Source organism: Mesocricetus auratus, unplaced genomic scaffold, assembly GCF_017639785.1.
Source record: "Mesocricetus auratus isolate SY011 unplaced genomic scaffold, BCM_Maur_2.0 Super-Scaffold_100676, whole genome shotgun sequence".
In the NCBI taxonomy this organism is placed as follows: domain Eukaryota; kingdom Metazoa; phylum Chordata; class Mammalia; order Rodentia; family Cricetidae; genus Mesocricetus; species Mesocricetus auratus.
Window position 1 is genome coordinate 68588999 of NW_024429266.1, and position 60948 is coordinate 68649946.

The 60948-nt window shown below is 48.3% G+C and overlaps 1 protein-coding gene across 1 annotated transcript; it reads left to right on the forward strand.

Annotated features, from left to right (window-relative positions):
- Nucleotides 1-19922: 19922 nt before the first annotated feature.
- Steap3 (STEAP3 metalloreductase) lies at nt 19923-60619 on the forward strand. Its single transcript, XM_040738513.1, has 5 exons — nt 19923-20063; nt 41622-42121; nt 44075-44602; nt 51443-51607; nt 59129-60619. Exons 1-5 carry the CDS (start codon nt 19961-19963, stop codon nt 59408-59410), a joined length of 1578 nt encoding a protein of 525 aa, XP_040594447.1. The 5' UTR covers nt 19923-19960; the 3' UTR covers nt 59411-60619.
- Nucleotides 60620-60948: the final 329 nt, after the last annotated feature.

The following is a 60948-nucleotide window of genomic DNA, read 5'->3' on the forward strand; positions in this document are numbered from 1 at the left end:
GAGGGAAGCCCTGGGTTCCATTCCTAGCACCACATAAAACTGGGTATGAAGTACACACCCATAATCCCAGCACCTAGGAGGTAGAAGCAAGGGTTCAGAAAGTGAAGGTCATCAACAAATTCAAGCCAGACTGTGCTAAGTGAGATCTTGTCTCAAAATACCACTGACGATGATGATGATGATGATGATGACTGGAAATTCGGGGCGTTGGTGGTACAAGCCTTTGATTTCAGCACTCGGGAGGCAGAGGCAGGCGGATCTCTGTGAGTTCGAGGCCAGCCTGGTGTACAGAGCAAGCTCCAGGACAGCTTCCAAAACAATACAGAGAAACCCTGTCTCGAAAAACCAAAAACCAACAACAACAAAAAAGAAAGGCTCTGGATCTCCCCAGAATCATCAACAATAATGAAGTAATGCCTGTGGTTCTCAGGGTCTGCCAGGGTGCTTATTGGAAGCCTGCCCCACCCACTCTCACCCCTTCCTCATCCAACACACACTCAGCTTCCCTGGACCTAGTGGTCCTCACCACCTGGGCCACATTCCCAATTTACTTAGCCTCTCTCACTTTCCAATGGAATAAAATGGATGTGTGTGTTGAGTCAATGAATAAACAAACTTCAATTCTTGCATTTCTAAGGGGGAAAGGTTGGGCTAGAATTAGCAAACTGGTTACAGTCAAATTCAAAAAAGACACTTGTGTCCTTCCCTTTGGCTATAAGACTATTTGACAATGGACCCCAAGAAATTAAAATTCCCCCTAAGAATCTCATGCTTAGACAGAGGAGAAATGGGATATGAAACCTGGTGCCAGTCGGGGGACAGCATGTCTCCAGAGAGTTCACACAGTACTGAGAGCCTGTCAGACTACCTTGCAGGAGAGACTGGAGCCCCGACAATGATGGGTCAGGAGTCTTAGGTGTGTATAACTCTTGCCCTCTATTTAAGCCTAAACACCAGGTCAGCACTCTGAAGACAGAGTTAGGGGCAGGGTTCATCAGACCTCTTTATTTGTTGACTTTCCTGTGTGGCCTCAGGAAACAACTGCTTTTCTCTGCTTTTAACTATTAGTTTTCTGTTTAATTGGACTGTTGAAGCCCAGTAACCAAGCCTCAATTGCTAGGGCTAGCTGAGACAAGGCTCTGACCCTAATACGTCTAGTAACGGGATCCTTAAAAGTCCTTCCAAACTGGATGTGGTGGTACATGCTTGTATTAGAAATAAGTTTGGGGGTAACAAAGAAAGGAGATCATCACTCCAGCTGAAGTCAATGAGCCAGAAACTTTACTCTTGATCAAGGTTCACTCAAAGAGCAAGCACATGGAGGCGGAAAATCTGCTTTGCTTTTTTATTCTAACACAGGTGGTGACTGACTTTTTCCCATTGGCTGAGGTCTGACCTCACAGTCTCTCAGGACTGGCTAGTTTTAAAAGAATTGGCACAAAGGAAATGAAGAGTAGAAAGTGCCACTGTTCAGTTCACTTCAGTTCTGTGAATGCAGCAGGGCCTATGTGTAAACTAAGGTTTTACTGGGGGAAGGGATTAAAACATTTGCATCAAAGTCCTACAGGTGGGAGATAAAAGGACTGGAATTCCTTGTTGCAAACACAAGTTTTAGGGTGTTTACTAGAAAAGACTCATACTTAATGTTTCTTACACCTGGAGCCCCAGCTGCTCTCCAGGCTGAAACAGGAGAATCTCTTAGGATTGGTAGGTCAAGGCTGATCAGGCAGCAGAGCTAAATGCCATCTCAAACCAATAGAAAAGAAATTCACTCTGCTTTTATGTCCTCCATTGCTTTGTGCTTGTGAGACTGGATTACCCAAGGTCCTTCCACCTCTTCAGCAGGTTCTGTAGTAAGAGTTTTTCTTTGGGCCACCAGCTTACAAAAAAAAATGAAATGGAGACTTATTAATTATTAAAGATCAGCCTACAGCTTAGGCTTGTCCCACTAGTTCTTATAACTTAAATTAACCCACTTCTATTCATCTACCCGTTGCTATGTAACTAGGAGCTTTTGCCTCTACTCCTTCGTGTCTTGCTTTCTTTACATGCCGCTGGAGACTCCCCCTTTCTTTTTCCCAGAGATCTCTATTCAGAAGTCCTAGCTATAACTCCTGCCTAGCTATTGGCCACTTAGCTTTTTATTAAACCAATCACAGTGACATCTTTACACGGTGTCTTAAATACCTCACAACAAGGCCGAGGAAGGGTCTGGTCTCTTCCTCAGCTGGGTAAGTGGCTCAGTTAAGGGTTTCTATTGGTACAACAAAACACATGACCAGAAAGCAAGTTGGGGAGAAAGGGGTTTATTTTTCTTACACTTCTACATTGCTGTTCATCACTGAAGGAAGTCAGGACAGGAACTCAAACAAGGCAGGAACCTGGAGGCAGGAGCTGATGCAGAGACCATGGAGGGTGCTGCTTACTGGCTTGGGAGGCAGGAAATTATGTAGGGTGCTGCTTACTGGCTTGCTTCCCCTGGCTTGCTCAGCCTGCTTTCTTTATAGAACCCAGGACCAGCAGCCCTGGGATGGCACCACCCACAATGGGCTGGGCCCTCCCACACTGATCACTAATTGAGAAAATGCCTTTCATCTGGATCCCATGGAGGCATTTCCTTAACTTAGGCTCCTTCCTGGATAACTCTAGATTTTGTCAAGTTGATGGCAAGGGAACGTGGTCCCAGGGTCAGGATTGTGCTGCCTCTAATGGCATCTGTGTGTTCTGGGCTGGTCACTTGCCCTGCCCATCTCATACCCCTTGGTCACCTCTGACCTTACTCATCTGTGACTACAGTCCCCTTTGTACCTTCAGTCAGTCCCTTGACCTACTGCTTGTGCAACACTGGGGAACAGCAGGCGAATGTGCAGGACAGACAAGGGCGGCCCGTGCAGTGGCCTTCAACTCAACAGCAGAAGCTGAGGGGCACTTGATGACCCTGCATCTGGACTGGCTGCTTCCAGCTGTGTTTAGAAACTTTGCTTTACAACTTAATTATGGGTGAGGTCATTTACCTTTCATTTTAATGAAAAGTAATGAAATGAAATAGAATAAAAACTTTCAGAAGTCACATTATACCACACATCATAAAAGGAAATTGTATCTTCTAACGCTTTGGTTTGAATAGGTCGGATGCTATAATCATGTGACCTAAGCTTGAAAGTTATTACCATACATCCATGTGACACACAAACAACCCAACAGAAAATTTCAAACATGAACATTTGCAAACAAAGAGGAGGGACTGGAATTACCTCCACAACTCTGGCAATGAGGGCTCCCAGCACAAAAAAAAGAATAGAGGCCACTTTGGTGTCCAATCTTGTTTCGGAGCAAAAGTCCAGTGTCTTTAAGTCTTAGATTGTTTGCTTGTCGATATAAGTAAGACATACTATGAGGGAATGATTTCTTCCCAAAGGAGAAGTGCTTAATTTATTCATTTTACATGTGTTGAGTGTTTTACCTGCATGTATGTAAGTGCCTGAATGTTTGCGGTGCCTGAAGAGACAAGAAGTGGGGGACATCAGATCCCCTGAAACTGGAGTTACAGATGGTTGCCATCCATCTTGTGGGTGCTGAGAACTGAACTCAGGCCCTCTGCAAGAGCAAAAGTATACTTAACTGTCAAGCCATCTCTCCAGGCCCAGGGTTAGTTTTTGTTTGTGTTTGTTTGTTTTGACTCAAGAAGTTTGGACCTTACCTATGGAGAAGAAAGAGATGGGTTTTTAGTTAGGGTTTTGTCCTGTGTGACTTGTTAAACAAGTTCCATGGCATTATTATCATGTAGGTGTCCAATGCTTTGAGCATATTCACTCATAGTCCACAGTGCTTACATTTCTCCCTGTGCCATTAGTCCGTCTGTTTCCCTAATCAGTGTTGCTTTTGTTATCATGTCATCAGCACATATATGATTATATAAAGTCTAGGATATACAAGTGAAGAAAATATGCTGTCTCAGCTTGCCTTCTATTGCTGTCACAAAGACCATGACCAAAAGCAACATGGGAATGAAAAAGGTTTATCTTGCTTTCCAGCTTATAGACCTTCATGGAAGGCAGCCAGGGCAGGATCTCAAGACAGGAACCTGGAGGCAGGAACTGAAGCAGAAACCATGGAGGAGCACCACTTGCTCCTGTGGCTCGTTCCCCACAGACTTGCCTATGGCAGTCTGATGGCGATAATCCCTCAATCAAGGTTCCCTCTTCCTAAATTACTCTAGCTTGGGTCAGTCAACAAAACCTAACCAAGACAGATGCCATATTTGTCCTTTTGAAACTCTCTTAATCCCCTTTATTACGATTGTCTGCAGTTCGTCCATTTTACTACAAACCACTATGATGACTGTGAATGTCAACTTCAGAATCTAGATGCCCCCGGGAGACCAGGCACTCGGCATGCCTGGAGGGGAGTGTCAGAACTACATTAACTGAGGTGGGAAGACCTACCATAATTATGGGTGGGACCTTTCTCTGGAATAGGGTCCTGGAGTGTATATTTACGTGTAGATGGGGAGCTGAGCACTGGCATGCCTTACTTCCTTCTTGCGGTAAAGATGTGATGTGAGCAGCTGCTCCCTGCTCCTGCCGCCTTGACTTCCCCACCAAGATGGACTGCACCTTGAAAAGTGAGCTAACATTAACCCTTTCTCCCTCACAATGCTTTCGTCAGAGCATTTTATCACAGCATCAGGAAAAAAGCTAGATGGCCACAGAGCTTCATTCTTCTTGATAGCTGAAAACAATCCCTGTGTGTATATATACCACATTTTCCTTATATGCTATCCTCTGCTGGTGGACACCTCTGATTGGCTCTATAACCTAGCTATTGTCTACAGGACTGCAATAAATATGGGTATGCAAGTATCTTGAGTATGTACCAGGAGAGGTCAGATGGACCATACGGTGTATTTATCTTTACGTTGTTTTTAGGAACCTTCATATGAATGTCCATAGTGACTGGCCTGGCTTGCTTTCCCAACATCAGTGTATTAGGGCTCCCTTCTGTCCATATCCTGGTCATCATTTATTTTATTGTTTAATGACTGCCATTCTGATTGATGTGGAATGGATTCTCATTGTTGTTTTTATTTAAATTTTTCTGATGATTGGTGAACTGAACATCTTTTCTTGAGTTTATTGGTTATTTGTACTTTGTCTTCTTAATTTTTTTTGAGATTTTGTTTATTTTTACTTTATGTATATGAATGGCAGAATTGTTTGTGCACCACCTGTGTGCAATGCCTGAGGAGGCCAGAAGAGGGCACTGGATCCCAGGGGACTGGAGTCACAGACAGCTGAGGGACCCCATGTTTGTTCTGGGAACTGGACCCAGGTCCTCTGGAAAAGCAGCCAGAGCTCTTAACTTCTGAGCCATCTCTCCAGCCTCATCTTTTGAGAATTTCCTGATCACTCATTTCTTTAGCCAACTTATTGATTGGGTTGCTTGGTGTGCATATGTGCACAGGTGCTTGTGGTGTGTGTGTGTGTGTGTGTGTGTGTGTGTGTGTGTGTGTGTGTGTGTGTGTGTGTGGTTTATTTTTAGTTATTTTTATATTATAGATGTTAACTGTCAGATATCAAGCTAGCAAAGTCTTTCTCCCATTCTTTAAGCCATGTCTTCACTTGGTTGTTTTCTTTGCTGTTTTAGCTTTGAAACACTGAGGAAACTGAAGAAGCTACTAAAAGATGGAAAGACCTCACACAGTTAGATAGAAACTTCTGGTTATAACAACGTTTTTATTAATCTTTTGAGAATTTCAGGCAATATAGTTTTTAATTTTTGATACTGTAATTTAATTACAGTATTTCTCCCTTCCCCTTCTTCTCTCCAAACCTTCCCATATATCTCTCCTAGTTCTCCTTCAAAATGTATGGCCTCTTTTTCATATGTATTGCATACATATATGTATTTGAGCATATATAATATATATGTATATCCCTAAATATAATCTGTTGAATCCATATAATGTTACTTGTATGTATGTTTTCAGGACTGGGGTTTTAGATAGAAATTTTAATATTGTGAACTGGCTGTACTACCAACACCAATCTACAGATTTAATATAATCATCAAAATCCCACTATCATCCTTCACAGAACTAGAAAAGCAATCTAAAATACACATGGAAGCACAAAAGGCTCCAGCTAGCCAAAGCAAACCTAAACAAATAAACAAACAAAGCTATGCATGATACCGGAGATATCACCATATCAGATTTTCATACCTACAGGAACAAAAATAGCATGGTTCTGTCACAAAGTAGACATGCAGATCAATGGACTGGACCAAGAAAACAAAACAAAACAGATGCAAAACCATAAACCTGCAATACACTCTGTAATACACACAGTCTCTGCAACAAATGGTGCTGGGAAACTGATGTCCACATGCAAAGGAAGGAGACTGGATCCCTATATCTCACTGTGTACAAAGCTCACTTCTAACTGGCTCAAACACCTTAACATAAGACCTTCTGTGTATGTGGGGGGACACTTCAAGACGTTGGTTTGATGGTTAATCTTGTTTGTCAACTTGATTCTAGATATACTAAAATCAACCAAAATCATAGTGAGGGCACACATGTGGGGGTGTTTCTTTTTTGGGGGGTGGGGCTTCGAGACAGGGTTTTTCTATGGCTTTGGAGGCTGTCCCGGAACTAGCTGTTGTAGACCAAGCTGGTCTCAAACTCACAGAGATTCACCTGCCTCTGCCTCCTGAGTGCTGGGATTAAAGGCGTGCGCCACCACTGCCTGGTGTGTGTGGGGGGTTTCTTTGGATTATTTAAGGTTGGAAGACCTCCCCTAAATCTGGACCACACCTTCTTGTGGCAGCCCACAGAAGGACATATCTGTTTACCCTCCCTCACACTGGCAAGTTTATCTCTCCTGTCTCCAAGGCATCCTCTACTGATATTAGAACCTACTTATGGAGATTCCAACATAGACTGAAGACAAGCTGAGACATCTAGCCTCATGGACTGGACAACTATTGTATTCTTGGCCTTTCTGGTGGGAGACAACCATTGTTGGAATAGCTAAACCGCAGCCTGTAAGCCACTCTAATAAATCCCCTTCTAAAGTGTGTGTGTGTGTGTGTGTGTGTGTGTGTTCCTTCAGAGAACTCTGACACAGTTGGCATAAGTAATTACTTCCCAGCAGGACTCTGATTGCTCAGGAAATAGCCCTCACAATTAACAACTGAGAATCTATGAAAAGGATGGTTTCAAAATACTGTTTATAGGATTAATCCTTTGTATATTTCTATACTTCATTTTGAACCTTTGTACATTTCATAGCATTCTGGTGTTCATTTATTGTTTTCCGTTAAAGTGTATGGCTATGCAATTGTTTACATGCATGTTTCTCTCTTTTTTTAGATTTTCTTTGATGTACTGCTTAAACAATGAAAAGTCAATTTAAAACTGTAGCAGCAGTTGGGAATCCCAATGAAGAAGGTCATGGTGATGTCATAGAAGAATTTACAAGGTATTTAATTTCTAAAATGTATGCATATGTGTGTGTCTGTGTATGAATGAAACAACCTGTATAGGTCAGAAGAGACATCTGAGCCCCTGGATCTGCAGTCAATATGGTGCTAGGACCCAATCTCTGGTCCTCTGTAGAAACAATGTCTTAGTCAGGGTTTCTATTGCTGTGAAGAGACACCATGACCACAGCAACTTTTATAAAGGAAAAACATTTAATTGAGGTGGCTTATATTTTCAGAGGTTTAGTCATCATGGCAGGACATGGAGGTATGCAGGCAGACATGGTGCTGGAGAAGCAGCTGAGAGTCCTACATCTTGACACTCAGGAAGTGATCTGAGACACTGGGTGGTATCTTGAGCATGTATGAGACTTCAAGCCACCTCCATAGTGACACACTTCCTCCAAGAAGGTCACACCTACTCCTACAAAGCCATACTTCTTAATAGTGCCACTTCATTTGGAGGCCATTTTCTTTCAAACCACTGCAAACACGGCAAGAGCTTTAGTCTGTGAGCCATCTCTCCAGCCCCTGAAAATGTGTTTGTGTATTTTATTTTTAACAGATATTGTGTGAAGCATTTAAAACATAAACATTAGGACTCAGTGGTACGGTGGTTGTCCAGCCTGCACAAGGTCTTGGATTTCCATTTACAACCCTGGCAAACTGAATGAATGGAATAAATGAATGTATAGCTCAAAGGAAATTCCAACTTATTTTCTGATATTTGCCATAAACTAAGAAAAAAATACTGGGATATAAATGTTCTCAACTGAGAAATAGAATCGTTCTAACAGAGTTATTATGTATGTTTTCCTGGGAAAACTGGGACAAATGTCTATTCACCCCGTACAAAGGATCAGGACAAATCACAGAAACCCAAGGTCTGACTTGCTGAATATATGGGTTTGCTGAGGTTACGTATAGGAGCTTTGGTGAAGGGATTCTTAAGAGAGGTCCTTGATAATAGGGAGCATGGGTGGCAACATGAGTGGTGGATGACTCATGAAAAAAGCAAGTCTGGAGCCCCTGCAGGACTTGGAGTCAGGTTCACAGTAGCCTCCTCTCCATGGCAACTGTGACTGCTTATATATCCTTGGAGATGGCATTTATAGCATGAATAATAAAAACCCAGAGACAAATATTAGGGTTCAAACTGAAGATCAGAGAAGCAAAGCAGTCAGCTACTGTAGAGTTCTCATCTCTACCAATGCTCAGACCAAAGGGGCAATCCACAGATTGCATTTCCAGACTGCACTGCCCTCCACCAAGCCTCAGGATCCTCGACTGACTTTGTTCTCTTTAAAGTGGCTGGACACTAATTGCCACATGAGACCCTTTGCTTCTTCCTTATATACCTCTCTAGTGCTGGGATTACTTTTTTTTTTTTTTTTTTTTTTTTTTTTTTGGTTTTTCAAGACAGGGTTTCTCTGTATTGTTTTGGAGGTTGTCCTGGAACTCGCTCTGTAGACCAGGCTGGCCTTGAACTCACAGAGATCCACCTGCCTCTGCCTCCCAAGTGCTGGGATTAAAGGCATGCACCACCAATGCCCGGCGAGTCTGTTACTCTTTTAGACTGATTAGACTGATTCTTGTGTAGCTCTGGGTGACCTTTAACTGGCTGTGTCTCTTGAGTCCTGGGACTAAAGATGTGCACCACCAGTGCCCAGTTTCTATAGCTAACTAGTGTGACTGAATTTGCATTCAGATCTCTGGTGGCTTTATTAGATCATAAATAACGTATCCCCACAGAGGGCCTTATGAATCTTGTACCTTTCAGAGCTCTGTGAGCCCTGTAAGTTTTGTTTACTTCCTGAGTCGTACATGCATTCCTCCTCCAGGAGGGAAGGTTTCTGTTCAGATGATTCAGAGCTATACAGCAGGAAAAGAAGTCAGCATGGTAATCTCAAAAGTCCAGGCATGGTCATCTCAGCATCCGGAAGGTAGACAGGTGGATCCCTAGGACTAGTGACCAACCAATCTCATCCACTTAACAAGCTCCAAAGCATTGAGATAGGTTGTCTCAAGAAACAGTGGTCTGGGTTTTCTGAAATGGCTCAGGGGTGAAGCGCGTGCACTGCTCTTGCAGAGGACCCCAGTTTGGATCTCAGCACTCAGAGCAGACAGTGGTGGACCACCTGTAACTCCATCTCCAGCCCCAGCCTCCCACCACCTCCAAGGGCACCTGCACTATGTTCACAGAATGTGCCCCTGTGCACACAGACACACACACACACACACACACACACACAAACACACGCACACACGTAGCATACCTATACTTTTAAACATTCCACTCCCAGCACCTACATGATAGCTCACAACTGTCTGTAACTCTAGTTCCAGGAAATCCAATGTCTTCTGTCCTCTGTAGGCACTGAAGGTATGAAGTATACAGATATATATGTAGGTAAAACAGCATACACATAAAAGTAAAAAAATGTTTGCATATTTTTATTATGTATTTGTTTATATATGTATGTGTGTGACTGGGTATGTGCATGTGCCTTAAGAGGTCAGAGGTCATTCCTGGAGCTAGACTTACCGGTGGTTGTGAGTTGCCTGATATGGGAATAAAACTCGGGTGCTCTGCAGGAGCAGTACATGTTCTTAGTCACCGAGCCATCCTTCCAGCACCAAAAATTAAAGAAGGAAAAAGAAAAAGAAAAGGCGGCCCACACCTGGCACCTGTACCTCTAACTGCCATGCATGGAAGGTTATGTACACCTGGATATATATGTGGACTCTCACACAAACGCTTGTGAACACACTCACACAGCCTTTGGGGGCTAACTTGTAAATGTGGGTTTTTCTTCAGAGTAAGTACCAGATACAAGACCCTTGAAATAGAAGTCAGAGCCTGGGCCTGGGCCACACCATGACCCCTGCTATACCAGGCTTTTCTTTTGGGTCATCAATCAGCTCTTAAATCAAAATATTTTTATCTACCTTTTGCCTTTAAAGGGGGCTTTTTAACTTTTTTTTTCTTTCTTTCTGTATGTCTTACTTTCCTGTTGTCTGCATGTCTGACTGATGGCTGCCTGGCTTCTGCTCCAGGCATGACACTCCCTTTCGCCCTCATTCTCTTCTCTCCATCTTTTCTTACATTCTTTTCATTCTAGATTTCGCCTCCTATGTATTCCGTCTGTCCACCAGCCTTGCCTATCCCTCTTCTGCCTCGCTACCTGCTCTTCAACTCTATTAGACTAATCAGGTGCCTTAGGTAGGCAGGCGAAACAAGTGCAATACATAGTTAAACAAATACAGCAGAAACAAATGTAACACATCCTTATCATTAACAAAGGTGGCAGAAACAAATGTAACACATCTTTACATAGTTAACCAAATATAGCATTAACAAATGTAACCCATCTTTACATAGTTAAACAAATAAAGCAGAAACAAATGTAACACATCCTGACACCCTTAACAAAGGCAGCAGAAACAAATGTAACACATCGTTGCCCAGTTAAAATAATATCCCACACTGTAAAGGGAAGCCTTCCTGCCAGCCTGGTTCCAGAGCCGCATCAGTCCCAAATGACACACAGGAGGCTATATTAATTATGAAGCTGTTGGCCTTGCTTGTTTCTTACTGGCTAGCTCTGACTTAAGTAATTTGCCCCATAATTGTTAATCTAAGTGTTTTTCTTACCGGAGACGTTTCCGGGCTTCCTACCCTATGTCATTACATCTTGACTTCCTGTGCTTCTCCTTCCCGGAGTCCTCCTGGACTCCTCGTCCCACCTATCTTGGTTCCCTATTGGCCAACAGTGCTTTATTGACATATACTTCCCCCATCATCTCCTCTTTTCTGTCTAAACAAAAAGAAAGGTCTTAACTTTAACATAGTCAAATTATATATAACAGAACAGTTATCAAGTAAGAACACAGTTATAATATTTTGTCTATCAACATTCAGCAAGATTTAAAGAAAATATCATCTATTCCATCCTTGTGAGTTCAAAGTTCTATATGTAGCTTATCTTTTATCATAACTAAGGAAATCTATAATTATCTGTCTTCAACTACATCAAAGACCACAGAAGGATAATATATAAACACTAGAATTGACAGACATCTTGCTACCTGTACAGTCACCTGAAGTTCCTCTGTATTGTTGGGGCATCCATCTTCAGCCCATAGGCCACAGTGTGTCTGGAAGACTTCTCAGCAAAGCAGGAAATTTCAAACTGTCCATCTGCATTAGCAGTCGATTAGTCATTCTTCCGTGTCCTGCAGAAAGTCTCATAGACTCTTCCATAAAGCAGGAACCCTGAATGAAGTGAGTTCAATAGTCACTTTCCTGTGGGTCCTGCATATCCAGTTTATACAGCAACAGTCTAGGCAAGAGCAGTTTCTTGCCCAAATGGCTAATCTTGTCATGTTGAAAGCAAACTCCATAACGAGTTTCTTCGATGCCCATCTTCCTCTCAGACATAATTTGTGCTGCCAGGAGCAGACATTTCTCATTGTCAAGAAAAACCCTAAACCATTTTAAATGCCATTTTCTGAAGGTCTTTGAAAGGTTTGAAGACTATCTATCTCAAATATATCTCTGTATATCTAGAAAATCTAACTTACCTAACTATAAGTTCTGACTGTTATAAGTAACTATCTATAGTCTGTATTCAATTATGCATTATGTTTTAAAAGATCAGTATAAGCACAATACTTAATCAAGAGGAGAAATATACATATCACAAAATTGACCTTGAATTTGTCTCAATAAATGAAAAACCATACCAATACAAAGTATTCATTTCCCTACCATAATCCCCTTTTTCCCTTTAAGAATAGATTGGCTGTGATCATTAACCAAACAATCCCATTTAAATGAAAACAAAGATTTATAAACAAGATGGGAATTAGGACATCGCTCATTCCAAGCTGCTTCATGCTGGAAGGGGGCACGTTGTTCATACCATGGGGATCATGACAAAACTCAGAAACCTGTGTAAGTCCTTATTTTCGGGGTCTGTAAGACTGCATCATCTTAGCTATCTCAATTGTTGGAACACCTGGCCCACTGCTTCCGGGGGTCTTGGTTCATCAAACCACAGAAGACTGGAAGGAATCCTCAGCTTTTCATTTTCTGTAGAAACATAAACAAAAACTCCTTTCCCAAGTAACATATTCTTATACTTAAATTTTGAAGTCAAGGCATTTTCAAAAGATATAAGTTGAATTCATTCAGCAGCATTTATAATCAAGTGTACTTTAACAGTTGTTCCTTCCTGAGCAATCAAAAAACTGAAAAACACAATAGCATACAGTGTCCAGACTCTGTGTATTTTCCATCTTTACATGGCTTATTTATTTATCTATTATTACTCTATTTCTTTTACTTTTATTTATTTTTCTCTGAGACAGGGTTTCTCTTTGGAAATCTGTCTGCCTCTGCCTCTGGAGCAAATCCTACCGGCCTCTTCTATCTATAGGCAGAAGTCTTCAGACCCAAGAGACCTCTGTCCCGAGTCAAAGACTATTCTAAATTCCCACATTAGCTTCTTACCCAGGGACTAACTAAATGAACACCCCCATTCTCTTCAGTCAGAAGACCCAACTCCAGCTACAACATGGGGCACATTTTCCCACCTGGACAGGGCTGGCTTCCAAACAGTCAACAGGCCGGTAGGGTGGCACATTTAGTAATCCCAGATCTGAGGAGGTCAAGGCAGTAATATCCTGACTTCAAGCCTAGCTGGAGTTATATCGTGACTTCCAAGTCAGCCTGAATTACAGCCAAATTGTTCCAATAAACCAGTAGCTAAGGGTACAGTTCAACAGTAAAGCACTTGCTTAGCACACATGAGACCTGGGGTTCTTCCTTCCACCAGAGACTTCAAGGACCTGATGACAAGTTTTCGTGCTTTAAGAGAAACATTCCCTGAGCCAGGCACAGGACTGGCATGGAGAGAATCCAAGACTACTGTGTTTCAGCAGGCCTGAGCCTACCACAACATAGGAAAGACTATCCCAGGGGATCTCAAGTGACCCCACAGCCACACATGAGCTATTTACAACGTTTATTTCCCTCCTTCTCTTCCTCAATCCCTCCTGTGCTTCTCTCACTCTGGGGCTGGGGATGGAACCCAGGGCCTCGTGCATGCCAGGCCAGAGCTCTCCCATTGACACACACACAGGCACATGTGACCGTGATCATTCCACATCTGGTCCTTCAAGAGTGAGGTTGCAATGATATAGCAAGCCATCAGGCAGGCAGGTGTGGTAGGATTGTAGCACCACTACCCTTTGGCTATGGGACCAGAAAACCTGCAGCATCTTTCCAAGAACCACAGGCTTCCTTTCCTATTAAATGAGGTCACTCCTGAATCACACTGTGCTGCACCTAAGGGTGCACTTGAGGTTGGCCTTCTTTTGTCTTTCAGAACCCTTGCTCTGTGGAGCCCACTTACAGTGAGTGCTCTATAGTTGCTTATTGTCTCCTGCTAATGCCCACTGAGGAGAGGAACTGTGCAGAAGGAAGCCAGTCCCTGTAAAGTCCTCAGAGGTTTAAGGCGAAGTCAGTAGGAAAAGAGAGGGCACACCCCATCCTCAACCAGCTGCCACTATCCCTGGGTAACCACCCTAAGGGTAGCTTCATTTGCATGTTATTTGCATAACTGCACAAGCTCTCTATTCCCTATGGGTCTTTCAGCCTATCATTTTATTCAGACAGCTCTGCCTTCCATAAAGGGGCAACGTGGGACTGAGAGATGACTCAGTTAGTAAACTACTTGCTTCATAAGCTGTGAAGAGAGGAGTTTGGTTTCCATAACCCACTTAAAAAGCCAGGCACAACTGGGCACATTTGTGATCCCAGAAGTGGCTAGATGGGAGGTAGAGACGGTGATCCCTGGAGACTTGAGTTCCAGTTGTCCAGAGACCCTGTCACAGATAAAAAGTTGCAAGCACCTAAGGAATGACAACTTATAGTGTCCTCCAGCCTATATACACATGCTTACCAGTGCTCATGGGCACCTACACACACACACACACACACACACACACACACACAAGAGCACACTTGCAGTAAGGAATCTAAGTCCTCAAATTCTGACTCTTTGATATACTCCTGTGAGGCCTTGTTAGGCCTCATGGAGCTTCTACACTCCAGGGAGCAACTTCTCTAATCCTCTCCCCTGACTACGGAAAAGAGAAGCAAGATGGAAGGAGATCTTTCCACTCAAGAAGCTGGTAGGCAGACAGCATCACCTCTCCTTCCTGTTAGCGTCGGAGAGAGATGATCTTGGCTAAACTGCCTGTTCAGTCTGGGCCATGGGGTTGCTGCTGGCAGCTATTTTGAACTCTCAATGTGTCACTCACTATGAGCCTCAGGGACAAGTTGCCAAGCCACAAGATGTACTATGTCTTCTGAAAAACTTCAAAGATACAAGGACTCATCCACCGGACTGTTACTAATTATTCCAGCCTCATTTCTTCCCATTTTGCTTTTGTTTTTGTTTTGTTTTGTTTTGTTTTGTTTTGGGGGGTTTTGAGACAGGGTTTCTCTGTGGCTTTGGAGACTGTCCTGGAACTCTCTCTTGTCAACCAGGCTGGTCTCGAACTCACAGATATCCACCTGCCTCTGCCTCCCGAGTACTGGGATTAAAGGCATGCGCCAGCAATGCCTGACTTAGTTTTGTGACACAGTATCATGCAATACTAAATTGGCTTTGAACTTGCTATGTAGCCAACCAAGGATGACACTGAACTTCCAAGACTCCTGCCTCCATTTCCCAAGTGCCCCTATGCCTGGTTGATACAGTGCTGGGAATGGAACCAGGGTTTAAATAGGAATGGCCCCCATAGACTCATGTGTTTGAATACTTATCCATAGGGAATGGCACTATTAGGAGGTGCGGCCTTGTTGGAGGAAGTATGTCACTGTGGGGGCGGGCTTTGAGATTACATGTACTCAAACTACACCCAGTGTGGCACACAGTCTCCTTTTGCTTCCTGCAGATCAAGATGTAGAATGCTCAGCTCCCTCTCCAGTCCTGTCATGCTTCCTGCCATGATGATAATGAACTAAACCTCTGAACTGTAAGCCAGCCCCAGCTAAATGTTTTCCTTTATAAGAGTTGCCTGGGTCCTGGTGTCTCTTCACAGCAATAAAACCCTAAGACACTAGGCAAACACTGAGCCACATCCCAAACTTCCTTTGTGGATTCACTGTCTCATAGTTGGGAGGAAGAGAGTCGTTTCTGGAGTGAGCATAGACAACTAGAACACAGTGGTAGGCAAGACACGGGTAGCATGTGTTAGGGACCAGGTTACCCGAAGGCACTTCCCAAAACTCAGGCACCTTCCCACAGATGGCCTGGTGCCATAGAGATAACTTAACAATACTTTGGTAACACCTGTACTCCCCATGAGATCTCCTGCTCTCTTCCATATCAAATGCTCCCCACCCCTAACAGCCCCCTGCCTCACTTCCGGTCTAACAACCTCCACCCCATGTCCAACGCCACATCCCCCTATTTAAGCCTGTACAGAACTTTCATTAAGCGGCAGCTTGATCAGCCATGTTGTCCTGCTGTCCATCTCCCTCTTGTCTCTTGTCTCATTCATTCCAGGTTCCCGTGGCTCGAACCCGTTGTGCCCTGCTGGTCTGGGCAAGCATGCCTCATGGATGTCACACTGTGTACACCAGGCAGCTGATATAATCTTCTTATGCTTCCAGGTCCTTGTTTGAAAATGAGAAAATGCACTAGAAAGATTAAATGAGTAAACACAGTTCTAACACCTAATTCAAAGTGCAGTCCCTGCTGTGTAGCAGACAGGAAAAGCAGTGCTAGCTATTCTGTCACAGATGCTGGCTCTCTTCAACCTTCGCTGGGTCCCACTGCCCACATGAGGTAGCAAAGGCAAGCCAGGCCTTTCCTCCCCTGTACCGTCTCTCCCCTTCTTGCAGAGTTATGGGGGTCCTGGCAGTTCTAACAAGCCAGGCTGGGATACTGGTCCTCAAGAGGCCAATTAAACATATAAGTAATAGTGAAAAGCTGTTGCATAAGTTTCCTCTGAGACTGAAATACTTGGTCTTGCAGGGAAGCTCCTTAAGACAGAAAAACAGGCAACTCAAAATAGCTTCAGGAAGCTCCTGAAACTGACCAGATTCACTGGTGTTCTCCTTCCCAAGAGGAAAACAATAAAGACTGCCGAGAGTCACTCTTAGATGAGCTGCAAAAAAAAAAAAAAAAAAACAAACCTGAGACCAGACCAACTTCCTGGAAGGAGCAGAAACCAGATGAGCTGCCTTGAAGGGGCTTAGGACAACTAAGCCATGTGGAAAGGGCATTTTCCAACCTGTTGAGCAGGCTGTGCAGTGTGCTCCAGGTTTGCAGATTTTACTGTGGGCATTGATAATGCAGCTGTATTTGGATTGTTTCTGCTCCTGTAGGTAACCCCTCACCCATGGAACTGTAAGTAACCTGTGGTGGTTTCAATAAGAGTGACTCCTATAGACTCATCTATTTAAATGCTAAGTCACCAAGGAGGGGAACTCTTTGGTAGGATTAGAAGGATTAGGAGGTATGGCCTTGTTGGAGGAAGTGTGTCACTGGGGTGAGCTTTAAGGTTTCCAAAACCATGCCAGGTCCAGTCCAGTCTCCGTCCCCCCCCCCTCCGTGTGTGTGTGTGTGTGTGTGTGTGTGTGTGTGTGTGTGTGTGTGTATGTGTGTGTGTCTGCCTGCAGATCAATATATAGAACTCTCAGCTACTGCTCCAGCATCTGCCTGCCGCCAAGCTCCTCCCCCCATGATGATAGCGAACTAAACCTCTGAAAGTGTACGCAAGCCCCCAGTTAAATTCCCTTTTTTATAAGAATTTTATAAGAGTTGATGACTCATCATGGCAACAGAACAGTGTCTAAGACTTAACTCCACTGAAACTCATTGGTTCACCAAATTGAACTTTGGTATTGTTCATACTTTGGCCTGTGGTGGGCTCCCAATAAGGGATGAGTAGATGTGGTGTGTTGCATCTCCCCAGGAAAAGCCTGTCACAGAGCAAAGCAGAGAAAGGGGAATTATTCAGTGCAGTTGAAGGGATCAGTCCCCCACGTTAGCAGTCACGACAGGCTAACATGTGCTCGTATGACCTTGCTGCTCCTGTCCTGGTCACTAGGAGGTCAGATGCCCTCCTCGTGGCAAGGAACCAATCAGAAGTTAGTTGGCGGGGCTGTGCTTTATGGACAAGTGCACAACAGTGACATGCAGAACATAGCAACTGCCCTGGGAGAGCCTACAGGCCATCACAACCAGTTGACCAATTAAACAGGGTGGGTCGTCCAAGCCTGGAAGTGCACCAATCCTGAGACTGTTGCTTACCCCCTAGACACTCCCCTTACACTGCTCTATAAGGCCCCTGCCTCATGATTTCTTAGGGTCTTTCCTCCAGCCATTTGCCATGGTGGCGGGGTGAAGGGCCTGAGCTAATGGGGTTAGCTCCTTAAACAGCTACAATAAAAGACTCTTGGCTTTTGCATTGAAATGGGCCTCTTGGTGATTTTGGGGTTCAGAATTTGGGCACAACACAGTAACGTTGGAAAGAGGAACAAAGAAGCCAGTGTCACTTCAAGCTCATCTTCCAGGTCCTGACATGAGGTTTAGGTTTAAATAAAGGGCAAGAGGTGTGCATAGCTAATAAGTCCTGGTCGAGTGGGCCTGCTTACCGTGGTTGTCTGGCTTTCAGTCTCTCCTGCCAAGATGGTCTAACATGGTGTCAGAGCTGGGGGACATCTCTGTCCAGGAAATTAGCTCCCCTAAGAGCCACCAGGCTTCAGGCCTTTTCTTCTCCCAGTAGATTCCTGGGGAAATTCTAGTTTCTATGAGCCCATTGTTTCAATAGTCATATAGCTGAAGAGAGTTTCTTTAGGCTGGGCATGGTGGTGCATGCCCTTAATCCCAGAACTTGAGAGGCAGAGGCAGGTGGATCTCTGTGAGTTTGAGACCAGCCTGGTCTACACAGAGAGTTCCAGGACAACCAGGGCTGTCATACAGAGAAACCCTGGAGAGAGAGAGAGAGAGAGAGACAGAGACAGAGACAGAGAAAGAGAGACAGAGAAAGAGAGACAGAGACAGAGAGAGACGGAGACAGAGAACACCCCCCCACACACACACACAGAGAGAGAGAGAGAGAGAGAGAGAGAGAGAGAGAGAGAGAGAGAGAGAGAGAGAGAGAGAGAGAGAGAGAATTCCTTTAGAGTCTCTTCATTACTGCTTGGGGTTATAGAACCTCTACAGTCCCCCAACCTGTCATAGAGTCTTTCCCAGTAGCTTTCACCACAGCTGGGAGCTGAAGCATGGAGCTGCCATCCTGCTAAGAGTCTGGGGACAAGCCAGGCGTTGGTGACTCACACCTTTAATCCCAGCACTCAGGAGGCAGAGGCAGGCAGATCTCTGTGCGTTTGAGGCCAGACTGGTCTACAGAGCGAGTTCCTGGACAGCCCCCAAAAGAATACAGAGAGACCCTGTTTCAAAAAAAAAAAAAAGAGTCTGGGAATGGTCGCTGAGATCTCCCCAAGCAGGGTGGGGTGTGTGTGGTGAGCCGCCTGTGGAGAGCATTATCTCCTTCCTTCAGCATTCACCACCCCTGAGAGGCCTCGCCCTCATCATCTCAGACCTTGAGCTAAAGGAGTCTCCAAAGGTGAGGAGGCCACTGACTGCTGGAGCCCTCCACCTGAGATGCAGAAGTAAATGAGATCCTGGGTTCATAGGAACCCGGTTCAAATCTCAGGTATGCCTCGTCTCACTTCATGAGGGTGAGTCACTCTGTTATCTGAAGATGGGCCTGATCTATCCTTTTGTTTTAACATTTTTATTTCATTAACATTTCCATTACCTTTATTTGCTTATTTTATATATGTGTGGGGGTCAGAGGACAACTTGAGGGAGTTGGTTCTTTCTTCCTACCGTGTTGGTCCTGAAGATGGAATGGTAGCTGTTAGGACTGGTGGCAGTCATTGAGTCTTCTCACTGGCCTTGGTCTACTCTTTTTTTGTTTGTTTTGTCTTGACAGACAAGGTCTCACTGTATAGCCCTGACTGACCTCAAACTCACAGGTCTGCCTGCCTCCAAGAGTCTGAGGGCTAGGATTAAAGGCGTGTGCCACCACATCCAACACCGATCTATTCATCTTTCAGAGTTCTCAAAGTAGCACTGTCACCAGCTCAGCTCAAATGTCACTTCCCTTCTCTCCCCTCCTTCTGCAGGGCCAGGTCCCAGGAAGCAGAGAGCAACAGGCCAGGGGGAACTACAGCCCTTATACCAGAGGCTTTCTGTCCACCTTTGAACTCAGCGTGGTTGCAGATGATCTGAGGCCATCGACCAGCACCCTCCTCATCCCACCAGGTCCTGGGCGGGGCTGTGACCTGCTTGTTTGGAGCTTGGTTTATACTGTTCACCACTGCTCAAGCTGTGTAGTGAGCTCCAGCCACCCAGCCTGAGGGGCCCAGCTTCTGAAGAGCAACATGGCTGCCAAGGCCCATGGTCAGCAGGGGTCTTGCCCCACCATCTCCTCACAAGGCTACGGAGAATCGCCAGAGAAGGACAGTGCAACTAACTCTAGACCTGGTGAGCTGGGGTCTGCGGGGCAGGAAGGAGGCAGGGCATGGCAGGACTCATCCCAGCTGCAGGTATTCAAAGACACCTCCAGCAAGTGCACACCCACTTTTCTTTTCTTTTTGTGCATGTGTGGATTCGTGCAGACAAGAGGTGTCAACCTCAAGTACCATCTGCCTGACTTTTTGAGAGAGAGACATGTTGTCTGAAACTCGCTGGGTTTAGCCAGGCTGGCTGGCCAGAGAGCCCCAGGGATTATTGGTTTCTGTTTCCCTGGAGCTGGGTGCACCTCTAAACCTAGCTTTGCCTGTGTGGGGAGAATCTGGGGGATCAATTTCTGGTCCTCGTGCTTGCATATAGAGAATTTTACTCACTCACCCAGCTGTCTCCCAGCCCACCTCATTCTTTCTGGATTACAGGCAAAGAGAAAAGAACTGCCAGTGTCTTGTTTGCTTAAGGAGTGAGCTTGACCCAAAGGTAACTTGAGTCTCACAGTGAAAAGCTAACCAATGGAGGAATGCAATAATAAGGACACCATTGTCAGGAGTATGGCTCTGTGTCCTTGTCATCATGGTAAAGGAGGAAACAAGATCAGCTGTCTGATAGCTGCTCTAAAACCAAAGAGAAGTAACTGGGCAGTGGTGGCGCATGCCTTTAATCCCAGCACGCAGGAGGCAGAGGCAGGCGGATCTCGCACTGTGAGTCTGAGGCCAGTCTGGTCTACAGAGTGAGTTGCCAGGACAGCAAGGGCTGTTAGACAGAGAAACCCTTTTGTCTCAGAAAAAAAAAAAAAGAAACAAAGAAAGAAAAGAAGAAAAAGAAAAAAGGAAGTATGCTAGAAGTATTTTCCTTCCTGAATCAGCCTTGGGTTTGTTGTTGTTTTTATAGGATAGAATTCCCAAGCATATACTTTATTTTAAGAACAGCATCAAGGATTTTTTTTCTGAGACAGAGTTTGGAGCTCACTTTGCTTCCAAGGCCAGCTAGCTTCCAGGCCCATTCCCTCACCTGCCTGTCACAGTTCTCTGGGTGTGGGTGAGACACTTTACCCACTGGTCTATGATAAAGACAAAGAATTCCTCACTTTTCTGGGTCACTGTCGTGAGCTCTCACTCAAGTGCAGCTTACCTGCCATGTGGAAGAACACATCCCCCTGCCCCTTACACTTCCAGAGCATAGGAGAGTCTCTTGGTGCCCGGCTTAGCCGGTACAGAGAGTAACTAGACATTCTCTGGGACCACAGCATATTACTCAGCCAGACAGGACCAAATTCAAGCGGCCTGGCTCTTGACCAGGGCTACCAGGACACATGGTGGCTTCCTGTGGCCGTCTAGCTTTAATAAGCCAGGCTTTTTAATGCCCATTCTTAGGGCTCAAACTCAGGTCCTCATGCTTGAAAACCTTTGCTGACTGAGCCATCTCCTCACCTTTCCTAGACATATCTTCAAGACCAAGCACTGTGTGTGGGCAGTGTACCCAGGGGCATCATGGAGCTTGAAATACTGGTTCTTATCTGCCCAAGGCAGGGGCCAGCCTGGCACTCTGCCTAGCCCCCAGAACACTGCATAACAACTTGGGACATTATAACCTGAATGGATAGAGAGCCTTTAAGAATGGCCAAAGGAACAGAGATGTGCTTGCTGGGGCATGTTTGGACATTGGGACTCTCTAGCCTTGAATGAGGTCTTGGGGCAGACAGAATAGAGAGCTGGGGGAAGGGAGCCCCTAACCAAGAGAAAGCTCAGGATGCTCATGGGAGCTCTGGGCTACTTGGAAAGCAGGTGAACCCCTAAGAGAAGCATTCCCTCCACAGAGAGCACAGAACTTGGCTTCTTTATCCCACTGTACCTTTAAGGAAAACAAGTCACCTATTGTGTGTGTACACAAGGTTGAACAGTACACATATGGAGGTCAGAGGACAACTTTTAGAAGTTGGTTCTCTTCGCTTTGCAGGTCGCAGAGACTGGACTGGGGTTGACAGGAATTGCCTTTACTCCCTGACACCCTCTTGCTGATAGCTTGATAGCTTTAAGCAGCTGGTTTAGGGCCATGCGGCCCAGCCCCCTCACTTCCGACCTCTCTAAAGCTCCCTGATATCCCGGGGGGGGGGGGGGTTCCTGGAAAACAGGATTCTCAGAATTCCTCAAAGTGACTTCAATTGAGGTTTGGTGCCTCACACCTGTGATCCCTGCTGTGACAGGGTGACTGCTCCAAGTTCAAAGGCACTCTGGGCTACCAAGGGAGGCACTGTTTCCAAAACAAAGCACTGGGGAGAAGGCTCAGCTGGTAAAGCATTGCCAGGCAAGCTCAAGGATCCGAGTTCTGGTGCCAGCACCCAAGCAAAAAGCCAGCCGGCACAGCATGCTTGTAATCCCAGCACCGGGGGAAGGAGACAAGAGGCTCCCGAACCAACCCAGACAAACCAGTGAGCTCCAGGTTCTTCCAGGGACTCTGTCTCAGAAAATAAAGTGGAGAAGCAATTAAGGAGAAGACCTAACATTAATCTGTGGTCTTCACACACATACATTTGTGCACACACACACACACACACACACACACACACACACACACACACATCCCATGCACATATACGAATACTTCTACAAGCCCCTCACCCTCCCATGCATACTGCAAAAGTCAAAGTTCCTTACCAGGAGTTGATGGAATATTCTTCTGAACTCTAGGAATGTTCCATGAGTCAGGAAAGCCATACTCCCACTTCCCATAAGCTGGGTGTGACGATAACACCCCCAGGGCCATCAGTAGAGGGTGGGTGAGGTAGCAGAGGGTAGGTGAGGCCCGTAAGTCTGAAACAGCAACATTATGCTGTGCCCTAGTGTGTTGCTGCACAGCAAAGCTGCGGGCATTACGTGTGTGATGGGGCAGCATCAGGCAGTGTCCCAGGGCAGAGGACAACTTTGACCAGGAAGGATGGCATCCTGGAACTCGTGGGTGTGTGTAGGATTCTTGTGTAGCCAATAGTTCCCAGGGAGCCGTGACAGACCAACACAACACCAACGGGCCTTGAAATCTGCAGACTTCTTAGAGCAGGTCAAAAGTCATCTATCTCTAATGGGAGCAAGGGATGGAAATGTAATCGAGCTACAGCCACCCCTATACTCCTTCCGGATGAAAGCTTGTGCTCCCTTGCTGTGGTTCCCACTTTCACTGCAGAAGAGGGAAGAAACCCACCCCCCCACTTGTCACCTTGGGCTCTGCCCACCTATGCAGCCCTAGTTTGCCGCCTAAACTACTACATTGACCTTGATCATCAACTGCACTTGGATTTGAAGTGTTCTTCAAGTGGGGGAGGCGGGCAGAGTTCACCACGTCTTCTCCCTCCCTTCTCATCGACGGAGGTAGTCGGTTCTGCTCACTTTACTGTGGGCAGACAAGGAAGCGACTCTGAGACTCCCTGGGGGAACTGAGGAGGATGGTGGTTGGTGGCTTCCTCCACTTGCAGTGCAGGGCGGGGACCAAGGGCCTTGCGCTCAGCGATTGAGGGCGGGAGGGGTGGCACTGCGAGATAGGCGGCAGCGAGCTGGCGGGTGGCCACCACCCGGCCAGGTCCGGCCCTACGGGTGGGCGGGCGGGGCGCAGGGAGAGGAGGAGTCTGGGGCCGAGCCACCGCCTCCGCCGGCGACCTGCAGCTGCCACGGCTCCTCCAAGCGGCCAGCCGCCGAGGTGAGTGACCCTCTCCAGGTTCGGGTGCCTTAGGCAGTGCACTGTCCCCCGGGACCCCTGGCGCGCGCCTGCTCTGACTCCACCCTGAGGGATCGCTACAGGTCGAGCAACCACGTCCCCTAGGATCAAGCCACGGAGCCTGGTGGCAGAAGATCCCAGCGGGGTGGCCACAGACAAGGGGGGAAGCAGGCGTCCAGAGCCCATGTTGCACTTGTCAAGCCACCCTCCAGGCAAGCCCTGGACTAACATGGGTGCCACGTGCTCTTCGTTTTTGCTCAGCGCGTTTTAGGGAAGGGAGCGCCTAGCACCCGATAGGCAGGTCTGCCCAGTGCCCGCCTCTGCCCGCGGAGCCTTAGCCTGGAAAGTTCTTCCTCTTGCCCACTGAAACCTGGGAGCAGGCTGCCGGCAGGAATGTAGTGGTAACTTTGGTCACTCTGGTTAGCTAAAGTGGAGGCTGTGTCTTAGACTTTTTGGGTCCAGAGGCAGCTTGTGTTGGTGTTGGTGGGGATTAGGAGTGAAACAGGCTTCAGGAGTAGGGGGTCGTGAAATGCCCCAGGGAGGTATGTCTGGCCGGCAGAGTGCTGCTGTGATATAATCAGCAGCCAGCGTTTCTCAGGCGCTTATATGTGTGCCAGGGACTCTGCACACGCTAGTTCAGTTAACCCGGGCAGGCAGGAGGCCCTGTTCTTGTCTCTGGTTATTTCAGGGGAGTGCTGAGCCTTCCAGATCGCTGGTGTTTTGCAAGGACACACAGGTAGCAAGTCATAGAAAGAAGTGGCAGACTTTTTGGACAAAGGGGCCTTCTAGAAGCAGGCCAGATCCTCAGACTATCTGGATAGCCCAATGAATGCAGTGCTGGGCAGGCACGATGCCCACAAGACCAAAGGGCATGCCCTCTCAAGTCACTGCAAGGTCTGGCTATGTGTAACTGAACCTGGAGCTCACTCCCTGACTAAGCTGTCTGGCCAGCAAGCCCTGGGAATCCTGCTGTCTCCACCTCCCCAAATGCTGCCATTACGAGTGTGCACAAGTGCACTAACTTTTTACCTGAGTTCTAGGCATTCACGCTCAGTTCTTTGTGCTTGCATAGGAAAACACGTCACTGACTGAACCACCTCCCTAGAGCCTGCAAAAGCTGTTAAAAACACAGATGCCCCAGTCCCCCTGGGTGGCCGACTGAGTCGGTCAGATACACATGGAGGGCCCAGCTGTGTGTCTGTCTTACTCATCTCTGTCACCAGTGGCCTGCACAGGGCTTGGCAGCAAGCAAATGATTAATGTCTGCTGGATGGATAGATGGAATGGGACAGGCGATGCCACTGGGGAAAGAGGTGGGGATGGGAAGGAGACTTTCTAAGGGAGGCCTTGGAATGGGATTGTCAAGGGAGGTCTTGGCCTCAGGGCCAGCTGGGAGTTCAGGCTGGCCCAACTGGTCACATGGAGTTTGACCAGAGTGCCCCAAGCCTGCTGAAGTCCTGATCTGCTTAGGCTTGTATCTCTCCATCCGGAAGACATCAGAGCCGTGGATTCCGGCCTGTCCTGTCTTATCTCCTTGTTTCATGGTTCTTCCTTCCTCAGAATTATCAGACATTAGAGACTAGGTTTCAGGGTGTAAAAGGGTGGCAGTTCTTGACCGAAGTCCGCTGCGGGTGGGTTGAAGGCAGGTAACCCTTGGTAGGGGAGTCTGCCAACGCTAAGTCTTCTGACTCTCTACACTTGGTTTTTCTATTGTTAAGCCTTGCCCAGGGCTTTGGGCACCATAACTGCATAAAGTAGAGGGAGTGGTGCCCCCGGGGAAGTAGTTAGAACTCCAAGCTGTAGGAGTTAGTCTCAGATCCCCCACTCTGCTCCCAAAGGTTTGAATATTAATGTCCAGTGTTTGTGTTCATGTCTATGTAGAGGTGTGTGTACATATGTGTGTGCTCACATGAGTGTGAAGACCAGGGATCAACCTCAGTTGTCCTTCCTCAGAAGCCATTCATCTTGTTTTCTCAAGACTGGCTCCCTCACTGCTCCAGGATTTGCCAATCCAGGGAGCCTCAGGGTCTGCTGTTTCCTCTGTTTCCCCCAGCTCTGAGATTACAAGTGTGTACTGCCATGCCCAGGGTTGTTAATATGGGTCCTGGGGATTAAACTCAGGTCCTCATGCTTGCAAGGGGAGTGGTTTATCAACTGAGCTATTTCTCCAGGTCAGATTTGAAGATTAATCTGGTTGGGCCTTCCAGGTTCATTTGCTCTCTGGTAGACCATTGAGGCCTAGAGCGGACTCTGAGATGCCCTTCTTTATGACAGGGCTGGCTGGAACCCTTCTGAGAGTCTGGGCACCTGCCTCCAGCCAGGAAGAGCTTTGCCGCTTCCTGCTGTCTGCAAACCTCAGTAGGCTGGGGCAGGCGTGGAAGGCCTTGTGGGACCTGGGTTCTCTGCCTTCCAGCTGACACTGGATCTGCATCTCGCTGCCTTCCCTACCCTGCAGAGTGCTCAGGACTTTCTGGGTTGGGCAGGCAGGAGCACACAGTACCTTGAGAAATCTATGAAATCTCTCTCTAGTATCTGGACCAGCAATGGACCTCTGGATTTAAAGAAGTCTGTCCATGTAGAACCCGCGCTGACCCTTTGCCTGTGCTCTTTGTGAAGGGATGGATGTGCGCCTCTGCTTGTGATGTGTGAAGACATGCGTGTGCCGTGGTACAAGTCTGGCGATCAGAGGGCAACCTGAGAGACCTCCAGGTTCTCCCCTCCTGTGTTCACACGCCCATCGGGTCATTGTTATTACACGGCCATCAGGTCATTGGGCTGGTGCAGAAAGCCCTTTACCCACTGAGCCATCCTACCTGCCCACGCGCCTGTTTCCTGCTCCCTCCCCACCCAGGAAACCCCGTCCTAATCTGTGAGGCTGTGAAGGTTAGGAGGGGGTGAGCTCCCCAGTCAGGAATGCCTACTCTCGGGCCCACTCACCTTCTCACAGTGCACTCCAGCTCAGCACCCTTCCCATGTTGGCCTGCCATGCACTGATGGCGGCCCTCACACCCGAGCCTGGACCAAGCAGTACATACGCAAGTTCGCTGTGCTCCGAGACTCTTAGGAGGTGGTGCTAATCTCCCAACTATGTGATTTTTCCAAGGGCAGACTAGCCTTCAGCCTCTTCGACCCCAAAGCAGACTCCTCACCACTTGCTCTGCGCCTGTCCAAATCCTGCTTCATGAATTATTCATTCACCTAGCATTTACAGGCACTAACTGGATGCCAGGCAGTCAACCTGCAGACTTGAGGATACCGTTTGCTGCACTCCCAAACTCATCCGTGCCTTCTGTAAATTCTGAACGCAAGTGAGGGAAAGGCGCAAGTGAGGGAAAGGCGTCTCTTCCATGTGCCTCGCTCTCCAGAGCACTGCTTGGAGTAGACCTCTGTCAGGTTGCCCCTGCAGTGTAAGAGCCCTGAATGGAGAGTTAACCCTCCCACAACACATCCCCACCTGTCACCTTGGTCACCCGCAGGAGCGACGGTGGCTGTCACAGCTGTGTGGTCAGGTGTCTGACTGTCTTCTGCTCCATGCTGGCAGCCCAGTGCTTAGACTTCACTTCCGTGCTGGGAACTGAAGGCGGGGCTGGAACATTCTAGGCAAGTGCTCCTCCACTGCGCTGCTCCCTTGCTTTCCAGCCTCCTCGGTTTAGGAGATTAATCTGTACAAACAAGAAGACAGCCCCAAGAGCATCACACTAGCCAGTGACACAGATGTAGAGGAATATGAGGCCCGTGAAGGATAGAGTGGGCGGTCCCAGGTGCTGTGAAGACAGCAAGGCCCTCCTGGAGCTGGGGAGCAGACTCTGGACAGTGACACCCCCCCCCACATTCTGTAAGCACCTGATATTTGTGGGGTGGCTGTCCAGCTGTGGGTGAGTAGATCTGTCATTCTTCCTGGTAGGACTTATGACCACAGCAGTGAGGTCTAATGTCTCTGAAGGCAAACTTGTTCTAGATGGCTGTGATCCAGGCCCTTCTGGTGGACCTGACCTGGTCAGTGTGGGGTGTGACAAACAGCCTGTGATAGGGTTATTTGGTGACCAGCCATGCCTGCGCAAGGGTCAGAAGCACACTGGAGGCAGTGGTTCTGCTCAGCAAATTGGCCTTCCGCCCTCCCCCTCCCAAGACCGAGCCACTGTACAGATGAGATCAGTCCCTCTGGCTGGTCCTTGGACAGATGGCGTCAGACTGGCCCGAGTTGGAAGGGAAGGAAGCAGTGAGAGCCTGGTTGTCAGGGATCTTGGATGGGCTGGAGGTGGCATTCTGGAAGGCCTTGCTCCTGGGGATCCAGGCTCTGTGACTGGAGATGGAGACCATAACGCATCTGTGTTTTCAGAGTCTCCATGAGAAAAGCCTTAGGAACTGGAGAGGGAGTATGTCAGCTCCTTTTCGCTCCACCCAGCAGGTACTTTTTCCTGGGGAAGTGTCCCTTCCGCTCAGAGTAGCTACTGTAAGGGAACTTAAGATCACCAGCAACCTTGACTGGGACACAGTACACTAAAGGCCCCTGTATGGAGTCAGGAATTCTGCCCCAGATCTCTGGGTGATTCTGGGGCTCACTGGCGATGGCGAGCTCTCCTCGAGCCCCACTGGTCCCACAGGCATCTTCCAGCATCAAGTGAGCACAGCTCACTCTGAGGGATGACGCACAGGTTTCCGTCCTCAGCTGATGCTGTCTAGGGAACTTGTGGTACCCCCGGCAGTAGTGAGCAGATCCAGACCACAGGCAGACATGTACAAGCAATACTATTGGAGTAACTTGTGTCTTTAATGGTGTTCTTAGTCAAAACAGAGGGAACACTGGTGATGTAGCTCATCTGGAAGAATGCTTGCTTAGCATATGTGAAGCCCTGGGCTCCAACCACAGAACCACATTAACTGGGCATAGTAATCCTAGCATTTGGGAGGTAGAGGCTGGAGGATCAAGAGTTCCAAGTCATCCTTTATAACACAGGGAATCTAAGGTTACCAGGTCTGGCATGAGATCCTCAGAGTGGGAAAGAAACCTGCCCAAGGTCAGTCACACTGTTATTCCGTGGTTGAGCTCAAGTCCATACTCAGGGTTGTCTGGGTGTAGCTACCAACTGCTAATGTTAAAACTCAGGTGCAAGTAACAGGCCAAGTGGGGGGGGGGCAGTCCATGGGTCAAGGCATGGAAGGATGAGAATACAAACCAGTCTCTGTATTGGCCTGTGCTAGACTCCAGGAGCTGCCAGAAGCTAGCCCTGCCTTCAAGAGGCTTTAGCGTTAGGGACAGGCACAGAGGACTGCCAAACAGAGCAGAATGGGCCCTGCTGTAGTGGTTGGTCTGGGACACGGTGTGAGTATCAACAGCTTTCACTAGACTGAAAGATTGCTAGTTCTCTGACAGGTTGAAGGCAATCAGATATGCCCATCCACAAGTCCAAAGAGCATGATTCCCTTCAACAATACAGAAGTTTTGTGAACTCTGGGCTGCCCTTGACGCCTTGGAAACCAGTGGTAAGCCACCAGCAGCAGGTGGAGTGTGCCTTTAGCTGCCATTTCAGATGAAATGCTCTTCTGGTTGAAGAGCTGTCTGTCTGTCCATCATGGTTCTGCTATGGGCATTGTCTGGCAAGCAGTGACGGAGAAGCTGAGAGAGTTATCACTGAGCCGGTGACAGCCACGGTGAATGCAATGAATTACCCTCAGAGAAATTGATCAGTTGCTACTTTCTGTAACCATTACGCTTCCTTTGTACCTTGAAGGGTCTCAGTGCCTCTGCCTCTGCCCCCGCCCTTTATGCTGGATGACATTTATTCGTTTTATGCATCCTGGCTCTCCTGCCTCAATTCCTGTAGTAAAGGCACTGGAGTCTCAGCCACTAATTACTACACAGTGAGGTTTCCTCCCCAAACAGGAAGTCTCCAGCAGAATTGCTCTCTCAGGGCCCTCTCTAAGCAAGCATCCGTCACCCCTCCCAGGCCAGCCAGCCCAGTAGCCAGTTGTAGGCGGGCAAGCTGAGAGGGGAGGGGTCCCAGTCACCCACACCCTGGAAGGCCCTTGGCCACCCCACTTCTGAAAAACCAGAGTCAGGCTGTGGAAGGTGGACATTTTATGGCTTGCAGCGGGGTTGTCTAGGGACTCTAGGACTTCAGCCCACACCTGAAGGCCAGATGTCGCAGTCGCCTGAAGCCCGTGGTAAGTCTGATCAGGGCCACCTCATTCACTAACTAGTACACCAGCCTGTGGCCCACTTGAGAGTGTTCCTCTCCCTGATTTGCCAGAGTGTCCAGACAGAGCTGTGTTTTCCTGAGGGCTACGCAGCTTGGGGTTGGCGGCGAAGAGCACAGCAGAGAGGTCTTGACAAAATAAAGTGAGAGATTGTCTGCTGTGTGCATCCCAAGGCCCCCCCTTTCAGGAAGGGGGTGTTTGGGCAGTGAACACAGGGCCTGTTCAGAGTGCAGGGCTCCAGGTTCCACACAGAGCAGCTGCTTTGTGAAATGTAGTGTACGTTACTTTAAAAAAAAATTAATGTTCTTGATGTATTTCTGAGGAATGTGGGCCTGTTGGGAATTATAAATTTTACTTAATTGGTAACCATATCTGCATTGGATTATCACAGAAATGCTGGCTGCAAGTAATCGAAGTGGATTTTTCTAGAAGGATTTGAAAAGCTAAATGTTTGTAAAAGCCCTATCAATTATTCATCCACTTTTATTTTGCAGAGTGATGTGGGGAGAAGACTTTGTTTTGCATCAGACCAAACCCATGTGTAAGAGTCTGTATGTGTGTGGGGGGGGGGTGGCGTTTATGTGCATGATGAGCTTTGCTTTCCTTCCGGAGGAATAAAACTACCTTCCTTTAAAAAATAAAAAAAGTCAGAATGATTTTTATGATATCTAAATAACAATTCCAGGTAGTATTACAAGAAATATAATAGCAAAATGTTTCTAACAGTCCATCAGATAGGAGACATGCCCACAGAGAAAACAGAAGTGTGCCATTTAAGATGTGTTTGTCCGTCGTTTTGTTTGGAGCAGAGCCTCCTGTAGCTCGAGCTGGTCTCTACCTTGTGTAACCAAGGATGACTTCGAATTTCTCATCCTCCTACCTCTATCTGCCTCCTATATGGGGATGGCAAGCATGTGACAACACACCATTTGTATGGTTCTGGGGATCGAACCCAGGGTTTTGAGTGTGCTATGTAAGTAAGCGCTCTACCAGCTGGCCTACATCTCCAGATCTGCCACCAGCTATTAAAGCTTATTTGAGACTGGTGGTCCCTCTTCTCTTCCCTCACCTTGGGAGTCAGAAGCAAGGGTTGAGCAAGGAGAGAGCTTTGGGTCCCTAAGCCTGAGAGGGTAGGAAGGAGTGACATACAGAGCCACCCCCTCATCACTCAAGAAATCAGTTGGGTGTGCACCAGATTGAGGCAGTTCTGGGTCCAGGAGGAAGTCCCTTACCCTGTCTGAGCCTTGCTTTGTGATGCACAAAGTGGAAGGAGTGACTGTCTTCCATAGGTCGTCCAAAACAGGCATCCAGAGGTCATGACTGCTGCATTGTAATCTGGTCTCCTACTCTCTTCAAGTTCGACTCTGGGGATTTGGGATGTCTGGGAACCAGGCACATACAAAGTGCTGGGGGTATGCTGGCTGCTCCCTCAGTAGCCTTATGCCCCAGGGAAACCCCAGATCACTACGTGGAGACGTCATGTGGCAGAAATAGGGAGAAGGAGTAGTCCCTGGGACTGGCTTCTTTTTGCATAGCAAGGGTGTAATTTTCACTTGGGCTGTGCAGGCAAGCCCCAGCTTAATGATGGCTTGACACAGGCCCTTTCAACTTAAGGTAGCACAAAAACAACAGCATTCAGTAGAAACTGTACTTCAAATTTTGAACTAGGGACTTTTCCCAAGTTTTTTTTTTTTTTTGGTTTTTCGAGACAGGGGTTCTCTGTATTGTTTTGGAGCCTGTCCTGGAACTCGCTTGGTAGACGAGGCTTGGTCTCGAACTCACAGAGATCTACCTGCCTCTGCCTCCCGAGTGCTGGGATTAAAGGCGTGCACCACCAACGCCCGGCTTTTCCCAAGTATTTTAAACTTACAGTATCATCAGTTTAAAATGGATTTGCTGGCTGCAATCCCATCCTAAGTCAAGGAACATGTGTGTCATCAGGTCTTTAAAATGAGCAAGACTTATGTATATCATTTGTATATGTCTGTATGTTCACACATGTGAGATAATTTTTATATATATATAATATATACATATATATTACATATATCCATATCCACGTGGAGGTCAGAGGTTAGAGATCTTTCTCAATCATTCTCCACCATATATATTGAGGCAATCTGTCACTTCAATCAGTTGCTTACCAATACTGCCAGTCTTACCCGGGGATCCCCTGTCTCTCTCTCTCTGAGATTACCGACAGGCTGCCACTCTTGTCTGGCAGGGATCTGGTCTCTTCTTTCTTTTTTCCTTCCTTCCTTCCTTTCTTTGTTTTGTCTTTAGAGGCAGGGTTTATCTGTGTAACAGCTCTAGCTGTCCTGGAACTCACTCTGTAGACCAGGCTGATTTCGAACTCATAGAGATCTGCCTGCCTCTGCTTCCCAAATGCTGGGATGAAAGGTGAGTGCTACCACCGCTTGGCTTGAACTCTGGTCTTTATGTGTTCATGGCATGCTCTGTTCCCAAGCCATCTCCCCAGCCCAGAAAGACTATTGACATTATTACTCCCACCACCCACCTGAGGGGTGTGAATTATTCATACCAAAGGGCGTTAGGTTTAACATTGCCATAAATATGTGGGAAGGGGTGATGGGAGACTATAGGCTTCCCAAGTCTAAGGGAAGGTATCTGGCACTGTACATTTGTTCCATCCCTGTGACAGAAAGCCTAGGGGACCAGAGAACAAAAACGTCAATTTTTGTCTTAAAGAGGAATTGGGAGGTTTCTCTTCTTTAAAAATGCAGGCGTGTGTGTGTGTGTGTGTGTGTGTGTGTGTGTGTGTGTGTGTGTGTGTGTGTGCTTGTGCATGTGCTCACATGTGTGTTGGGGGTTGCATATGGAGACCGTACACCATCAGGTATTACCTTCAGGAGCTCACCATTTAACCCAGAGACCACCCTGTCTTTGCCTCCCCAGCACTGGGATTACAAGTGCATGCCACCGCGATCCGCTTTGTATGGGAATGCTGGACTCAAGTGCAAACTCATTAAGTTTTTTACTGGTGTAGTACTCCTCTTTATAAGACCACACTTTGTTTCACCTCTAGGAGCCTGTTAAACCTTGAGTCTCATTACACAACTAGAGACAGTAATTCACAGGAACCAAGGGACATCAGCATTGTCTTGCCCTGCATCTCCTTTAGGGAAAGTCATGGCCCTGAAGGACTACCTCTGCTTTGTGGGGTAATCTTTCCAATGTAAGAACTCAGAGCGGTGTTCTTTGTGGATCCCGGCACTTAGAGCCATTCCAGGCACGTGAACTTCAGCTAAGTCACACTGACATCTGTGGAGGCTGTGGAACCTATTGCAAAGCTCCTCTCCCAGAACGTGGGTTCCTGGAAGTCCAGGGGTCACAGTGCACACAGGAAAAACAAGATACGAGGTCCTCACAAAGATTTTAGGAGATGGGCTGGCTCTACAATCCAGCTGCAAGTAGAAAACTCTCTATCAGTCTCTTTTCCTGTTGCCGTGATGAGGTATCATGGAAACAGCAACTTAATGAAGAAAGGGTTTATTAGGGCTCATCGTTCAAGGGTACAGTCTATCATGCCATGGAAGGGGATGGTGGCAGAAGCGTGTTCAGCCCACTTTCTCCTTTTTAGAACTGGGTCGTTCCATCTCAGTTAACAGAATCTAGCTACTCCCTCAAAGGCAGCCCAGAGGCTAAATATAGTCAGTCTTCTAGGTGATTCTAGATCCTATGGCGTTCATAATCTGTATTAGCTGACACAGATTTCAACGAGAGCCTGGCCAGGTACCATGAGAGCCAGAGAGAGCCAGCTTGGCTATGCCCAGGGAGCTCCAGACGGGGGCCCATGGGTCAGGCAGCTGCTCAATCCAGCCAGGCTGGAGGCCATGGAGAAACACCATCTGATCTGCAGCCTCAGCTTCTGAGATGAGGCTGTCTTTTGTTTCCCTGGGGAAACTAAAGCTGAGAGACTCTTGAGCAGATTATCCAAGTCAGGAAGACTTGGGTGGCACCTTGTGGTGGCATCCCAGATGAAAGGACACGGGACAGGTAAACACTTGTGTCCCTCACTCTTGCTCGTGTCCGTTTATCTGGCTGCTGCAACATCCTCCACCGAGGCGAGCATCTTTGAGCTTTGACCAGTGGCTCTCCAGGAGTCCTCCAAACTGTTAGGGATATTTTGGGACTGCTAAGATACCCAGCTGGTAGACTGAGCAACTCCTGGATTCCTGGCTTCTTTAGCACAAGATAGCCACTGTTGGATTACCTGGACCACATCCTGTAGGTCAATCTAAAATGCATCCCGATTCATCTCTGGTGAGGAACAAATAGTTTAGTCACTCTGTACATAGAATGTTTGGCCATTTGTGGAAAAAATACAGAAAATAATGATGCCAGATGGTTGTGGGCTTAATTTGGCAGGGAAGGACGGCCTGGGGATGCTGTATCTTAAGAACTATTGCTGGCAGGCACCCCTAGGCTTCACCCCAGATCTTATTGGTGCCCTACCCAATTTCCTACTGTGCCCCCACCCCAGGCTCCACTTCCCCTTCTCCTAAGAATCTCCAGCAGCAGCCTCTCCTTCCTTTTGGCTGTTTCTGTGTTTTTGTGTTTGTTTTCTTTTACCTGGGGTCTTATGTAACTCAGGTTGGCCCCAAACTCGTTGTAGGTGATGATTACCTTACAGTTCTGATCCTTTTGCCTCTGGGATTACAGGCATGCACCATGACTTCCAGATTACTGCTTGGGGGTCAAACCCAGGGCAAGCACTCTGCTGACTCAGCCACATCCTCTCCCTACCCCCCCCCATTAAGCTGGCTTAAAGTGAAAGGCATGTGTGCCTCCAGGCCATTATCTCAGAGCACATTTTTAGAAAATGCTATCTATTGATTTGAGTAACTCTATTCTTGTTTTACCACAGACAAACTGGAGGGCTTTGTTGCTATTCGTTAGTCTTTTAAATTCTAGACAGAGGAGTGAAATGAAAACATTAATTTAAGAATCCCAAGGTCTGGACAGACATGGTGGTGAGGGAGGGAGAGAGAGCGAGACAGAGAGAGCAGAGCTGAGCCTCGACCATGAAGTGCCGTGACCTCTTGTGTAGGGAAAAGAAAGGCTGGGTTCAGACAAAGCGAATTTGCAGGAGTCGACTCTTCCTTCCACCACTGGGTCCGAGGCATAGACGTCAGGCTGTCAAGTTAGGTGGCACGTGCCTTTATCCACTTGTTTGCACTAGTATGTGAGGGGACACAACAAGGGAACTGTGGAATGACCACTCCACTAGGGGAAGGTTTTCATTGTACGTAAGAGAGACTATCCAGAGGCATCTGGAAGAGTCCAGAGCAAAGAGAGAAAGCAGACTGGACATGGCCAAGGCTGTCTTAGAGGGAGAGCACGGGGTGGAAAAGTCATGTGGGTTATAAGGAGGATGAGTAGTAGCTGGGGGCAGGTAAGCCCATGAGTGGGCCCCAAAGTTTAGGGGAGGAGAGGAGGTTGGAAAGGTCAGGAGGCTAGTGTGGGGACTTTGACACATATAATGGGTACTGGTGAGTGGGTACTGTGGGAGCCTGGAGACCAGCATGGGCTTTGACATGCAACCACGGGTATACATCAGCGGAGAGCCACGTGTCCCTTCTGCTAGAGGCAAGGAAAGATGTCCCCTTTTGGGGAACAGGAACCCATTTCACAAGTTCCTGAGGAATGCTGGCTTTTATATTACTGCCAGAAATCCTCCTGTAGTCCAGTTTGAGCTCCGTTCTAGACATACCGACTATCTGAGCTCTAACACACCACTGAGCCATCTCCTCAAGGCCCATATCCAGTCTCATTGGCCTGGGACTTGCTGGTTTGGCTATGCTAGATGGCCCAGGGAGCCCCAGGGATCCTCCTCCCCAGCTGTGGGATTACAAGTGCGCACCACTGTGGTAGGCTGAATGTATTTGGCCCTCATAAGCTCATAGGGAGTGAACTATTAGGAGGTGTGGCCATGCTGGAGGAGGCTGGATAACACATGTCTTTAATACAGACCGTGAGGCCGAAGGGCTATACCTTCTGTTGGAAATATGTCACTGTAGGGGTGGGCTTTGAAGTCTTTCTCAAACGTCACTGAGCATGATAGTTGATTTCCTGTTGCTTGCAAGCTCCAGCACAACCTCTGCCTGCATGGTGCCATGCTCCCTGCCTTGGACCTCTGAAACTATAAGTGAACCCCCCTCAAAAATGTTTTCTTTAGAAGAGTCGCCATGGTCATGGTGTCTCTTCACAGCAACAGTAAACCCTAACTAAGCAACCACCATGCTGGCTTTTTTACATGGGTGCTGGGTATTGAACTTAGGTCCTCATGCCTGCAAGGCACAGTACTTCGTCGACTGAATGTTCTCTCCGGCCCCTTCAATCCACCTCTTAAATGCCCTTCCTCTTCATGTCTCGTAATGGGGTTACCTTTCACAGTGAGTTTCAGAGGGGACGAAGCAGATTTACCTCATTGGAGAAATGAGATGAAGCGCCCCTCCTGGAAGATTTCCAGCTGTGTGTCCTATCCAGCTGCATGGCCTTATTTAAACCCCAGGCCTTTCAGTGAATTGCAGAGGATACCTCTGGTCCCTCTCAGCCCAGACCTCGGCACTTATACACAGACCCGCCACACCACTCTGGAATGATGGACTCAGCAGTGGTAGAAACGAGCCACAGGGCCAGCCAAGACCAAGGATGTTGTTGAGCCAAGGGTGTAGTTGAGTCCCAGGTATGATGGCTCCTCTCCAACAGTTAGCTGTGGCTGTTGCATAACCTTGGCTTCTCTGCAGGTCATGGGACTTACAGGGCTCAACTGGGTAGAAAACAAGGAAGCAAGCCTTGGAGTGAGGAGACAAATGAATCACAGAATCCAGGCTCAACCCCAAAGCGGGTTTACGCTTCAGTCACAGAAATAATAGTCCTTGGAAACTCAGTTTCTTTAAAAGTAAAAACAAAACTGTGTGTGTGATGCCTGGGATTAAACCCAGAGTCTCTATGCTGAGCAAGCATATAAAATTTTTTTATTTTCTTTATTTTTTAATGTGTCTTTGTGTGTGGAGACATGCACATGAATGCACACCTGTGGAGGTCAGAGGCATCAGATTTTCCCTGAGCTGAAGTTACAGGTGGTTGTGAACCACACACTGTGTGCTGGGAATTGAACTCACATCTTCAAAAGCAGTGTGTGCTCTTAACGACTGAGCCACCACTCCAGCATATATTTTACATATATCAGTTTGCATATATTTTTTTGCATATATTCAGTTCTGCAGCTGTCACCTCAATTTTGTAACATTTGTGTCACTGCAAAAAGAAACCCTGTGCTGGTGAGCTCACTCCCCTTTCCCCAAAGCCATCACTAATCCACTTTCTGTCTGTGGACCTGTTTACTCTTGGTGTTTCACACTGGTGGACTCAAAGGATACATGGCTCTTCCCACCATCTTCCTCCTAAGAATCCACTTCCATTTGAACATTTGAGACAGGTCTCAGCGAGTAGCCCAGGCTGGCCTTGAACTCAAAATCCTTCTGCTTCCGTCTGTCAAGTGTTTGGATTGTAGGCATGCATTACTACAGCTGGCAAGCATCCTAGTCACAGGGGTCATCTATGCTGGGGCAGTTGTTAGGGTATAGTTCCTCTTTACAGCTGAGTAGCATTCCACTCCTGGGATGCACCCTGTTATCAATCAGTAGATAAGCTTTTGAGCTATTTCCACTTTTCGATACTATAAATATTGTCATGGGGAGGGGTTCGAAACAGGGTTTCTCTGTGACTTTGGAAGCTGTCCTGGAACTAGCTCTTGTAGACAAGGCATGTCTGGAACTCACAGAGATCCTCCTGCCTCTGCCTCCCGAGTGCTTTTAAAGGCGTGCGCCAACACTGCCCAGCGTAAATGTTGTTAATGTGTATTCTCATATGGATGTGTTTTCATTTCTCCTGGGAGCAGAATGGTTGGGGCTGTGGGAAACTCACTGCTTAACTTTAGGAGGATTTTCAGAAAGATCTTCCACAGGGACCACACCACTTTCCATTTCCATGCCGTGTGTGAACTTCTCACTTCTGGGCTAGTGAGACAGCTCAGCCGGTGAATACGGGAAAAAGTCCCTATCAGATCTGGGCTTTTCCAAGGTCCTCTCTGTTCTTGTGGGTTAACATTTTAGTGTCGGGTTGGTGGACATGGAGGGGAGTGGGGGGCGCTTATGTGTATTAGGTTAGCAAGACCTGGGTCTAGGAGGGACTGTCGGAGGCAAACATCTTCAATAAAGTCCTGACCATGAGAGATGAGGCTGAGGAATAAAAATATTCTGTAAGACAGGTGTGCTGGGGACATGACTGCCCTGGGTTCTCTTTCCCATGACTCCAAAATCAGTTGTGATGGTGCACACCTCTAATCCCAGCACTCAGGAGGAGTTAAAGGTTATCCTCCGCTATACAATGAGTTTGAGGATAGCCTGTGCTACATGAGACCCTTCCTCAAATTAAAAAAAAAAAAAGCTGGGGAGATGGCTCAGAGGGTAGAGATCTTATATAGTGCAAGCATGAAGACCTCAGTTCAGATTCCCAGAATTTACATAACAGCCGAGTGCAGTGGTACGTACCTGGACTCCCAGTGTTCTTATGACAAGACAGGTAGCAGAGATGGGAGAATCCTTGGAGCTTGCAGCCCACCTAGCCTGTTGTGCACAGTAGTGAACAACAAAAGACCCCACCTCAAATAGGGCGATAGGTGAGGACCAACAACCAGGTTGTTCTCTGACCTCCTCATTTGTCTGTGGGGATGTGCACACCCTTTCAACCTTTTCTTCCCACCCTCACAACAGCACAAGAAAGTGCGCGCGCGCGCACACACACACACACACACACACACACACACGCGCGCACACACGCACAAAGGTTAAAGAAGAAACAAACCCATGGGTGGCCAGAGGGTGTAGACTGGTGGTAGAATGAATTTGGGCCTTCGTGTATTCAAATTCCTGGGCTTCATCCTTAGAGTGTGGGCATGCCCAAGAATAACATATGGGCATCCCTGGAATGTGGACACACCCAAGGATAATATATGGGCATCCCTGGCAGTCTGAGGTAATCATGGGTTTTGGAGGGAATCTGCCTGCTTTTCCTTTAATATGTGTTGTAATCTGTAAGGATAACTGTACCCAGAGGATCCCTGGTGGCCATCCATGACCACTTAGAACCTGAAGAGTTGGCGCAACCCATGAGAAAAGGCTAGGGCCATTGGCTGCAGGACTGTCCTCATTCGTGCTCACCCAAGAGCAGGCAGGGGCTGGCACGTTGGTTGTACATCAGTGCCAAAATTGCAATCCATGATTTCGCTCTCCTGGGAAGTGAGATGGGACGAGGAGCTGGCAGAGACCCAGAGGGGACTGGGTCACCCCAGCCACAGTGCTCTTTTGTCTGTAGCTTGGCAGGGAGGTGCTGAGTAGATCTGTATGCAGGCTACAGACCTAGGTCCACCAACTGCAACTGGATCCCCTCTCCCTCTGTGCCCTCAGTCTATAAATAGATCCTGCATCAGGGGCCAGGCACAGCTAGAGGCCAGACCAGACTACTCAAACTCTACTCCACCAAACACACAGGCAGCAGTGACTTCTGGGCCTCTCAGAACTCCAGGATGTGTGCCAACCGCTCTGTCCCTCCCCACGGCCATCAGACCAGCGGCAGGCCCATGAAGAACTGTGAGGGCAGGGGCTGGGGAGATGCTTCAGTGGGTAGAAAGCATTTGCAGTGCAGGCATGAAGATCTGAATTCGAATCCTCAGAACCCACAAAAAAGCTGGATATGGTAGTGAGTGTCTGTAACCCCAGCATCGCAATGGGGAGATGGATGGGAAGTGAAGACAGAAGTCCCTGGGCCAGCTAACCTTGTGTGCACAGGAGAAACAACAGATCCCGTCTCAAACGCGGCAGAGTGAGGACCAACATACAAGGCTGTCCTCTGTCCATACATACAGACTCACAGCTGTGCACACATATGTGCCTCTCTCTCTCTCTCTCTCTCTTACACACACACACACACACACACACACACACCCCTGTGCTAGTGGCCTGATTTAGTTGCCAAGACCCAGGGTTTCAAGCTTTCCCCCTGCCAGTTTGCATATGCTGATTTTGTAAGGTTTTGCACAAAGCCTTCCCCAACCTTATTCTCTGCCCTATTCTCCTGTCTCAGCAATTTGAGAGTAGAGATGAAAGACACACTTCTGTGCACCCAGGCTTCTGAGACCATCCGGTGGTTAGCAAACATAGACACTCTAGTCTGGAAGCCTTCTGGGTTCAGGTGGGATGCCCCCAGGTTCTAGGTGGCTGAACGGAGGGTCTCTGTTACCAAACTTCAGAGCACTTGCCCTGACTTCCCTTGGCTCATCTCTAATCTCTAGGGCCTAAGAGATGCCTGGCATTGGTGCAGAAGGGGCTGCTCCTGCAGCCGATGCTTTCTCAGGACATATGACACCTGTGAGTGTAGATACGCCTAGCCCCGTTCGACTTACTTCTGCAACCTTGTAAGGAGTGCACTATTAACTTGTTTAATTTGCGTGTGCATGTGTGTGTGCGTGTGTGCGTGTGTGTGTGTGTGTGTGTGTGTGTGTGTGTAGGTTAGAGATCAATGTCACATGTCTTTTTTCAGTCACTCCCCACCTTTTTTTTTTTGAGGCAGGGTCTCTCACAGGGTCCTGAAACCAATTTAGCTAGTCTGGCAGGCCCATGGTTCCCAAGGGATCTGCCTGACTGCACAAAGGAGCACACGGACCACACCTGACTTTTGTACGTGGATTCTCATGCTTGTGCGTCAAGGACGTTATCCTCTGAGCCATCTCCCCATCCCAGGTCATTGCTACGTAACCATTCTTCTGTGTAGAAGCAAGTATAATCAGTGTCAGCAACCGTCATGGCAACGTCACAGCGTTGTCCATTGTGCTGGAATTCTGACTTCTCAGTTGGTGAGAGGTTTCAGCCAGAATCCTCTCCCCTTTCCCATCTCCTCTTTTTTTTTTTTTTTTTTTTTTTTTGGTTTTTTCGAGACAGGGTTTCTCTGTATTGTCTTGGAAGCTGTCCTGGAACTCACTTTGTAGACCAGGCTGGCCTCAAACTCACAGAGATCCACCTGCCTCTGCCTCCTGAGTGCTGGGATTAAAGGCGTGCGCCACCAACACCCGGCCCCCATGTCCTCTTAAGTTTCCTGTCTTCTTTCTTTCCCCATGTGTCCGTGTGTGGTATGTAGGCTGGCCGACATCCCCTGTCATTCTCCACCTTACTCAATGAGGCAGGTTCTCAAGGTGAACCCAAAGCTCACCAATATGACTATTCTAGCTATTCAGCTTGCTCCAGGAATCCCCCTCTCTGCTTTCTGAGTTTCGTGCCCACCCAGCATTTATGTGGGCGCTGGGGATCCAATCTCTCATCTTCATACTTGCATGGCAAGGGCTTTACCTGCTGATACATCTTCTCAGCCTTCCTCAGCGGGAAGGAGTCTCCCCACTCCCTGTGCATATGTGTCCTCATCCGGGTAGGGGCTGCTTTTGCTCAGCTTGTTCCCTGTGTTTGCAAATGGAATGTTTAGTAATATCTGCTGGATGAAGGCCTGAGCAGCCATGTTTGACACAAGGTGGGAGATAGTGGACCAGATACCCTGGGAAACCAATAGTGATCAGGTCTCTGCACTCTCTTGCAGCCACCGCAATGTCGGGGGAGATGGACAAGCCACTCATCAGTCGCCGGCTGGTGGACAGTGATGGCAGTCTGGCTGAGGTCCCCAACAAGTCCCCCAAAGTGGGCATCCTGGGCAGTGGGGATTTTGCCCGCTCCCTGGCTACACGCCTGGTGGGCTCTGGCTTCAGCGTGGTGATAGGCAGCCGTAACCCCAAACGCACAGCTGGCCTCTTCCCCTCCGCAGCCCAAGTGACTTTCCAGGAGGAGGCTGTGAGCTCTCCACAGGTCATCTTTGTAGCCATGTTCCGGGAGCACTATTCCTCACTGTGCAGTCTTAGTGACCAGTTGGCTGGCAAGATCCTAGTGGATGTAAGCAACCCCACCGAGAAAGAGCATCTTCAGCAACAGCAGTCGAACGCCGAGTACCTGGCCTCACTCTTCCCCGCTTGCACTGTGGTCAAGGCCTTCAATGTCATCTCTGCCTGGGCCCTGCAGGCTGGCCCAAAGGATGGGAACAGGCAGGTAGGTGCTAGGGGATGACAGCCAGCATCCCTCACATTGCTCTAAAGTCTCATCTTGCACAGCAGGAAGTCGAAGCTTGGAGACATTAATGATCTTAGCCCAGCACTGGTGAGTTGGGATTTGAACCCTATTTATATGAACGTGGGATCCATGCTCTTTTTGAGATGGTAACTGGGTTTCCTCAGCGGACAAGGGAAAGGATGGTGGCTCTTGACTTGGGAGTTGAGAAGGAGATATTTTGGGGTTGGGGAGATGGTGCAGTGGATGAAATGCATGCCATGCAACCATTAGAACTGTTTAGATCCACATAAAAACTGTATGTAGTGGCTGTAATCCCAGCACTGGGCAGCAGAAACAGCAGGAACCCCCAGGGCTTGGTAGCCAACCAGTCTAGCCAAAAAGGCAAGCTTCTGATTCAGTGAGAAACCCTATTTCAAAAACCAAAGTGGAACGGCATAGGATAAGGCACCTGACTTCACCTCTGCCCTCAATATGCACACACGCACACATGAACTCATATGTACCCACATGCCTACGTCCTCACAAACACCACACGCAACCAAAAGAAACCCAGACTCCATACCTATGGTAGAATGTCCACCAATAAACCTATCCAGGGCCCAGGTCTGAGAGAACCCTGAGGTGCCTGGCTATTCCTCACTGCGTGACCTAGATGTGACTGACTGCACCTTGGCACTTTCAGGCGGGACTAGACAGGCAGATTTTTATATGGTGCTCTTACTTCCTTTCTGTTGCTGATAAAAACACTGCCTAAAAGCAATGTAGGAGGCAGCCTACAGGCCACAGGCCGTCACTGGAGTAAGTCAAGGTAAGAACCCAGGCCTCTGTGCTATTTATTCATGCTGTGCGGGGAACTCACTCACAGCCAAGGAAGTACAACAGAAACCACACATGTTCACTGGCTCATTCAGGCTCATGGCTAACTAGCTCTTCTACACAGCAGTGCAGGACCACCTGCCTAGGAATGGTGCCTCCCACAGTGGGCTGGGCTCTCCTGCATCAATTAACAATGAAGGCAACCCCCCACAGACATGCCCACAGGCTCATCTGATTTGGGCAATTGCTTAATTGAGGCTCTCCTCTCAGGTGACTTAATGGCCATGTTGACAATTAAAGCTGACTAGGACAGAGGGCTTGGAGGGGACAAAGCAAGAGGACTTGCTGGAGAAGACCCTCAGCTGGTCTTAGACTCAGGATCAGGAAGTAGAGAGGGCACACCAGGCTGATTTGACAGCCTGCATAGGTACCAGAGTAAAAACCAAGGCTCTAGGACTCTAGTCTGTTCATCTTAGTGCTGACCTACAGGCTGTGCAGGAGGCTGAGATCACTCACTACTTAAACAGCCTTACTGCTGGATACTAGATAGACCTCAGCTGTGTCAACAGGGGCCCTCAGGGTCCTTGGGGACCCAAAGATACCAATATGTCTTTTCACTGGAGCCCAGGAGGTGCAGTGGACTTGCAGGCTGAGATGGCAGGGCAGGCAGGGCTGGGGACTGAGGTCTCTGTGGAATCAAGGGAGAGTACCATAGAGACCACCTCTGCCCTGGAGGATGTACCCGCGGCTGCTCTGCATCTGCAGCGACCACCTGCAAGAGGCAGTCACTGAGCAGTCAGTCCTCAGAAGCAGCTGTTCCAGAGGCAGCAGGGGCTGCTGAGCTGAGCATCTGCCGTGACAGTGATGTCACTGAGCCAGCAAGACACCCACAGGGAGAGCTTTGTCTCTTCATCTCCAGCGGAGTCCACAGGGTCTCCATTCCCAGATCCTCGGCATGAGTATCTCTTAGTTGTACCAGTCAGTTGACCGCTCACTGGTGCCTGCCCCTCTGTGCCTCAGTTTCTTCAAATCACTGAGGAGCTTGACCCTGGCGGTCACCATACTCATGCCCATACCTGTGACTCTGGCCAACTGTCCCCCTCTTTCTTCCTACAGGTGCTCATCTGCAGCGACCAGCTGGAAGCCAAGCACACCATCTCAGAGATGGCACGTGCCATGGGTTTCACACCCCTGGACATGGGATCCCTGGCCTCAGCCCGGGAGATAGAAGCCATACCCCTGCGCCTCTTCCCTTCCTGGAAGGTGCCCACCCTTCTGGCACTGGGGCTCTTTGTGTTCTTCTATTCCTACAACTTCATCCGGGATGTACTGCATCCATACGTGCGGAAGCATGAGAACAAGTTCTACAAGATGCCTTTGTCTGTGGTCAACACCACACTACCCTGTGTGGCTTATGTGCTGCTGTCCCTGGTATACCTGCCTGGTGTGCTGGCAGCTGCCCTTCAGCTGAGGAGGGGAACCAAGTACCAGCGCTTCCCGGACTGGCTGGACCACTGGCTGCAACATCGCAAGCAGATCGGGCTGCTCAGCTTCTTCTTCGGGGTGCTGCATGCTCTCTACAGCTTTTGCCTTCCCCTGCGCCGCTCCCACCGCTATGACCTGGTCAATCTGGCTGTGAAGCAGGTATGACCCACCGTCTCCCCTGTGAGCTCTCTGGGTACCATTGTGACTGTCCTCACTCATGCAGAATTACAGCAGAGAGCAGATATAGAAGTTCTTGAGCAATGAGATGGAAGACAGCAGGAAGAGAGTACCTCTGTGTGTGTGTGTGTGCATGTGTGTGTGTCTGTGTGTGTGTCTCTGTGTGTGTGTGTCTGTGTGTATGTGTGTCTGTGTGTGTGGTGTGTCTGTGCGTGTGTGTCTGTGTGTGTCTGTGTGTGCGTGTGTGTGTCTCTGTGTGTGTCTGTGTGTGCGCGTGTGTGTCTGTGTGTGTCTGTGTGTGCGTGTGTCTCTGTGTGTGTGCGTGTGTCTCTGTGTGTGTCTGTGTGTGTCTGTGTGTGTGTCTGTGTGTGCGTGTGTGTATGTGTGTGTGTCTCTGTGTGTGTGTGTCTGTGTGTGTCTCTGTGTGTGTGTGTGTGTGTGTGTGTGTGTGTGTGTGTGTGTGTGTGTGTGTGGTGTGGTGCTGCCTGTAAGTGTGGGTTCCTGCAGTGAAGCACTTGCAGCAGTCAAGTTGGTCCTCACCTTCTACCTTGTTTGAGGCAGAGTCTGTTGTCTTTTCCCTGCTTACCCTACACTAGCTGTCCTTCAAGCTTCTAAGACTCTCCTGTCTTTGCATCCTTCCTCTCCACGGGAGTGCTGGACTGTAGTTGTGCACTACAGCATCTAGCATTATGTGGGGTTGGGGAATCTGGAGTCAGATCTTATAACTTGCCAGCAAGCTCCAGATCTACCTGTCTCCACCTCCCATCTTTGCATCCCTGGGATTAACATTGTGTGTGTGTGTGTGCGTGTGTGTGTGTGTGTGTGTGTGTGTTGTGTGTTGTGTGTATGTGCGCACATACATGTGTGCCTGAGTGCATGTGACCTCATGCTTTTGTGGCAAGCATTTTTCAGTGAACCATCTCCCCAGCCCATGCCTAGCTTATTCGTGTGTACTAGGATTCAAACGCAGATCCTCACACTTTACCAACTGAGATGCTGCCTTAGCTCTCATGTTTAACTGCGATGTGGTCTTATTTACTCATTTAAGAAAGCCATATGGCGCCACTTTGCCCAGTGGGGTTCTTGAGCAGCGGAGGTCTTTGAGCCAAGGGAGTCGGAATGGTGGCATGAACAGGCGGCAGTGGACGCAGAAGCTGCTTGCCCACCGCGCTGCTTGCTTTCCTGCTCAGTTCTCTACGCTTGGCCCCAAGTCCAGGACTCTACCTACGTGTCTCCGCTTTCTTTTTCCATGTCAGCCTGGGGCACATGTAGGACGTCAGTCACCCAGCAGGGTTCAGCCCAGTGCTAACAAAGTTCACCTCATCTACTCTCACTCCGGCTCCAGAAGCTGTTCAGGGTGCAGGGACCCCATGAGGCCGAGCCCCACCCTGACACGCTCACCTAGGGACACAGAGGACACAGGAGTGAGGTCACACCACTGCAGGACCCCAGGCCTCCACCCCGCCCACCTCAGGCACCTGGCACCACCTCCGTGGGCTCAGGCTTTGCTCAGAGGGGAAGCACCGGACTCAGGCAAGGGAGTGAGGCCCTGGCTGGACCTAAGAAATGAAAAAATAATAGTCACAAGTTCTTCCAAAGGAGCTCACTGTGTTCCAAGTACACCAGAAGAACTGTGCAAACCATGGTGGATTCATCTGCCCCCCCCATGCATTCCTTAGTGAAAGTGCTGTACTATACTATCTTCACAGATGAGAAAAACCAAGGCCCTGAGAGGGAGAGTAACTAGACTGAAGACACACAGCAGCCTTAGAATCCAGAACTGACCGTTCTATACCAGAGCCATGCTGGTGCCCATATTGCTTTCTACAGAAAAACAAACCAAATTAACAGTTGAGTAAATGATCTCAGAATTTGAGTCATTCATTCATTCCCTGGGCACTCGCTCTATAAGGCCCTGTTCCCAAGAATGAGCAAAAAAGGTACAGTCTTGCCCCTGGTCTCAGCTGGCGTGGGGTGGCATGGAGGCCTGAAGATCAGAGCTCCTCTCATCCCCCACCACTGACTAGAACCCAGACTGTGGTCTGAGTGCTTGCATAGCACGTGTGAATCCCTGATTGGAGTTCCAGCACCACATAAGTGTGTGTGCGCGCGTGTGTGTGCGTGTGTGTGTGCGCGTGTGTGTGCGCGCGCGCGTGTGTGTGTGTGTGTGTGTGTGTGTGTATGTGTACGCACACTTACAAGAGCAGCACTTGGGCGATGGAGGCAGGAAGTTGAAGGCCATCCTTGGCTACTTAGTGAGTTGGAGGCCAGCCTGAGTTACATGAAACCATGTCTCAAAAACAAGATAATAAAATAGTATAAATAATCAGTGCAAATAAAACAATCACTATAAGCCTCGAGCCCTTTTGACCTCAGGGTCCCAGTGCATAAGTCACTGCCATTTCTTAGTGTTAATGGTTTTTATGTTCTGCACTGTTTCTGCTGTTCTTGTCTTACTGTGTTAGGGATAAAACTCCGGATCTCATGTAAGCTAAATGAGTACTCTACCACAGAGTTACATATCTATCCCCCCTTTTCTTCCTTTTCTTCTCTCTCTTTTTTTAAAATTGAGACAGGGTCTCACCAAGTATCCTTAAACTCATCTATAACCTAGAAGTTGTGATCCTACTGCCTCAGCTTCCTAAGGCAATTGAGATCACAGACCTGTAATAAATCCACGTTGATATTGTCTTCTGCAAAAGTTGAGCTCCCTTGGTGTGGGAGCCATGTACTCCTGAAGGGGCTTCAGACAGCGTGTCCTGCCCTGTAAATAGTGATGCAGGCCTCCAAGCCCTGTGTGTTCTGCCCTGTCTGCCGAGTCGGCAAGTGTAGAGCTGAGGAGGAAAGGGCCACCCTCACCCAGCGCGCAGAGGAAGCCACTGTCCCCTCCCCAGCCCTGACAAATTCTCCTTTTCTGTGTGCGTGTGCATGCTTACCTGTGTGCAGGTGCAATGCGTGTGGGGGCACATAAGTGTGTGTGCCTGTACACATGGAGGCAGAGACAATCTAGGCTGTCAATCTTAAACGCTATCCACCTTAGGTCTTGTCCTTATTTTTGGGGGGGACTTTCTGTTTGTTTTTTTGTTCTATTTTTTAAGACAAGGTCTCTCACTTGCCTGGAAGTTGCTAGGTAGGTTATGCTGCCTGGCTAGTGAACCTCAGGGATCTACTTGTCTCTGCCTCCTCAGTGCTGGGGTTACAAGCACATGTCATCATACCCAGCTTTTTTATGTTGATCCAACAATGTGGCCACTGACTGAGCCATCTTCCCTCTCTCTTAATCTATGTCATTCTCTACATTTTCTGCCTGGCCCAGACCCCCCCTGGAGTTATATTAACCCAGTGTTGTCTTCTCACCAAATTCATGTCCCAGAAGGTACTTGTGAATCGTCTCACTCTTATAGGACATAGTCTGTCCCCTAAAGGGGCTTCAGCTATTTTGCCAGATTCTCAAGGGGAGAGCCATGCTGATAGAGCATGTCTGAGGTGACACACAGAGAAAGGCTGGTAAATGATGAGCCAGTTCAACCTGGATGTGTTTAGGCAGATGACTGGTGGGCCACTGATCGGCTGTGCCTCTGGGTCCCAGGCCTGGACACTGTTGGGGAGTGTTGTATCCCATCCCTGAAGCCTTCCTTACCTGCAGGAAGCAGCCACCCTTGCCCTCTCTTAGCCACCTCAGACAGTGCCTCTCTGGCCACTGCTCTCACACTGGCTGCTGCACGGCCTTGTGGGAATAGGGAGCACATTAACATTAACAGGGACACAGGAAACCCCTCCGAGATTATCTGGGATGCCAAGACCTTCAAGATCATGTTTGCGACAGCATCCTTACTATTTAACTGGTGTTGGCATGACTTTGTGACCTCCCTGGGCTGTTCCTGGAGATGCATTTCCTGATTAGTCAGAAGTCAAGGTCAAAAGCAACATTTGACCCACAGGCAGCTTTTCCCTTCTTCCTCACCCCAAAGCTAACCAGCATTGGACCACTAGAGAAGAGGTAAAACTTAGCTGACTATGATCATGGGAGAGTCATTTGACAAAGTTCTTGCCTTGCATGAAGATCTGAGCTCACCCAATCCCCAGAAGCCATGTAAAAATTCTGGGAGTGACGGCCTATGCCAGCCATGCCAGCACTGGGGAGGCAGAGACAGGCAAATCCCATTCCACATTCAGTAAGAAATCATCTTAATAAACAAGGTAGACAACTCCTGAAGAATGTCACCCAGTGTTGACCCCTGGCCTCCACACAAACTAAAACACACATGCACTCATACCATAAATGTGGCAATGGTCCAGACCCCCAGGCATGCTCCCTGCCCTTCCCTCCTCAGCACTGCAAGGCGGGTGGAGCATCCATTTTTCAAGCCACTGTTGACTACAGTGCAGTCATGCACAGCGGACTTGTGATATTAGCCACCTGAGCTCATGAGGCTGATGAGTAATGAGTGCACAGCAGAGCTCATGGAAACGACTTGCTTCACTAACGCCAGCCGCCGTGAGTCAGTCTTGTTCAGTGGCTGCTCTGGCAGGGTCAGACCCATCTCTCCCCACTGGCAAATGATGTCCCAGCTGGTTTTACCACATCGTGATTACCAGCCAAAATCCCAGCTCGTTTGGCTATGTCAGATAAAGAAACTGGTCCAGAGATGGTGTCTCAGAGTCCCACAAGGCTAGTTAGTGGTCAGGGAAGAAGCCAGTCTCCCAACTCCTGGTCCTTTGTGTCCTTCAGACACCAATCTGAAGTAACCTGCCTAAAATAATACAGAGTGGGAAACGGGATACAGCTCAGCCGGTAGAGTGTTTGTTCAGCATGCACAAAGCCCTGGGTTCCATCCCAGCAACGCCCACAACCTGGCAGTGTGACACAATGTGCTTGAAATTAATGCACTTACTTGGGAAGTGGAGGCAGGAAGATCAGAATTCAAGGTCATCCTTGACTACATTGTGAGTTGGAGGACAGCCTGGGCTACACGAGATCTTGTCTCAAAAAAACAAACCAGGCAACGTTTTTCCACTCTGCAGGCAGAGTGGCCATAGATGGTATTTTTTTTAACTTCTTTTCGTTTCTTTTATAAGCTTTGTAGCCATTTTTGCTTAGCCCCTGGATTCATTTTTAATATTTTATTCCAGTAACAGGCTTACACGAATTTGTTTTTTTTCCTGCTGAAGTAGTTACACACACACACACACACACACACACACACACACACACACACACACACGGCTGAGTCATTCTGTAGCAGAGACAGAGAGCAGTCTGCTTAGTCCTCTTTCCTTGGGGAGGCTTTCTTGCTTTTCTGATGGCAGATTAAAGGACTAGTATTCAGGACTGAGCTGGGAAATGATGATAGTCCTAACGGAAGGACCTTGATTCCAGTTCTTTATGCAAGTGCTGGGTCAGGGAGTGCCCATGGGGGGGCGGGGGGGGGGATTGGATGGGGGGACTGGGGCATCTCAGGGCTGCAGAGCATCCCTGATGAATGTGTCCTTGGAGCTCACTGGGAGTCACGAACATCATCATGGTCGATGTTCTCATTCTTTGTAGCTCAGGGCTCAGCACACAGTAGGTACTTTCTAAGTGCTTGCTGAACTAACTGGTGAGGGGATGTCAGTCCATTGCCTGACAACAACTGAGCCAGAGCTATGTGCCTCAGAGAGAGAAGGACACATTGAAAGGAAGGGGTCTGGGGGCTTTGAGTTTGGAGATTGGGGCTGGGGGGTAGCATTGAGTGTTGCTGTGTGTCCTGAGTGCAAGCCAGTAATGAAGCAGGTTGGAAAGGGTCCAGGTGAGAAGCTGGGACAGGAGGAAGCTGGGAGGGCAGGCAGCTGGCAGAGCTGTGAGCCTATGACTGAGGGGACGCAATCCTGAAACGCTACCTTTCCACTGTCCTGCACTGTGGGGTTCCGGAAACAATGCGGTACAGCCGTGCTTAGGGAACACAGACTTTGTTTTTGTTGATGGGGATTAGATATGAGACATTCTCAATGAGTAGCCCAGGCTAGATTTGCACCAGTGACCCTCCTGACTTACCTTCCCAAGTGCTGGAATTACAGGCATGCATCCCCATGCCCAGCTGAGGGTCTAAATATCCTGGGACTCTCTGATCTCTTACCCTCAAGCTGAGGTTGGCCAGCAGCCAGGAAGGGAGCTGTGACTTTGAGAAACCAACTCAATCTCTGTCTCTTGTTTCCTTGAGCCCTAACATGGGCATATAGTGCTCTCTATCTCAAGGGGACATCATGAGATTAATGATTTTTTTAAAGATTTTATTTATTTAGTTAGTGATTGTTGTTTTTTTCAAGATAAAGTTTTTCTGTGTCCTGGCTGTCCTGGAACTGGCTCTGTAGACCAGATTGACCTTGAACTCACCAAGATCTGGCTGCTTCTGCCTCCCAAGTGCTGGGATAAAAGGCCTGTGCCACCACCACCTGATTTATTTTTAATAACTTCTGTACGTCCATGTATGAGTATATGCAGATGGGTGCAGGTGCTCTTGAAGGCTAGAGGAGGGCGTCAGAGCCTGGAGTGGGAATTACAAGTGGGGGTGAGCTGTCAGACATGGGTGCCAAGAGCCAAACTTGGGTCCTCTGCGAGAGCAGCAATTGCTTTTAACTGCTGAGCCATCTCTCCAGCCAGTGTGGCTTTCAAATACCTGGGGAGCACTTAGGATGTACCTCACACATGCTAGCTGTCCAGCAGAGCGTGAGCATAGCTATGGCTTTCTCTTGTCCTTTGCTGTATTCATACACGTTCTAGGATGACACAGGCTCTAGGGTGCCAGCTTTTGTTAATCGTGGTCATGGTTTTTCTTCTGCCAGGTCCTGACCAACAAGAGCCACCTCTGGATTGAGGAAGAAGTCTGGCGCATGGAGATCTACCTCTCCCTGGGTGTGCTGGCCCTGGGTACACTGTCACTGCTGGCTGTCACCTCACTTCCATCCATTGCCAACTCACTCAATTGGAAGGAGTTCAGTTTTGTGCAGGTAAAGCAGAGTCCTCTTGAGAACCAGCTACAGCTTGGCCCTGGTCCACCCTGGTTTTGCGTTCTATGAACTATTTCAGCTTAGATCCTGGTTGTAACAGGACACTGGGTCAGATGTCTATCTTGTAGGGTCTCCCAGCCTCCTGATCGTGCTTCAGCTTGACCAGGGCAACTTAATCTTCCTGACCCTGGGAAGTCTGCCACATCTGACAAGGAGGGAGGACAGAGCATGGAACCCTGGGCTGAACTTTCTCAGGGAACATGGAGCTTTCATACAGAGTCATTGCAGGATCCTGGTGTATGTGGGAGGCAGTGATCTGTGAGTGCGCTTAAAACTCCCTCCACCAATACACACACCCTCAGCTCAGCCTCACCAACACACACACACACCCCCTCAGCTCAGCTCAACCTCACCAACACACACCCTCAGCTCAGCTCAACCTCACCAACACACACACACACCCTCAGCTCAGCTCAGCCTCACCAACACACACACACACCCTCAGCTCAGCTCAACCTCACCAACACACACACACACACACCCTCAGCTCAACCTCACCAACACACACACACACACCCTCAGCTCAGCTCAACCTCACCAACACATACACACACACACACACACACACACACACACACACACACACACACACACACACCCTCAGCTCAGCCTGGTGCTCTGTTCCCCTGTGGGACGGGGGGAACTAAGTGTGAGGACTGCTGTGTGGTGGATGAAACAGTGTTTCCTAAATGGTGCTGTTTCTTGGACAAATCCAGAGAAAAGGTATGAAGACCGGGGTGTCACGTACATTACAGGCAGAATATTTGCTAATCATATGCAAGGCTCTTGTTTAAATCTCCATAAGATAGATGATAGATAAAAGATAGATAGATAGATAGATAGATAGATAGATAGATAGACAGACAGACAGACAGACAGACAGACAGACAGATAGATGATAGATGTATTGTATCAGGGCAGAGAACAGCCATATCCACCCTCACTGTCAACCAAAATCTGTAGCTTCTCTGTTCAACAAGGACTCAGAGGGACAGTGACAGAATACTGTTCTTATATAACCCAAATTAATTCTTTGTGACTGGGACCCTTAGCGTACCTTAGAACCAAACTGTTGTGGCTGATTTCTAAAGCATGGCTGCCAATCTCCAGGGCTGTGCTTCTCTCGGAAGGCCCCTGGAGGAGGGCTCAGGGCTGACACATGCTGGCCTAAGAGGGTGGGGAGGAAAGGAGTTTTCTTGATCTGCTGTTAATCCCTGTTTGTCTCATGCCCAAATCTCGGATTTTTCACTTCCCGCCTTCAGTATCCCGGGTATATGGTTTGGCCACAATTAAAACAGGCTGTGTGTCGCTTCCCCTTCCAGAAAGTTCTTCCCTTAAGCAGCTGTAGATTACATGCTCCGGCTCTGGCTGCTGGAGGAAGCCTATGGATTTGGTTTTGTTAGCAAAAGCTGACTGGGACTCCAGAAGTCATGCTTTGCTTTACATATTGAAGCGAGTAGTTTCATTTATGGGGGTCTGATGCCTGCACTGTAGCCCCAGAAACCTCATGCTCTCTCTCCCGAGAGCCCCAGTATGGAGGAGGGTTTGCCAGGGGCTCCGAAGTCAGTTCTAGCACTACCTGCTCTGTGGGTGTGGGCAGACTACACCCCTCCCCCTAAGCCTCATTTTACACTCCTGAAAAATGAAACTAATGCTGTAAGAGAAATTTTTTGTGAGACACGGTGAAAAATTATAGGTGAAAGGAAAGCAGCACATCGCTGCTCTTCTTGGGGTGTCTGGTCACAGCCCCACTATCTCTGATAAGCACCAACCATCTGTTTCTGTTTGATTTTGGAGCTGGGTCTCACTGCATTACAGACTGGCCTCAAACTCTTGGGCTTGGGATCCTCCTAGCTGGGACTACGGTGCATATCACCGTACGAGCAGCCAGTTACTACTGTCTCTCTGGGTCTTCCTCTCGATTCTGTGTCATACTTGGCTGTATGCTGGGCATGTGTAATGCATAATGCACCTCCTGTTGTCAGCCACCATCAAAAATGCCCATAGCAGGGGGTGAGAGTAAAGCCACAGAGCACTTCTAGAGAGGTACAGATGTCAGGCCACCCTGCTACCAAAGGGCTAAGATGCTCAGGGACAGCCTGGAAGTCCGGTGACCCCTAAATGTGCATGCTGCCCTCCAGTGGCAGAAACACAGAGTCGGTTCCAAGGTACCCATTGGCCTTCCTGCTCCATCAGACATGTTTTGGAGCCTCTGGCTCATTCCTGTAGCAACTCAAGACCATGACAAGAATGTCTTGGACATGGGATATGTAGCTCCAAAGGACGCTGTAACAATAAGCAACACACTTACTGAAAGTAAAACTAAGTATTTATTGTAGAAATTACTCACAAGATACCAAACAAGTAACCCAGATGAGCCAAGTAGTTTTCCCGCTGCCGAACCAGAAGCCGAACTCCCGGAAAAGAGACCGAGACTTCCTGTGTGCTGTCTTTTATGCCTTCCCCCGTAACGCCCCCTAGCCATGCCCAAAAGTGGGCCTGGCTAGTGACGTAGTTCACCGCCTACGTACGTATATGTCTTTACGTCTGGCCGTATACGTCTTTAGTCATGCCTAAAGTGGGTGTGGTTAGCGGTGTGGTAAACCGCCCTTTTATTACCTCATCTGTATGCGCCTCTAGTAAGTCACATGGTTAATGGCGACATACAGACTTCCTCCTACAGGGATACATGGAAAATGTAGGTTTTCTGTGCCCAGTAATTGCTGGGGGATTTTTTTTATTAATCTATTTATTTTACATACCAGCCACAGCCTCCCCTCTCCCATCCTTCCCTTCCAGTCCCTTTCCCCCATTCCTCCTCCCCCACTTTCCCAATCTCCGGCTCTTCCACCTCCATCTGGGAAAGGGCAGGCTTCCAGTGAGTATCAATAAAACACAGCACTTCAAATCAAGACTAAGCACCTTCCATGCATTAAGGCTGAACATGGTGACCCAGTATGAGGAGTAGGGTCCCAAAAACCAGTAAAAGAGTTGGAGACAGCCCTTGTTCAGCTGGGTGATTTTTCAGGGAAGCTCTGGTTTTCTTGACCTCTTGTCAAGTTCATGAGCAGTGAGGAGCCATTGTATTTAGAAACCTCTTGGTATTCCGAAGAGCCTGGGCCTAGAAAGCTCTGTTTAACTGAGCTGAGAGCCATTGGAGTAGTGATCCCATTAAAAGTCTCCTTATGCCCGAATTTAACCTTTTGTTTCCAAGGTGATTTGGATTTTGTTTCATTTCATTTAGTTTGAGGGGCAAGATCTCATATAGTTCAGGTTGGCCTCGAACCTGAGCTGTGTAGTCAAGGAAAATATTGAATGCCTGCCTGATCCTTCTGCCTCAGCCTCCCAAGTGCTGGGGTCACAGGCACGTACCATCACACCCATTTCTGTGGTACTGTGATGAAATCCGGGGCTTTGTAAATGCTAAGCAAGCATTCAACCAGCTGAATTATACCCTCAACTCCTTGTTTGTTTGTTTCCCTTTGGAGACAGAATCCCATGAAGCCTAGGCTAGTCTCAATGGACTACACAGCTGAGGGTGACCTTGAATTTCTGACCCTCCTGCCTCTGCCTCCCAAATGTTGAGATTATGTGTGTGCTCACCAGTCTGCTTATGAAGTGCTGGGGATGGATCCCAGGGACTTGCTCATGCTAGATAAGCAATGTACTCTTGAGCTATATCCCCAACTATTTATTCACTGTGGGTTTCAAAGTTTTCAGTTTGCGTGTGCGTTTGTTTGGGTGCTTTTATTTGGTGCCTACTGTATTGAACCCTCCCTATTCAGTTAAACTCCATGACATTGCAGTGCCTAGCAGTCTGCAATGCACCTGTGTAGAGAACCCGGGTGCAGCCCTGAAAGCCCGAGTTCTAACCTTGCTTGATGCAGCCACTGCCTGAAATAATGACAAGAGGGACCAGCCTGACCCGCAGCTGGTGAGCAATGGCCAAAGCCCCTTCATGCTGTGGTACTTGAGTGCCAGCAGGAGCCACAGCTAACAAGCTTCTGTGTAATAAAAATGTCTCTAGCTTGGTGTGTGTGTCTGGGGGTGGGGGTTATTAACGGCCTTATGACAACCCTTTTTCTTCTAATTTCCTTTGGTTATTCTAAGATTTTTTTAAAGATTGTTCCCAAGGACAGAGAGGATTTTTAGGGAGAATAAATGCTCTGGAAACATACAGGCTTCCCAGCAGGACTGGAAAATCTAAAGGCTTTCTGGCTGTCAGCCCTAGCTAGAAACTACTAGCCCAAAGTTGGGGTTTCTACCATGTGTATCATGAGATTCAAGAAAAGAGGGGCTATGAGGTGCTGAAGACAGTGGTCCACATGGGTCAAACACTGGCAGTACAGGCCTTCTCACTGGGAGAGATGCAGGGCCTCTGTGAGGCCACCGTCCTAGCCTCGGTGGATTCTTACTGCTGCTGTGTCGTGGAAAGCCGGTGGCCACACATGGGGCCCATGATTTTTTTTTTTTATTCTGAAGAGCTAGAGCTGGGCCCTCACCAATAAAACAACCTGGGCACTGGAGCCCTGCGTGGGTTCTTCAACCTCCAGCTAAAAGGGTGTGGGTGAGAGGGTTTCCAAAATTAGTGCCTTAGTCCTGGTGACACATTTGTATCATCTGCTGAACTCTGAAAAACAACAGATGACTGAGCTCCACCCTAACCTAGTTGAATTTGAATTTCCAAGGGAGGAACTGATGCTTTCATGTTTCCTCCAAGCTTCCCAAGTGATTTTGACATTCGGCTTCCACTTGAAACCAGCCTCCGATTGACCAGTCCTTAGAAATAAAATCAGATGCGGGGGCGGGGGGAGTGGTCCTCGTTACATTTGGGTATTTTACTTAAAAATGTAGTGGGAGTAAGGCTAGGAAGACAGCTCATTGGTTAAAATGCTTGCCACACAACTTGAGGACCAGAGTTTTGGTTTCTAGAACCTACATAAATGCTGGGTAGGCATAATGGTCTACCTATAATTCCAACTTCAGAATGTGGAAGCAGAACCCTAAACAAGATAAGCTAGTGAAACCAGGCTCATCAGTAAGCTCGGGCTTTGATTGAGAGACCCTGCCCCTCAATAAATAAGGTGGAAGAGTGATCATGGATGATTCCCAACATTAACCTCAGGCCTGCACATGTACACATGTGCACACACACACACACACACACACACACACACACACACACGCTGAGTGCATGTGTACTCACATACATATGTGCCCCACACACACAAATGGAAAAAGGAAAAAGAATGTTCCCAGGCAGCTACCCATGAATACAGTGTGCAGCACTGGAAAATGCTCACTGTGATGCTCAACTGGAACATCACAACCAAGCCTTCGGAATGATGCTCTTTCTCCGGCTGGAACTCCCCATCCTGGCTTTTCACAAGAGCAGGACAAGTGGCAAGAATAAGGCTCAATGCAGGATTAGCCCCATCCATTCAACTTTGTTCTGTTTTAGTTTTGCTGTGCTGTGGATGGATCCCAGGATCCTCCACATGCTAGGCTAGGAAGGGGCATTACCACTGAGCCAGCCCCCTCCCCACCAGACCCAGGTCCCTTTGAGAATGGAGTCTGAGGTGAGCTCACACAAGGCCCCAACTCCCAGCCAAGGCCCCAACTCTATGCTGACAAGCCTGGCTAGGAAGAAATCTAGGAAGCCAGCTGCATCCTTTCTAGGAAACTCCAAACCAATGTCTATGGCACACCAGCCATATGAATATGTAGCCACTTTAATTTAAACCAGCACAATGGCTCCTTGGAGAAAATAAATAGTGCTATTTGCTTGATGATGACCCCTGCTTATCTCTCCAGCCTAAATCCTCAGTGGCTCATAGTGGTCACAGCATTCATCCAGAGATGTCCAGACCTCTCCTCTTGCCCCACACAGCACACTATACCCCACCCATTCCTTGCTCAGGCTTGCTGTTGTAATTCCCTGCTTCTCACTGAAGTTGATAATGCGTGGTGCCCAGGACCACTGCCAGTCAAGCCCAGCAGGCATAGCAAGATCAGCATCTCCTGTCTGGTCCATGAGAATACAACCTGGGTCAGAAGATGGTGGTGCATACCTTTAATCCCAGCACTTGGGAGGCAAAGGCAGGTGGATCTCTGGTTCAAGGACAACTTGAACTACAGAACAAGTTTCAGGATAGCCAAGGTTACATAGAAAAACCCTGTTTCAAAAAACAAAAGGAGGAAGAGAAAAGAGAAAGCAAGAGTCCAGTGTTCATTGGCTTCTCTTGCCTGGAAATGATTTGCAAACGCTACCTATACGTGCAAGGGTGGTAGCCTGTTATAAGAACGCTCAGACATTTCTGTCTGGAACTGTGACACTCATAAATCTGCCACATCATTCACTTTTTCCAAGTGGGTGGTACGCTTGACAAGGTTCTAAGTTAGTGCTGGGCAGGAAGGAGATGACACCAACCAAGAACATCTTGGTAGTTGTTTGAGGCTTTCTATACAGGGCCAGGTCGCCAGACCACTGGTTCCCGGAGCCACCTTCACTACTGATACTGAGTCCTGTATGCAAATGAACAAACTATTTACTTTGTGTTTCTCTATCATCTGTGTCTCTGAGACAGGGTCTTACCATGTAGCTCTGGTTGTCCTGAACTCGCTGTGTAGACCAGGCTGGCCTTGAACTCACAGAGATCTGCCTACTTTTGCCTCTAGTGATGGGATTAAAGGCTCATGCCACCATGCCCAGCTCCCTGTGTTTCTCTTTAAGACAATTTATAACGAATTCCCTTCTTATTTCAGTCTCATCTCAGTCAGGTATTTGTAAGATTCTGGTTTGGATTTTCAATATAATTCTATCCAAACATTTCCTGGGAGTCATCAGAAGTCCAAGCACCATAGCTGGAAGAAAAGAGGATGCAAAAGAAAGGGCAAAAAGCATAGTCGTCTGTCCATCCTTAAATGTCTTTAGCCTGGAAGTATGGCTCCCATTTTCAGACATGGATGGTTTAGGAAATGATCTTGGCATCATGCATAGGGAGAGCAGAGGGTCCTGAGGCTGTGGCTCAGGGGGTGTGGGGCTTGCTCTGCCCACATCAAGCCCTGGGTTCTCTCTTCCAGGGAGTGCTTGTGAGGTAGAGGTGGGGAGGTCAGGAGGCCAAGGTAACCCTCAGCTAGATACTGAGCTTGAGGCTAGACTGGAAGAGGAGAAGCCCGGTACAGAAGGGAAGGGGAGTGGAGGGGCCACAGAGCTGGGGCCAGCAAGATGGCTCGGGGTTGAGGCTGCCAAGCCTGCCAAGCTGTTTCATCCCTGGGACTCACCTGGGGAAGGAGAAAACCGACTTCCCCAAGGTGGCCCCTGACACACACACGCGCACACACACACACACACATGCACGCGCGCACACACACGCGCGCGCACACACTGGGATTGGAACACAGTAGTGCCCTGGCTTCCGTGGCCGTCCTCTCTCATCCCTGCCTTCTTTCTTCCCACAGTCCTCTCTGGGCTTCGTGGCCCTGATGCTGACCACGCTGCACACACTCACCTACGGCTGGACCCGGGCCTTTGAGGAAAACCACTACAAGTTCTACCTGCCACCTACGTTCACACTCACACTGTTCCTGCCCTGCGTGATCATCCTGGCCAAGGGCCTCTTCTTCCTTCCCTGCCTCGGCCTCAGACTCGCCAAGATCCGCAGGGGCTGGGAGAAGGATAGTGCTGTCAAGTTCCTGCTGCCTGCCGAGCACACGCAGCGGGAGAAAACGAGCCACGTGTGAGGCAGGCCCTGGAAATGGAGACAGGCACAGCTTGTGGGGGGTCCTGAGCTGGGTTCAGGTCTCTTTTCTGGACGCCGCAGTGGAGTGATGATATATGCATAGGTGGTTGAGACCCAAATGTCTGGGATGCAGGTGAAAGCCAGGATATTCAGAACAACACACCACACAAGTGATACGTATTCATATATATTTCATATACAATAGGATTTGGTATTATTCTTACCTAACTAAAAAGGTGGGCCCATAGATTTCAACTTATGTACTTCAAAGCAAGGGCCACACAGTAAACACCAGATCCCACCCTTGTGACCTTTGCAGAGGCAGGCGCTCACTTGGTGTAAGAAAGATTTGTATTGTTGGGTTCTTTAATCTCAGTTCTCTATATTCCCTGTTAGCTACAGCCTGAAGTTGTTGCAGAGCTGGGCCAAGAACTGCCCGGGTGCAGCCTACCCCACATGGCTGGGCTAAGAAGGAGGCCCAGAGGAGCTAGGTGCAGACCCCCCCTTCCCCTGGGCATGTGTGGGGAGGCTCACCACGATGCCCTGGAATCCATGCAGGGCCTTTCTGTAGGTCAGTCCTTTCTCCAGGGAAGGGACTGAAGCTGCCCCATCTGATCCTAGCTGAGCTGAGGAGATTGTCCCTCCTCCCCGAAAGTCCAGAGTCACCGTGCAGCCTGCAAATTGATCCTTCTGCAAAGGTGTGAAGTCACCTCCTCGCCCGAGCCATTAATGAACCTGGTCTTCAGAAGGATAATTGTTCTCCCTCCATTAAGTTGATGGTGACCCTTCTTTAAACCATCGTGCCTTCTCACCTTTTCCATCATTAGTTTGGACATCTCCCTGGAAGGCATGAAGTAGACTCATAGCAGCCCAAGGTGGCGTGGGTGGGGGCCCCAGGGGGTGGGCACTAGAGCTTTCAGAGAAAAATCAACCAAACCATCTCCTTGGATGCATCTCAGGGTTCGGGGACTGCCTTCCATAAAATTAGTTCCTAAGGAGAATAACAGGGACCCCTTTCAATTTACTCTGTTGCCTGTGGGTAGACAGCCCACCTTCTGAGCACCCAGAAACCACATTGGCTGCATCCTCCTCCTCTGGGGGTTCCATAGCCCCCCTTTCCCTTCCTTTTGCCTCTCTCCCTCTCAGTTACAAACACAAAAGTCTGCAAATATTGTTTTTTTATTCTTGAAGAGACCATATTCTCATTTTATTATGATAGTTACAATTTCCTTTGTTGTCATTACTCTTATTACTGTCTTCCTGTGCTTGCTTTATTAATTAGACCTAATCATGGATCCGTATAGGGTAAATGTAACGTGTACGTGTGAGGGTGTGCACACATGCATGTGTGTTTCAGTCTGTCTGCAGATCAGGAGTTCTGAATAGACCCTGTATTACAATTCAAAGCAACTGGGAGGGGCTTTTCTGCTAAAGCTACAAGTGTCTAACTTTGCTGCCCCAAAGCACAGGAGGCCAGACCATAGCCAGGGCATAGGGCATCTATCCTCCCAGCCCTGTGACATTTATCTATGAGGGCAG

Coding starts and splice junctions, on each gene's coding strand:
- Steap3 (XM_040738513.1), top strand. CDS start 19,961: ATGGCTGCCAAGGCCCATGGTCAGCAGGGGTCTTGCCCCACCATCTCC. Junction 42,122..44,074: donor CAAAGGATGGGAACAGGCAG/GTAGGTGCTAGG, acceptor TTCTTCCTACAG/GTGCTCATCTGCAGCGACCA. Junction 44,603..51,442: donor TCAATCTGGCTGTGAAGCAG/GTATGACCCACC, acceptor TTCTTCTGCCAG/GTCCTGACCAACAAGAGCCA.